This window comes from Diceros bicornis, chromosome 14 (genome assembly GCF_020826845.1).
Source record: "Diceros bicornis minor isolate mBicDic1 chromosome 14, mDicBic1.mat.cur, whole genome shotgun sequence".
NCBI lineage: Eukaryota > Metazoa > Chordata > Mammalia > Perissodactyla > Rhinocerotidae > Diceros > Diceros bicornis.
Window position 1 is genome coordinate 37,072,411 of NC_080753.1, and position 72,089 is coordinate 37,144,499.

At 36.3% G+C, this 72,089-nt stretch overlaps 3 protein-coding genes and 1 pseudogene across 3 annotated transcripts; 1 reads left to right on the top strand and 3 right to left on the bottom strand.

Moving 5' to 3' along the window:
- Positions 1 to 4,777: 4,777 nt before the first annotated feature.
- On the bottom strand, positions 4,778 to 5,728 carry LOC131413475 (olfactory receptor 10C1-like). Its single transcript, XM_058554002.1, has one exon. It carries the CDS (start codon positions 5,726 to 5,728, stop codon positions 4,778 to 4,780), a length of 951 nt encoding a protein of 316 aa, XP_058409985.1.
- Positions 5,729 to 27,811: 22,083 nt separating this feature from the next.
- On the bottom strand, positions 27,812 to 31,530 carry LOC131413321 (olfactory receptor 10C1-like). Its single transcript, XM_058553886.1, is given in 3 exon segments — positions 27,812 to 28,765; positions 31,482 to 31,506; positions 31,508 to 31,530. Coding segments are annotated over 3 exon segments (1,002 nt in total).
- A 17,033-nt stretch (positions 31,531 to 48,563) lies between these two features.
- LOC131413476 (putative olfactory receptor 2B8) lies at positions 48,564 to 49,508 on the top strand. Its single transcript, XM_058554003.1, has one exon. It carries the CDS (start codon positions 48,564 to 48,566, stop codon positions 49,506 to 49,508), a length of 945 nt encoding a protein of 314 aa, XP_058409986.1.
- A 7,392-nt stretch (positions 49,509 to 56,900) lies between these two features.
- Positions 56,901 to 61,432, bottom strand: LOC131413323 (olfactory receptor 10C1-like; annotated as a pseudogene).
- Positions 61,433 to 72,089: the final 10,657 nt, after the last annotated feature.

Below are 72,089 nucleotides of genomic sequence, written 5' to 3' on the forward strand. Positions count from 1 at the left end.
ACTGAATTGTGCCCTGTCAAACTTCCTATGTTGAAGTCCTAACACACAATGTAACTCTATTAGGAGATAGGATCTTAAAAAAGTAATTAAGGTTTGATAAGGTCATAGGAGTGGAGCTCTAATCCAATATAACTGGTGTCCATATAAGAAGAAGAGACTCCAGGTGTGTGAACACACACAGAAAAGGCCTTGTGAGGACATAGAGAGAAGGCAGCCATCTGCAGGCCAAGGAGAGAGACCTCAGGAGAAACCAATTGTCAGCACCTTGATCTTGGACTTCTGGTTTCCAGAACTCAGAGAAAATCAATTTCTGTTTTCTAAGTCACCCAGTCTGTGGTAGTTTATTATGGCAGCCCTTGAAATCTAACACTCATGCCCATTGAGCACCTTTTGTGTCATCCCATCACTTGCTCCTATGTGGCATAGAACATAGGAAAACATTGCTTCACATTGCTTTGCATTTTTCCTTGTCTCACTCCCCTTTTATCCTTCACTTTCAGCACCTGGTCTTATGTGGCCTAAATAAAGAATCAATACTTAAGTCCTTGTTTCTGTCTCTGCTTTCTAGAGGGCACAGGCTAAGATACGTATTTTCTCGCAAGTGTTTTTTTACGTATTGGACCTCCGTTTCAAATATTCTACACTTGTAAGTTTCTGTTTGTCTTTGATCCATCACAGGAAGCATTTTAAGTTGTTGAATGTGTCAGTAAATGAGGCTTCATGTGGAGTGGGTGGAATTACTAGGAATTTAACTTCCCAGATCATAATCCTAAATCTCAGGTTACTTGGCCTCAGGCAAATAAGTGATCATCTTAGATATTAAATGATGTCTTTACCTGTAAATTAGTGATACTAAGATATGCTGCCTTACATATATCCCAGATTTTAAAGGTCTAATATGCTTCATAAAATCAATATTAATGTAATCTAATTTAAAATATCTTATTGCAATTATTATTGTTAAACCTTAACAAATAAGTAAGAGAAAATATATTTAATTGAAAGACAGTATTGAAGTGAATTTCCAGAAGTACTTTCTGAGAGTTGAAATACTGTATATTAGAATGAGATTCTAATTCTCAAGTAGTCATGCTTAGTGCTAGAAATAGCAATCTGTAAATTGATTGCCAATTCAACACTGACAAATTATTCTCAGCACACAAAGGAACACAGACGATATGTAAATGAGTGTGCTGGTTGTGTTCCAATAAAACTTTATTTGCACAAACAGGAAACAGGTCAGATATGATCCACCACTTGTAGTTTACAAACTAATCCCTGGTTTGCAGTTCTGTAAGGAGAGAGGATAACCAATAGAAGCTAATAATATGTCATAATTTTATAACTTGGTATAGAAAATAACTATAAGAGTTATAAACTCAATAAATTCCTTTTCAAACCCTCTCTCTGTCTATATCACCTTATTTTGAAGTCCTGGATAACCTGTCCTTTATCCTCTGCTAGTTCATTCATTATTGATTCAAATAACCAGCATATTCTAAAAACCTACCTGTTTGAGAATTTTGAGTTAAGGTAGAACACACTTGTGATTGGACTTTTACGTAAACAAAAGATATGGATTACCTAAAAAGAGGTTTACACATGTTTGCAACCACAAAAAAGAAATGATAATTATGTCACATCATAAAGGTGAAAATTATTGCTACAATGGCAATCGTATTATAATATGTAAATGTATCAAATCAACATTTTTTATACCCTAAGTTTATGCAACGTTATAGGTCAAATATATTTCAATATAAAAAGAGACAGGAGTCACTTTAGTTATTGCGTAGGTTTTCTTTAGGATTATTATTAAATATAAATCAAAATTGCTGTTTATATTACATATGCTTGTTAAAACCAAAGGAAAAGCTTTCAAAAAGAAAAATAAGATCAGCCAAAAAAATCTCACAAGTTAGAAAGAAGCATAAACAGGGCTAGAACTTCTTAGCAGGGACATTCTCTGGAGCCAATTGGTCCTTTTCATTCTTATTTATCTCAGGGACAAAGAACGTAGGGAATCAGAATTAATGGAATAAGCCTTCTTAGAAATCATGGAGTAGAGCCTCACATCCTGGGTTCTGAAATCAGACTGCCTGGACTGAATACTGGTCCATGTTTTACTTGTGGGGATAAGCTATTCCAGCCTTCTGTTCCTTGGTTTCCACATCTGTAGAATGAAGACAATAATAGGACAGCAGTGGTTTTGAAGGTCAACTTAGACAATACATTTCATGAGCTAGAGGTGTCCTTTTTATATATTCAGAATTCAGTAAATGGTAGTTATCATTATTGTCATTGGTGGTGTAGTTAAAGCTAGTCCCAAGGGAACTGCCCTCCAAAGGCTCTTTGGAACCAAAGAGCACAGTCTTAAGATCAAAGTTAGTATGGGATTTCTAACTATTATCAATAGTCAGGATAATTTAATAGAGTGACTATTGAGATTAAGTTAATTAATGTTAAGATACATATTTAAAATATTAAACATTAAGATGTCCTAAAAGATGCATTTTTGGTGCTTTTTATGTATTAAACTGCATTCAAAAGAGTATATGTTTTTTCTTTTCTTTTTTTTTTCTGTGAGGAAGATCAGCCCTGAGCTAATATCCAATGCCATCCTCCTCTTTTTGCCGAGGAAGATTGGCCCTGGGCTAACATCTGTGCCCATCTTCCTCCGCTTTATGTGGGACGCGCCACAGCATGGCTTGACAAGCAGTGCGTCGGTGTGCACCCGGGATCGGAACATGTGAACCCTCGGGCTGCCAAAGCAGAGCGCACACACTTAACCGCTATGCCACCGGGCTGGCCCCAAAATAGTACATGTTTTGATAACATAATCTATGGTGAGAAGTGACTTGTGTGAATGTGTGGCTAGCAGAAAGAAAAAGGCTAAAATAAAATAAATCAAATATTTACATTGATTATTGCTGAAGTGAAGGAATATAAGGGAATTAAATTTTAAGTTTTACACTTTCATGAGTTTTATAAATTTGCGATGAAAGCATGCATTATATTTACCTTAAGAAAAAGGTCCACCATCAAATATTTTGATATTTGTATTACACATGAATTACATGAACCTTAAAAAGGGATAAGAAAAAATCACCAGTAATATGAATGCCTAGAGAATCTACTGTTGATAATTCATTTTGATCCTTTCAACCTTATGAAACTAAACAAACATGGTCATACTATAGAAATTATTTTTAAATTGCTTTAATACTTAGTAAATCGTTCTTCTACATTAATAAGCATACTTATAAATTATCATCTTTAATGCCTGCATATAATTCCCATCTACTCTTATAGCTTAATTGTTAAACCAGGTTATTTTCCATGTTCAGATTATTTCCATTGTTAATTACTATATATATATATATGGAAACAAAAACCACAATGCATTATGTTTAAATGAATGAATGGCTGGGCCTGCCCCATGGCTTAGCGGTTAAGTGCGTGCGCTCTGCTGCTGGCAGCCTGGGTTCGGATCCCGGGCGCGCACGGACGCACCGCTTCTCTGGTCACGCTGAGGCTGCGTCCCACATACAGCAACTAGAAGGATGTGCAACTATGACATTCAACTGTCTACTGGGGCTTTGGGGAAAAAATGTGAAATTCAAGTATACAATACATTGTAATTAACTATATTCACATGCTGTACATTTATATCTCCAAAACTTATTCATCTTATAAATGAAAGTCTATACCCTTTGACCAACAAGAGAGGGCTAAATCTCTTTATTTGAAGGGTAACTTTAAGTCATAGCACCAGTCACAGTTCTTCACTCTTTGTCATATTACAACTATTAAATGACTAGTTATTAATCCCTCACAGATCAAGTGCTAACACACCGCCTTCCTGAGAACTAGATGTTCAAATCCAAGTCAATGCCTCTATAAGTGCTACTGGATTGTGTTGTAGCCATGTTCATTTCTCTTAAGAGCAAGTTTTTGGATGATTTCAAAGTATATTGAGTTAGGATTCATTAGCACATATGTCAATTTTGTAAATTACATAAACATTTTAAAAATTATTTATATTAATTATTTTTCATTCAGATTTCTTCTTCCATCCTTGAATTAGAAGATGGTTTCTCTTCCTTCCTAAAAATATTTTTACCATGGGCACTAGTATTAAAAATTTCCCATAATTTTGTTTTAATATTCTGCAACAGACACCTCTGAAACATGAGTTTGCTTTTTTTGCATGTTCACCTATTTTTATAGTGCACGTACTCGCAAAAAGAGTTCAATCATATAGCATGTACAGATAATTTAAGGTTGAAGAATTTTAAAACATTTTTTTGTGAAAGGAAATAGTGTGTTTCATAGAGTTAGTAGGAATTAAGACTCATGTAGGACAGACATATGGGAATACTCCCCTCAGTGACCAGGACAGAAGTGAGATGGGCACCTCGGGGGCTAGACAATTCCTAACAGTATAGAGTCAGAATTTGCCAGGCTTCTGAGGTATAACCTAGCAATTTATACTCTAAGCCTAGACTAAAATATTTTGGAAAATGTGTATAGTGTTGGAATCACCTATAAAATTCTTTTGTAGCCAAAGCCATTCCAGAATTTGGCAATCAGAACTTTAGCTCTGAGTACAGAGATGTCCCCATAATTTACAATCATTGTTATTAAAGAAGGTCCTTACAAGACAGCCTGAAGAGTGCAGCGCAGTTTTTTGTTTCTTTCTTTCGTTACTCTTGGGCTGCTCGTGCGAGTTTTCCAAAGAGCATATTTGCACAGTCCTCTCGTATCTACCCATGAGTCAAAACTTTTTTCTCCCCAAGATTCGTTGGAGACCTGCCTTGACTTCCTTGTTCCGTAAACTATAGATGATGGGGTTGAGCATGGATGTCACCACTGTATAGAAGATGGCTAGAAGTTTATCTATTCCTGGTGAATGGCTACCCTTGGGCCTCAAGTAGGTGACAGATCCTGAGCCATAGAAGAGTGTTACTACAAGTAGGTGAGAAGAACAGGTGGAAAGGGCTTTCCGGCAGCCTTCAGGTGAGGGCATGATCAGCACAGCTGCCAGAATTCTGCCATAGGAAGCAACGATCAGTAAAAATGGACTGGAAATGCAAAGGGTGGCCACGACAAAGACAGCAACCTCATTATGGAATGTATCCCCACAGGCAAGTGCCAGGATAGGGGGGAGGTCACAGAAGAAGTGGTCTATTTCACAAGGGCCACAGAAGTCCAAGGAGAAAATATAGTTGGTCTGCCCCAAGCTTACCATGCATCCCACTCCCCAAGAAACCATTGCCAACTGGGCACACACTCCACGACTCATTCGTGTTGCATAGTGAAGTGGGGAGCATATGGCCATATAGCGGTCATAAGCCATGGCTGCCAAAAGACAGCACTCACTGATACCAAGAAATGAAAAGAAAAACATCTGTGTAGCACAACCCTCTCGAGAGATTCCTCGGGCCTCACTCACAAGGCTCAGCAGGATTTTGGGTATGACAGAGCAAGTGTAGCCAATCTCCAAGAGAGACAAGTTGGCCAGGAAGAAGTACATGGGGGTGTGGAGAACTGGGTTGGTCCAGATGGCAAGAGTTATGAGAGCATTGCCTGTGAGTGATGCTAAGAACATGAGTAGGATGAGGGTAAATAAAAGGAAACACTCTTCAGTGACATCACAGAATTTGGTAAATGCAAAGAGTTCGACACACATGCTGTTGTCCTGCCACAAGGAGCAATTGAGGTTCATTTCCTAAAAAAGAGAAAGGCAAGTCATCAAAGATTCTTTCTGATATAAATAGAAATCTTTATATTACTTGCAACAAGCTCTAGGAAGTCAGAGAGATAACTTCCTTGACTGCAATTCTAAAATTCAAAAATTTCGGAAATTACACACATCCTCATACCTTTTCAAACCAAATCCTGTGTATGGTCACTATCCCCATTGATTTGTCCATAATCTACCTAGTTATGAAGCCTAAAATGGAAAAAAATTAATTACCACTCAATTCGCTTTTCATCCTTTCCCTTAATCAGTTGGCACATACTACCAAATAAAGATCTTCTCATATTTATCCATTCGTTTCCATTTCTGTAGCCACTGACTTGCTTTCCTTACTCATTCATTCAACAAGTATTTATTGATCACAGAGAATTTTGCAGTTATTATGGTAGGTCTTGGGATTCAACAGCGAAAAAAAATTCTTCCCAAATGGAACTTACGTAGTTAAGGAAAGCAGAAATTAAAAAAAAAAAAAATTCAATAAATAATTAATTGCTGCAATGCAGAGTATTAAAACCAAGTATGTCCTGGTGACTGACCAATTTAGATTGGGTGTTCAAAGAAGGCTTTTGAAATGAGAAGCATGGGCTGTGAATGTCTAGAAGGGGAAGCCGTGTGAAGACTGTATCACAGCGGCTCATACCATATCTATATTGTATTGCTGAGATAATTTCATCATTGCAACAGATCCCTTTGCCTTTAACATTTGTCATGTGCCATGCTTTCTCCATCAGAGTGCTCTTTGCTCAATGAAAATTACTGTTGCTTCAAACTAAAATTCAAATATCTTAATGTAATTCATGAAAATCTACGGATAGTGTCACAGACTATTGATAGAAACTTTTATCTCACCCCTTACCCAAATGGACCTCAGGTTATAGTCACATCAAATTACTTGCAGCTTTCAGTACATGACTTGCTTGCATATATTTCCTTTTCTTTGTGCTCGTTTTCCCATGGGGGTTTGACTTTTGCCTCCTTGATTGTCCACTTACTGAACTGTCTATGTTCAAGTTCCAGCAGCTCTTCTTCTCTTCTCTCCAAACTTCTTCCCAACTCCCGTTTCCCTCACCCCCATGTTCCCTCTACTATGTGTTCCCACCAGTCTATAACTGCTACGAGCCCCCTTACACCACCCCAAGGACAACTGATTGCTAATTTCCTCCTAAGCATAGCCTCAGACACAGACGCAGAGTACAGAATTTTATTTATTTACTTTTGCTTACATTATATCCACCACACTTAACAATGAATAAGTTCTTGTATATTCAAAAGAAGTTCGAATGCTAAGCTTTACTCTGGCTGCCTACATATTCTGTCTAATCTAATAATTATCAATTCCAGGCAAAATATTCCTTGTTTTTTTGAGGATATCCTCCAGTTTGGATTGTTCTTTTGAAATGTCATCAACCAAAATTCTAAACAATATTTGCCATGAAAAGGGCAGAAGAATGAGGAGGTTTCACTTCCATTGGTCTGGACTCTACCCACTCATTAACATAACCTGAGATCACGTTTATACCACATATGTTTATAACACATCATTGTTTATTCCACATTAGCATTTGATGCCAGTATATATTAAATAAAAGAATGTTTTTTGAGGTTCCAAATTGGTATGAATAGATAAACATATTAGATGCATTCCCTAAAACATGTGTGCAAAATATACATTTTTTCATATACACATATGTCTGTACATCCACAGAGAGAAACACACACATTCAAATCCACACTGAGTAGCACAGTAATTAAGAGTGTTCTGGAGATATTCTACCTGGGTTCAAATCCTAGTGCAGACATCTAATGCTGCGTAAAAGATAACATTCTCTTAAACTATCTATTCTTCAACTTTCCCATTTATAAAAGGAGGTGATAGTGGTACCTTCCTAATGGGGTTACTAGGAGGGTTAAGTGAGTTGATTCTCATGAAAGCGATTAGTAGTCTATAAGTATTAGCTATAGCAGTGCCTATATACGTGTGCTGTCACAATAGATTTACCTTGATATATACTCCCTTTGTGGAATTTCACATCGCAATCCCTAATCATGCCTCCTGCTCATTGTCTTCATCTCCATTCCATGTGTTTCTATTCTTCTGCCATGATGGAGAGAAGAACAGCAAAAAATACATATATACATACAGACATAAATATATGTATACAAAAATAAAGACAGACAGACATGAAAATACCATCTGAATGTTATGTTTTGGAAAATGTTAGTTGTGTATTTTGGATCATTTTAATCTACTAATTTGGGTATCCACTGAACTACGCAAAAGTTCCCAGAAGTTAAGGATGGAAACAAGTGCACAGATTCAAAACTCTTTTAAATATAAAATAGCAACTCTGAACAATTATAGAAACATCCTATGCATATAACTATTGGAAAATTTGCTCACATACCAAGCAGTCTATTAGAATGCATTTACACATATAATAAAGCATTTATAGACATTTACCTTCCCTTGTAAGTAATTTTAATATCTATATTTCCTGTGTAGCAACACAATTCAGTTAAGGATGAGGCAAAGAAAACAGAACAAGACTTTCTTATCTTTTTTTTTTTTTAACCCAAAGATTTTTTTAAATGTCCTGACTCCTTCATAACAGTCTATGCAGTTGCACAGAAAACTCTGGATATGGAGAAGCTGTCATCCCATTTGTCAGTTAAATACAAATATTTATTTGTGTGTATGTATGTAAGATATGTATCTTACCCATTATATTCTTTCGTATTTGGAAGGAACTACAGTTTCCTCAGTGACACTGATGGAGGGTCCAAGGAGAAAACCCCAACCACAAAAGGAGAATGTCTGACTCTTTCTAGAGTAGAGACATGGCAATGATTTCCTTTCATAAATACCCGTGTCTCATTTAGACTGTAGACAGCAAATGCTGATGCCCGTGTTGGGGATGGGAGTCAAGGAATGTTGAGAATGGGAGAAACCTCCTGATGGATGGCAGACAGTGAGGGTTGACTGCACAAGGGCTAATGCAAACTGTTAATCATTTGATATTTTTGGACTCACAGGATGAATAAAAAAGTCATCCCGGGATAATTACATTTTAAAAACTCACAAAGTTCAGAGACAATTTTAAAAAATAGGATATTAGAAGTAGGGAAGTTCTGTGAATGCTTTTAAATCTATAAAATGGCAAAGAATGGTACTGTTTAGAAATAAATACTAAATCATGTAAAAATAAATGTATAGGACTCACTGGAGGTGAAAATACAAACAAATGTAGTCAAATTCTCTTCTCTCTCCCTATTACTTGAAAAAATACTGAAGTAGGAAAAATCCAATTTTTTTTACATTTTCTATTGTTTTTTGAGATTTACTTTCTGTGGACCTCAGGCTGGGGACCCTGAGACACACATAGTCGAGGTCAGATGTACATATATATATCAAGAATATTTTATTTTAGTTATTGCCTATGGAAAGAGAATGAGATATTCAAGGAAGGTCTCAAGTGTCTGCAGAAAGGAGCATCACAGGCAATAGAACAATTTGGCATGGTTATTGCTTCCATCTCTCACCTGATATATTTTCTTCACTTAAAGTTTCTGATCCATTATTTCTGTGTAATTGAAGGATGAAGAAGCCCTTTCTATCTTTCTTGCTGAATTATTTTGAGTTAAAAATGCAAATATTGTAGAAGAAAACCACGAATAAAAAGTAAGGACAGCTATTAAAACTCAATTTATCAGCATCAAAACCTCTTGCCCTTTAAAGCCTCATGTTAATGAACTCATAGGACACTGCATGGAATAGTCTCTGTTATTATCGGTTTATAAAAATAACCTGTATTAAGAGTCAGTAGTCAAGCAAATAGGCACTGAGATGTAATGTGAAGATATAGGAGTTTCGTGCTCAATGATAAATTATATTTATAAATTCCTACTCAGTGTAATAAAATATTAAGTGGCCATTGAACATTGGCAAGATTCTGAAGGTTTAAATCATGAGATGGATTTTCAGTGATAGTTGGATGTATGAAAGAAACAGAGGAAGGAAATAAGATAATTTTCATAGCTCCATGGCTTGGCTTTATGTGCCACCTTACTCAGCCCCAAGATCTAAGACAAGCACTCTGTTTAGTCAGCTTTGAAAATAATCCAGCACAAGTGATTCATTTTGGGTCTTCTCCACATAATTAGAAATATTCCTTGACTGACACAGTCCCTTATTAATCTCTGTTTTCCCAAGGAAATGTTTCTTTATCTCCTATCAGCCAAAAGAAAACACAGGATACATTATTAGATCTTGTATCTGCAGCACTTAGTACAGTACCTGGCATACAAGCCATACCCAATAAATAAGAATCTTCATTATTATGAAATTGGCATTTCTAAAATGCTTTAATAGTAGATACAGTTTATGAAAATTGGTCATTAACATTTATAAAAGTGATTACCCATTGCTATCCATAATTTCCCCATATTCACTTCATCAAGGACCAGATAAGATGGTGTCTTAACATAACCCAGCAGAAACTATTGTATCATGTGATTGGATTAAGATGTACAGCATAATTTAGGCATTTCCTTTCCCCAACAATAAGAGATATACCTATTTCTGTGAAATAACTAATTTAGAACAACTTACAGCATTCTTTTGACAGGGATACTGGCAAATTGATTAAGTTGTTATACTCTTCAGAGAAGGAGAAAATAACTCATTAAAATAATGACCAGAACTGAAAAATGCTTTGAGTATTGATTATCTATTTTCACACTTTAATCCACAGTCCTCCACAACCCTCTTTTCTTAAGACATCAGTTATGTCACATACCTTTAATCATTAACATCTGAGGGGAAAGAGTAGATAGTTATTGTTTCTGATGAGTGACCCCCGATTTTCTCTGCACCCTCTTGTTATAACCTCTCAAAATTCAGAGGATGTAAATCTGCCCAATCTTCACCTCTAAGACCAAGCGCTGAGAAGCTTTTGTTGTAGTCAACATTCTCTCTGATCTCAAGAAAATTATCTCATGAGAGAACGTCATGTCCCTCCTGGCAATGCCCTCTACTCCACACACACGCACACACACACACACACACACACAGAGAAGCACACAAGACTGTTCTGTTCCCATGATGGTATATTTGAGCCCTCCTCCTTCCTGAAAAACAATGGAATATGAATATGTTATATTGCAGTTATTTTTCTTAAGAATCCTTATCCTGCCACCCTCTCCCAGGAGACACATTTTCTTCTCACTGGAGGGTGTCAGGAAGCAATTTGGTTCTATCTCTCAGGAATTGTCGTGGATGGGGCTGTCTCCATTTGTTGGTAAATGCTAACATTTAGGGCTAAGGAAGGAAATGTAAAAGACAGATAAATCAACAGTTAAGTATAATGAATAACCTATATTATAGGTAACTGCGATCACAGACTGTGTGATGGTTTAGATTTTAATTTTTTGTTTGAATTAAACAAAATAGGGATGAAAAATAATTATGAAAACTACATAAGTAACTTTCATGTCATGTTATATTGAGGCAGTTAATATTTATTCTGATTATTGTAAAGTACTCAAATTAATAAATCACAATAATCTTCCAGTTACACATGACTTTGACAGAGTACCTACTTCTTCCTATCAAAAGTAGTCACAATAAAATGGAGAGTCAAAAGTATATATTAGGAGAGTGAAAAAACTAAAAGGAACTGAATTCTTATTATTTAAACAATATAAAAAATGGATGACACAGAATAAATATTATGGACATGACATAAAGGCAAAAGAGAAAGAATAGGGAAGAAGAAAGTGTCATTAAGGTAGAAAATTCCCCTTATTGTAGCTCTCTTAAATGAAATATACACAGTATCTTCTTTGGAATTCCATATAAAGAATTTATTGTCCCAGCCTTATATATTCTATTTGATACTTTTTGCTTTTAGTACTGCTGAATTAGAATCTGATTGCTTGAATATGATTAAAATGTAGTTCTTACAGTTATCATTTCAGAATCAGATATAGAGCCAAGGGGATTTTTATTAGTTTCATGAATATTGGACAAGACAGTTATCATCTCCAACCTTCTCCACCTGCTTAGTAATAGAATACTGAGTTTATTTACTCTGGCAAATGCATTCAGTTGAAGAACATATTAACAAGACTCTCTTGCAGCTAGGTCTATTCTACAACTAACTTTATCTGATAAACGTAAACAAGTAGGTTGAGTTATCTGGAAGGTTTCTTTAAAGGAAAGGAGGATGCTCTTTTGACCATCATCCAGCCAGCCAGCTGCCCTGGAACCCAATATGATGACTGGCAGAAGCCCTAGGCTATAGCATGCACAATAAGGGCAGGTGCCAAAGCTAAAGGATGTTGGAGCAGAAGGATAGAAGGAGCCTGCATTCCAGAGAAATTGGGATTATTTGCTTGAGAGATATAAACCTTTTATTTCTTCATATTTTCCTTTTAATAGTAAATTAATTTGTTATCTTTCTTTTAAGAAGTTCTGCTATTAGTTCATGAATCCCTTTGGTGAGTAAGACATCTTTCAAATATTGAGTCCTCTCGTCCCTGTCATTGGCATATCTGCTTACACACTCACGTCTTGTATTAGACACAATCCTTGTGAGCCTTCACAGATTCCTCCACTATTTATTTACTTATTTTTCTCTTTTGGTCAATGCCCACCATGTGCCAAATCAGTCCTTCACTTTTGGACATTGATGAAAGGTCACATGGTAGGGCATAGGTGTGTAGCTTCCTGGCAAAGATGTTGTGTATCAAAACCCAGATATGTGTAGGAATTAGCTCCCCATAGGGTAAACCTCAACCCATAGGAAGCTGAAGAAAAAGGCTGATATATTCCTTATCTTTTCTTTCCTGTGTGAACTCTTTTGAGGGATAGTTTCTATTCTAAAATCTTCCACGAAAATCTCATAAACCAAATAACCATGCTGCTTTAGTCTAGTAGGACCTCTATAACAAAATACCACAGACTGGGTGGCTTAAACAAAAGAAATTTATTTTTCATAGCTCTGGAGACTAGAAGTCCAAGATCAAGGTACTGACAGAGCTGGTTTCTCCTGAGGCCTCTTTTCCTGGCTTAGAGGTGGTTGCCTTCTCTCTGTGTCCTCACACGGCGTTTTCTTTGTGTGCTCACATACCTGGTGTCTCTTCTTCCTATAAGGACACCGTCATATTGGATTAGGGCTCCACTTTATGACCTGATTTAACCTTAATTACCTCTTTAAAGATTTTATCTCCTGATACAGTCACACCGGGTAAGGTTAGAGCTTCAACATACAAATTTTGGGAGGACACAATTCAACCCATACCACTTTGCCCTCTGCAATCTCAAAATCCATGTCCTGCTCACATGCAAAATACATTCACCATCACAACATCTCCAAAAGTCTTAACCCTTTCCAGTATCTACTCTAAGTCCAAAGTCTCATACAAATATCATCTAAATCAGGTATGGGTGAGACTTAAGCTATGGTTTGTCCTGAGGCAAAATTCTCCTCCAGTTGCGAAACTGTGAAACCACACAAGTTATATACTTCCAAAATGCAATGGTAGAACAGGCATAGGAGAGACATCCTATTCCAAAAGGGAGAAAGTAGAAGGAAGAAAGGGATAAGAGATCCCTAGCAAGTCCAAACCCTAGCAAGACAAATTATGTTAGATTTTAAGGCTTCAGAATAATCCTCTTTAGCTTGATTCTCTGCATTCCAGGCCCAATGGTATGTCAGTCCAGCCTTCTAAGCCCATTGTGTCTGCACTGTTGCCCCCTCATCCACGGGCAGTGGTCCTGCCCCCTCAGCCCTGGGTTTTATCCTTGCCCCTAAGGCCCTGGCAGTGTTAACCTGACCTGATGAAACTAAGGAGGTGGGCCCATCTTTTGAAACTGAGGAGGAGACATCCTTTGCCTCTCGACCTTAGGCCTATGCACCCTGGGCCTGTGGTAGGAGTGGCAGCCCTGCTGATCTCTGAATTGTCTTTGGGGTCATTCTTCACTTTTCATGACAGATAACACGTATACACAACCAAATCACTTTTATCCCATCTTGTAGAATCCCAGAAGTCCGACAGCCTTACTTCATTTTGTTCCATCTCTGTCCCCTTTAATCCAACCTGTCAGTGTTTCTGCTGATATAATCCTATCTCTATGCCTAGCTTCTTCTGAGATGACTGAGAATTTTCTAAATCTTGAAGTTCTGATTCCCTTATCTCCAATTTCTCTCTCTCCTCTTGCATTTTACTATAAGCAGCAAGAAGAAACCAAGTTTCACCTTCAACACTTTTCTTAGAAATCTTCTCTGATAAATATCCAAGTTCGTCACTCACAGTTTCTACCTTTCAAAATATTAGGACACTATTCAACCAACTTATTTGCCATTTTATAGCAAGAATCACCTTTTCTCTAGTTTCCAATAGCATGTTCTCCATTTTCACCTGAGATCTCATCACAATCATCTTTAACACCTATGTTCCTACCAACAATCTCTTCAAGGCAATCTAGGCTTTTCCTGATATGCGCCACAAAGCTCTTCCAGCCTCTACTCTTTACCCAATTCCACTACTTCCACCTTTTTAGGTATTCGTTGCAGTAGTACCGCACTTCTCCATATCAAAATCTGCATTAGCTTTCGAGGGCTTCCATAATAATATTCCACAGACTGGGTGGCTTAAACAATAAGAATTGATTTTCTCACAGTTCTAGAAGCTAGAAGTGCAAGATCAAGGTCCCACCAGGATTGATTTCTCCTGAAACCTCTCGTAGCTTTGATTCTAGCTGTGTTCTCACATGGCCTTTGCAGGACATGAATCTGGGGGTTCCAGATGGAAGAGAATTATAAACTGAATTATGTCATCTCGAAATCCCTATGTTGAAATCCTAACTCCCAATGAAAATATATCAGGAGACAGGACCTTTGAAAAGCTAATTAAGGTTCTTTGAAAGGGTAATCAAGCTTAGATAAGGTCATAAGAGAGGAGCTCAAATCCAATATAACTGACATCCATATAAGAAAAAGAAGAGACACCAGGTGTGCGCACACAGAGAAAAGGCCATGTGAGGACATAGAAGGCAGTCATCTGCATGACAAGGAGAGAGGCCTCAGGAGAAACCAACTCTGTCAGCACCTTGATCTTGGTCTTTTGGTTTCCAGAACTCTGAGAAAATAAATTCCTATTTTCTAAGTCACCCAGTCAGCGGTAGTTTGTTAGGGCAGCCCTTGAAATCTAATACACATGCCCATTGAGCACTTCTTATGTCTTCCCATCACTTGCTCCTATGTGGCACAGAACATAGGAAAACATTGCTTCACGTTGCTTTGCATTTTTCCTTGTCTCAGTCCCCTTTTATCCTTTACTTTCAGCATCTGGTCTTGCTCTGCCCAAATAAAGACTCAGTACTGAAGTCCTTGTTTCTGTTTCTGCTTTCTAGAGGACACAGGCTAAGGCATACATTTCCTCACATCTTTCTTCTTTAGATAGTGAACCTCCATTTCAAATATTCTACTCTTTCTAGTTTTTGTTTTTCTTCGATCCATCATAGGAAGCATTTTAAGTTGTTGATTGTGTCAACAAATGAGGCTTCATGTAGAGTGGGTGGAATGACCAGAAATTAAACTCCCTGGATCATAATCCTAAATCTCAGAAGTTGCTTTGCCTTAGGCAAATAAATGATCATCTCAGATATTAAATGATGTCTTCATCTATAAATTAGTGATACTAAGATATGCTGCCTTACATATATCCCAGATTTTAGAGAGCAAATATGATTAATAAATCTACATTAATTTAATCTAATTTAAAATATTTTGTTGCAATTATTGTTGTTGAACATTTATGAATAAGTAAAAGAAAATATATTTAAATGAAAGGCAGTATTGAAGTGAATTTCCAGAGGTACTTACTAAGAGTTGAAATACTATATATTAGAATGAGATTCTAATTCTCAAGTAGTCAAGCTTAATGCTAGAAATAGCAATTTGTAGATTGGTTGCCATTATGTCCTTTTAATTTAACACTGATAAATTATTCTTAGCACATAAAGGAATCTTAACTCCAGCCAATAATTTTACAAAGGCATTTTCAAAGTGAAATGAAATTAGATTATAAGTGAAATTAGGTTATAGATAATGAATGTCTCAGAATAATCTATAACAACATATAAATTAGTAATTGAGTTATTAATCTTGATTCAAAAGAAGGGTCAATATTTTCAATATTCAGAGTAAGTATTTCTCAAGTAGCATTTCGGGGGAGAGAGAAACATTGACTAGTCTCAATAGTCGCCAATTATTTTAATGCTATCCAAATCAAACTTAGAAATTAATTGCTTTTTATTAAGGGTTTGTCTTCTCTGGAAAATGTAATAGTTAAAAATGTTTAATAGAAAATAGGGCTAATCAACATAATGTGATTAGAATTGGGTTGAATATTTCATAAGAAGTATATCTCTTGGAAAGAAAAAGAGTACAAAGTTCAGAGTGAGATTCCAGCTACAAATTATTTTGGGTCCTCAAATATTTGCAATAGGGAGACTTTAATGTGTGAATTGCTAACACAAGTGATGGGGTAATGTTTCTTATCATGTACCTCATCAGAAACATTTTGGAACAGGCAACCTCAATACAAATGAACATTTTCATTTTCAAATTACATGAATGTATTATTCTATACTCATATTTACATCCTCTATAAAATACATATTGCTCCCCAGTGAATCATTTCACACAAAACAGGATGTACACCACATACTTTAGAGAGAACTGTAAAAAAACAATTGCCTATTCTTTAAGAAGTGGTAGCAATGCTATGTGTAGATCATAATTCCTTTGTGACATGAAGGCTTTATTTGTAACCATTTCTTATAAGAGTTCATGATTGGCAATATTCTGTCCTTTTATACTAGATATGAGAATTCACTTCTTCCCCGTCATTTCCTCCTTCTTAAAGTCTATAGACCTGTTCTTAGATCTTCAGTAATTGTGTATTAACTTCATATATATACATACAAATATATGCACGTCTGTACACATATGTACAAAACAGAGGTTCACTAATGAAAAAAATCTCTGAGGAATACTATCAAAATAGTATTGACACTTTTAATAGCATATTTGATAGAAAGTAGATAAATGACCTTAATGACTTTGCAGACTTCATTACATTATGAGTAGAACTGAAGGAAGTTCTCACTGCCTGGAATTTTAATTGCCTTCCCTTCTGCTATTCCCTAACTGATAACAGAGATATCTATTATGGTAACATAAAGGTATCTGACATGGATCCCTTTATAGCAAAATGCATGTGTACATGCACATGTGTGTGTTTCGAAGGTGTTGCACAATTGATTGTCTTCTAGTAGAAACAGACACACAAGCCTCTGTGGCTCTTCTCTCTCCAGAGACCTGTCTCCCTTTCTAGTATAGTGATGGGAAGTTTCATGGGAAGGAGAACTGCAGAGATGTATGCTGAGTAAACAAGTTAAACACATCCATCTGAAGTGTGAGCCAAGAGATTACAGAAGAGAGTGAATTTACAAGTTACCCACATGTGGTTTCTTCACTGCCTGTCCTGGAACTGTGATTGTGTTTGGATTTTCCAGCAAATCCACCAACAGCCTCTATAGCTGGATTGTCATTCTTGCTACAAGGTAGGCCTTTCTTTCTCAGGTTATGGAAAAAATAAAGGTAAATTTATTTTAAAAGTTGAGGAAATCCATGGGGACGGCCCAGTGGCATAGTGGTTAAGTTCGTGTGCTCCGCTTTGGCAGCCCAGGGTTCATGGGTTTGGATCCTGGGCCCAAGCCATGCTGTGGTGGCATCCCACATGCAAGATGGAGGAGGATTGGCACAGATGTTAGCTCAGGGACAATCTTCTTTACCAAAAAAAAAAAAAAAAAATTGAGGAAATTCAGAGCTGGTTCCCTTTAGCAGAAAACAGAGGCTTTTTTTCATGTTTAACCCAATATTTACTATATTCTTTGTCATGGAAAATTGACTACCTCTTTTTCTTTGCAGTCATAAATCCCCTTATCTTCATCTTGATTAACAGGAATGTGAATGAAGGAGAGAGCAGTGGTAGTATGGAGTCTCCTTGGAAAATTTCAGTTATTTTTGGAACGTAAATCCACAACGAAAAAATTGTGACAATGTAGAGTTAAATCAAGCAAAGTAAGGCCACTCATCCCTTGTCTTTCTTCCAATAGAATGAAATCCTGGATCAGCACAGTTCTTTCTATCTTTACTGTATAGTACAGAAAATTTACCCAGCTAAGCCAGTGTCAATTCTGGCGCATCAGAGAATTCAACGTTTTTATTTTACCACCAAAATACTTGGACAGATAGATAAATGCTATACAATGTGACCTCCAGTATCAGTCTCCCTCTCTCTCTCTTTTTTTTTTTTGTGAGGAAAATCAGCCCTGAGCTAACATCCATGCTAATCTTCTTCTTTATTTTTTTTTTTTGCTGAGGAAGACCGGCTCTGAGCTAACATCCATCGCCAATCCCCCTCCTTTTTCTCCCCAAAGCCCCAGTAGATAGTTGTATGTCATAGTTGCACATCCTTCTAGTTGCTGTATGTGGGGCGCGGCCTCAGCATGGCGGGGGAAGCAGTGTGTCGGTGCGCCCCCGGGATCCAAACCTGGGCCACCAGTAGCGGAGCGTGCACACTTAACCGCTAAGCCGTGGGGCCAGCCCTCAGTCTCCTTCTTTTGCTATAATTCTGGAAGAAGGATTATCCTTTACTCAAAACACAGAATAGTTTCATCTTGGCACAATCTCAAAATGCAATGGTTACTACCACGGGTGTGAAAGAAAATAAATCACTTACTCTCGTTAAACCAGACTGTATAATAACTGCCTGAGACCAGACCTAAGGGCCTAGAGTTCTTAGAAGTAAATTTTGTTTTCTAGTTAGGATATTTTCTAGTTAGGATTTTATTTTCTAGTTAGAAATGTTCATTAGTAGTTTTTTTCTGCTTGTTTGTTTGTTTTTAAGGAAGTTGTTCAGATTTGAATCCCACAGATAATCAACCTCCTGCAGTCACTTTGGCGACCCCAGAATTGAGCACTGAGAAGTTCAAATTTTCATAACTACATTTCTTGATCTCTGCAAGTTAATAGTTTAAACCACACTGAAAAATTCTGCACAATTACTTTATGCAAGATCAGTGAACTGTATTAGTTGGCTGAATCCATGTGTTTTTGTAATAAAATCATATTAAAGCATGTGGACTCTAGGTGCCACCTGGGAAAAGAGCTTGCTTATTGGGGACTGTGAATTAGATTTTTCTAGAGAGCAATATTTATAAAGATAATAGACAAATAACTCAAATAGGAATATCACAGAAGTTTTAGTTAACTCTATCATCAGTTTAGTAGTTATTTACTTCATAGAAAAATAATGAATATTAATGATAGTCATACATAATTATTCCCGTTTGAAAATTCTGACTGTTCTTATTTTTTCCCTGTGTCTCCAATTCTATATACCTTCTCTCTCATACTCTTGCTCACTGATGTATTTTTCAATTTATCTATTTTCTACCATATATCTACATATGTAGCACTCATCTTATTTTGAATTTCTTTGCTTTTTCACAGTGTGCACATTGATGGCCTAGGTATTTTATTTTGAAATAGTTTGGTATATATCTCAACTCTATTTTGGTATTGATTCTAATGTCTATTCTGTGTTTATAAATTTCTTTTAATACATTTGGTGTTTTCGTGACTTTGTGCATTTGTGTCTCTTCTACATAACAAGCCAACCTACTAGGTTTTAATTTTTCACTATTTTATCTTTGTATGTTGTTTCTCTATATATAATTCTCATGTCCAAATGCTCAAGTTTTACTCAGTTTCTCATTTTTCCATTGGTTATGGTATCTGGTTTTCTTCCCACAGGAATAAAAGAGGAATGACCAAGAAAGGCGACTTACAATTAAGAAGCAATGAAAGGGGCATATTTTAGCAACCTAGCAGGTTTTATCCTACTAGGCTTTTCTGACCAGCCTCAGCTGGAGATGGTTCTCCTTCTTGTAATCTCTATCATATACATTTTGACACTGATGGGGAACACAACGACCATACTGGTCTCATACTTGGACCCCAAACTCCACATATCCAGGTATTTCTTCTTTTCTAATCTCTCCTTCCTGGACCTCTGTTTTACTAGTATTGTCGCACAAATGCTTTATTTTATTTTATTTTTATTTTTTTGTGAGGAAGATCAGCCCTGAGCTAACATCCATGCCAATCCTCCTCTTTTTTTTTCTCTTTTTCTCCCCAAAGCCCCAGTAGATAGTTATATGTCATAGTTGTACATCCTTCTAGTTGATGTATGTGTGACGCCGCCTCAGCATGGCCAGAGGAGCAGTGCGTCGTGCGCTCCTGGGATCCGAACCCAGGCTGCCAATAGCAGACCGTGCACACTTAACTGCTAAGCCACGGGGCCGGCACCCACAAATGCTTTAGAATCTCAAGGGCCTTGAGAAGACCATTAGCTACACTGGTTGTGTGATCTAGCTGTACATTACTTTGCGGCTGGACTCCACAGAGTGTGTCCTCTTGACTGTTATGGTCTATGACAGCTTCAATGCTATCTATGGACCCGTCCACTGTGGTGTTATCATGAACCCAAAGCTTCTCTAGCAGCTGGCAGCTGTGGCCTGGATCAGTGGTTTTGTGAGGTCCACAATTCAGACTGTCCTCATTTTCTGGTTGCCTCTGCAGCCATCACAGGATGGATGATTTTATTTGCAAGGAGCCTGCTCTGCTTGAAATTGCCTTTGGGGACACAACCTTCCTGAAAAATGAGCTCTCCATAGCTACTGTCCTCTATGTGGCTACACCTCTGGGGCTTATTCTGGTCTCCAATGGTTACATTATTAGGAGTGTGCAGAGGCTAAAACCTGCTGAAGGCAGGAGGAAAGCATTTGGGACCTGTGGGTCCCACCTAATTGTTGTAGTTTTGTTCTTCAGGGCTAATTTCTGTCTACATTCAACCCAAGAGCAAATACACACGGAATCACAGAAAATTCCTCACCATCTTCTATACTGTAGTGACACCTTCACTTAATCCTTTGATCTATACCTTGAGAAATAAAGAGGTTAAGTGGGCTGTAAATCGGTTGCTGGTAAGAAACTCAATTTAGGGAGAAATGTAAAATATACTCATGCAATCCCTTAGAGTTTGAAGACTTTGCATCATCTAATTATGGTTTCTCTTTTCATTTATAAGGAGCACAGCTAAATCTCCTAAGTAAAAGGAGGTGTAAATTTCAATGACATTTGGGCTGGCCTGTGGCTTAGCAGTTAAGTGCGCATGCTCCGCTACTGGCAGCCTGGGTTCGGATCCCAGGCGCGCACAGACGCACTGCTTCTCCCGCCATGCTGAGGCCGTGTCCCACATACAGCAACTAGAAGGATGTACAACTATGACATACAACTATCTACTGGGGCTTTGGGGAAAAAAAAAACAAAAAAGGAGGAGGATTGGCAATAGATGTTAGCTCAGAGCCGGTCTTCCTCAGCAAAAAGAGGAGGATTACCATGGATGTTAGCTCAGGGCTGATCTTCCTCACAAAAAAAAAAAAAAATTTCAATGACATTCTGAAGTTACCTGCTCTAAATCCTTTTTATCCTCCTTTCTGGAAATGTTATGTCTCCTTTTTAGGCTATTTTGGGGCCGAAGATTCGTTGTAAAGATTCTATGAATACATAAATAAATATTTAAAAGTACACATGCATGTGTATATATCATTCCTCTGTTTATTCATCAAAGTCTCACAAAATGAGTTGGGCAACTTCCTATTTCTTGCTAAACTCTGGAAGAGATTCATTAAGCTTGAAAATAGTGAGTCTGAATTTTCCAGAACTCTCATAAAACAGATCTTCCTTGTGCTGTTGAGGATAGATGTTTGGACATTTATGATTCTGAGCTTATTTTTTAGAGAATTATTGGTGTATTTAGGCTTTTTCCTTCTTGCAAGGATTTTGATAGACTATATTTTTCTCTAGAAAATTATCCATTGCATTTAAATTTTTAAGTTATTGGCTTAATATTATCCATGAAATAAAATTTGTGGCATTTAAAATGTCTGTTATAATCTGTGTCAATTTTTATCTTGGTATTTACTCATGTAAATATTGTACTTACAAAGGTTTCCTATTTTATTAGTCTTACGAAAGAATCAGCTTATTTTTTATCGACCAACTCTTTAATTTGTTATATGAGTCTTCTACTTCATTCTTCTTTTGTCTTTATTATTTCTTTTCTTCTATTTCCTTTGGGTTTAGTTTGTTGTTTTTTCCTTAACTTAACTCAAATGCTTACTCTATGCTTTCCAACCATTCTTATTTTCCAAGAAATGCATTTAAAGCTATAAATTCCCCTTTTCATACTGTTGCATGCCACACATTTTTGTATGTGCTTTTGTTGAAGTTTAGTTATAAATGCTTTGTAAATTTAATTTTTAGTTATTCTGTATCTGGGAATTATTTAGGAGTGTGGCTTTTAGAATTCAAATATATGGGATGTTCAGCTATCATTTTGTTAGTGATACCTAATTTTTGGTATCATCTTGTATTGACTTCTTATTTTACTATTAGTAAACATAATTTGTGAGAAAAATTCTTTAAAATTGTTGGTTTGTCATTATCTCCTAGAAGTTCTGTTAGATTTGGCTCTATGTAGCTTAAGATTTGTTTCTTTCATGTGACAGCATAGACTGGAAATCTCTCAAAATAAATTCATGGAGAAAGTAAATTTTTAAAAGCACTAAGTAAAATTAACCTATCATAGATCAGAGATGTGTCTCATAATTTCTAAGATAGCCACTAAAAGACTAATAAAATAGTGTATTGCAAACAAGCTAACAGGTGAAGAAAGTGTAATAATAAAACAACACTTGAATAATTATAAAGACATAAATTTAGCAGAATAAAAGTTAAACAATAAATTGGACAAATCAAAAATGCGTAGAAGAATGGTAGATAGAAACTCCAGTAATTATATAAATAATGTATTTATATATAAATTTTATTGCATAAACGTAAATTGTCTAAATTATCCATATAAACACATATATTTTGAGTATATTAAAAAAGTAAGATAAAAATAATATATAAGTTTGCAGAGTAATTGTTAAGAAAAGGTATATCATGTGAACACTAGACAAAAGAAATTGAGGGGCTGGCCCCATGGTGGAGAGGTTAAGTGTGCACGCTCTGCTGGTGGTGGCCTGGGTTCAGATCCCGGGTGTGCACTGACGCATCGCTTGTCAGGCCATGCTGTGGTGGTGTCCCATGTAAAGTGGAGGAAGATAGGCACAGATGTTAGCCCAGGGCCAGTCTTCCTCAGCAAAAAGAGGAGGATTAGCACAGATGTTAACCCGGGGCCAATCTTCCTCAGCAAAAAGAGGAGGATTGGCATGGATGTTAGCTCTGGGCTGATCTTCCTCTCAAAAAAAAAAAAAAGAAAGAAATTGAAATAGTCATACTAATACCAGACAAAGTAGACTTTAAGGGAAGAACTGTTACTAGGAATAAGGAGGGACTTTTCATAATGTTAAAATATTTAATCAACAAGGTAGCTATAATAATCCTGAATTTATATGCATCCTATAAGATAGCTTCAAATATGAAGCAAAATCTGACACATAAAAAAGAAAATAGACAAATCCACAGCTAAAATTGGATGAATAACCGACAGAAAAGATGTATAAACATAAATGAATAAAGATAAAGAAAGTATTTATAACACAACAGAAACTACCTAATAAATATAGAGAGAATACTGAAGCTAAAATACATATACAAAATTTTTTCAAGCACACCCAGAAGATTTACCAAACATTGACTATATACAGAGTAAGAAAGCAAGTCTGAATACACTTCAAAAGTTTAAAAGCATAAGTGCATTTTATCTGACAAAAATGAAATCAATATCAAAATCAATAACATACTATGGACAATGTATTAGCATTCTTAATTTGTAAAAATTTCAGACATATAAAACGGAGATAGAATAAGGTAAGATAAACCCATATACACAACAAGTAAACATTAACAATTGTCAATATCATGCCAATCTTGTTTCATCTATTTCCTCCCACAATTTTTTTGCAGTAATTAAAAAAAAAATCCCAGACATCATATCATAGCAAATATAAAGTCGAATGAAAATTAACAATATTTTCTTATAATCTATCAGTCTATGTTAAGATTTTCCTGTCTAGAAAATGGCTTTTCATCTTTGGTTTATTCAAATTAGAAATCCGAAAAATTTCCACACCTTGCATTTTGTTGATATGTTTAAGTGTCTTTTTATCTATAACAGAGGGTAACAAACGTTCTGTAAAGGGTCAGATAGTTGATATTTTTGGCCTTGTGATGCATACGATCTCTGCAGGAATCACTAAACTCTGCAGTTATAGCAGGAAACCAGCCCCTAGACAATATGTGAATGAGTGTTCTGGTTGTGTTCCAATAAAACTTTATTTACACAAACAGGAAGCAGGTCAGATATGGCCTACCACTTACTTTGCAAACTAACTCCTGGTTTGCAGGTCTGTAAGGAGAGAGATTGACCTATAGAAGATACTAATATGTTATAATTTTATAGATTTGTGTAGAAAATAACTCTAAGAGCCATAAACTTAATACGTTCCTTTTGCAAACTCTCTCTCTGCCTATATTTCCCCATTTTTAAGCCCTGGATAACCTGTCCTTTATCCTCTGCTAGTTCATCCACTATTGATTCAAATAAACGATATATTCTGAGAATCTATTCGAGAATTTTGCTTTAAGATAAAATACACCTGTGACTGGATTTTTATATAAACAGAAGATATGGATTACCTAAAAAGAGATTTACACATGTTTACAACCACAAAAAAGAAATGATAATTATGTGACACGATAGAGGAGCTAATTATTGCTACAATGGCAATCATATTATAATACATGAATGCATCAAATCTACATATTGTGCGCCTTAACTTTACACAATGTTATATGTCAAATATATTTCAACAAAAAAACAGATAGTAGTCACTTTAGGTATTGCATAGGATTCGTTTAGGATTATTCTTAAATATAAATCAAAAGTTGCTGTTTACATCACATATGTTGATTAAACCAAAGGAAAGGATTTCAAAAAGAAAAAAAAAATCTTACAACTTAGAAAGAAGCCTAAACATCAGGGCTAGAAGTTTCTAGCAGAGACATTCTCTGGAGCCAATTGGTCCTTTTCATTCTTATTTATCTCAGGGACAAAGAATGTAGGGAATCAGAATTAATGGAATAAGCCTTCTTAGAAATCATGGAGAAGTGCCTCACATCATGGGATCTGAAACCAGATTGCTTGGACTGAATACTGGTCCATGTTTTACTTGTGGGGACAAGCTGCTCCAGCCTTCTGTTCCTTGTTTTCCACATATGTAGAATGAGGACAATAATAGTATAGTGATTTTGAAAGTCAAATTAGACAATACATTTAATGAACTTGAGATGTCCTTTTTCTGTATTCACAATTCAGTAAATGGTAGTTATCATTATTGTTGTTGGTGGTATAGCTATAGCTAGTGCTGATGAAAATGCACTCCAAAGTCTCTTTGGAACCAAAGAGTGCAGTCTCAAGATCAAAGTTAGTATGGGACTGCTAACTATTATCAATAGTCAGGAATATTTCGTAGAGAAAAAATTGAAGATACATTAATTAATGAGAAGGCACACATTTAACACATTCAATAGCAAGATGTTCTAAAAGATGCATTTTTGGTGATTTTTACATATTCAACTGCTTTCAAAACAGTATATATATATTTTTGTGTGTGTGAGGAAGATCAGCCCTGAGCTAACATCTGAAGCCAATCCTCCTCCTTTTTGCTGAGAAAGACGGGTCCTGGGCTAACATCCGTGCCCATCTTCCTCTATTTTATATGGGATACCACCACAGCATGGCTTGACAAGTGGTGCGTCAGTGCACGCTTGGAATCCAAACCTGTGAACCCCCAGCCACCGAAGCAGAGCCTGTGCACTTAACCGCTGTGCCACCAGGCCGGCCCCAAAACAGTATATGTTTTGATAACATAATCTATCATGAGAACTCACTTCTGCAAGATAGTGCTCAGCACAAAGAAAAGGGTTAAAATAAAATAAATCAAATATTTACATTGATTATTGTTGAACTGAAGGAATATAAAGGAATTGAATTTTAATTTTTACATTTTCATGTGTTTTATAAATTTGCTGTGAAAGCACGTGTTACATTTATTGTAAGAAAATGTGTACCATTAAATATTTTAATTCATATTACACATGAACTACATGAACCTTAGGAACAGGGATAAGAAGAAATTACCAGGAATATGAATGCCTAGAGGAACTACTAATAATATTTCATTTTTATCCTTTCAAACTTATGAAACTAAACAAAAATTGTCACACTACACAAATTGTTTTTAAATTGCTTTAATACTTAATAAATCACTTTTCTAGATTAAAACATCCTTATAAATTATCACTTTTAATGCCTGTATGTAATTCCCACACATTCGTGTAATATAATTGTTAACCAGTAAGCTTATTTTTGCATGTTCAGATTATTTCCATTGTTAACTACTATACACTCATGGAAATAAAAACCTCAATGTATTATGCTTAAAACAATTAATTGGACAGTTCTTGGTAAAATGTGGATATCTGGCAAAACACACCTTGGTCAATAATGAACATCATTGCTATCTCCAGAGAGGAGAATTATCACATTCCTTTTTTTTCTTTTCAGCTTTATTGAGGTAAAATTGACAAATAAAATTGTATATTTAATGTGTATAATGTGATGACAATATACATAACCATTGTGAAATGATTATCACAATTAAGTTAATTAATACATTCATCACCTTACATTGTTATCATTTGTGTATGTGGTGAGAACACTAAAGATCTACCCTGCCAGCAAATTTCAAGCATACAATACGATGTAATTAACTATAGTCACATGCTGCACATTAGATCTCCAGAATTTATTCATCTTATAACTGAAAGTTTGCATGCTTTGACCAACAAGAGAAGGCTAAATATCTTTATTTGGGGGATAACCTCAAGTTAAGTCACAGTAGCAGTCACAGTTCTCCACTCTTTGTCATATTACAACTATTATATTAGTAGTTATTAATCCCTCATAGATCAAGTGCTAACACATTACCTCCCTGAGAACTAGATGTTTAAATCCAAGGCAATGCCTCTGTAGGTGCTACTGGATTGTGTTGTAACCATGTTTATGTCTCTTAATAGCAAGTATTTGGAGGAAATCAAAATGTATTGAGTCAGATTCATCTGTACATATGTCATATTGTAAATTATATAAACATCTTTAAAATTTTTTATATTGATTATTTTTAGCTAGGTTTTCTTCTCTTATCCTTGAATTTAAATATGATTTCCACTTATTCTAAAAAAATTTTTCACCATGAGACTTGATAAAAATTTCCCATATTTTTCTTTTAATATTGTGAAACAAATACTTCTGAAAAAATGAGTTTGCTTTTTTCACGTTTACATATTTTTGTAGTGCACATACGATAAGACTGAAATATTTTAAAACTTTTTTTATGAAAAGAGATAATACACTTCATAGAGTTAGTAGAGAATTAAGAGTCATGTGGGACAAACATACGCAGGAACGCACCTCACAGAAGTCAGATGAGCCCCTCAGCTTTAGAAAATTCCTAAGAATATAGAGTCAGAATTAGCCAGGATTGAGATATAATCTGGCAATTTATACTCTAAGCATAGACTAAAATATTTTCGAAAACCTATCTAGAGTTGGATTCACCTATACAAATCTTGGGTAGCCAACTTCCTTCTAGAACTTGGCAATCAGAATTTTAGCTTCAAGTACAGAGATGTCCCCAAAGTTATAATCACTGCTATTAAAGAAACTCCTTACAAAATAGATTGAATAGTGCAGTTTTTTCTTACCTTCTTTACTCTTGGGTTGTGTGTGCATCTTTTTCAAAGAGCAGATTTGCATAGTCCTCTAGTATCTACCCAGTTAAAAGTTTTTTCTCTGCAGGATTCGTTGGAGAGCTGCCTTGACTTCCTTGTTCCGTAAACTATAGATGATGGGGTTGAGCATGGATGTCACCACTGTATAGAAGAGGGCTAGAAGTTTATCTATTTCCGGTGAATGGCTAGTCTTGGGCCTCAAGTAGGTGACAGATGCTGAGCCATAGAAGAGTGTTACTACAAGTAGGTGGGAAGAACAGGTGGAAAGGGCTTTCCGGTGGCCTTCAGGTGAGGGCATGATCAACACGGCTGCCAGAATTCTGCCATAGGAAGCAATGATGAGTAAAAACGGACTGGAAATGCAGAGGATGGCTGCAACAAAGACTGCAGCCTCATTACGGGATGTATCCCCATAGGCGAGTGCCAGGATAGGGGGGAGGTCACAGAAGAAGTCGTCTATTTGACAAGGGCCACAAAAATCCAAAGAGAAAATATAGTTGGTCTGGCCCAAGCCTACCATGCATCCCACTCTCCAAGAAACTATTGCCAACTGGGCACACACTCCACGACTCATTCGTGATGCATAGTGAAGTGGGGAACATATGGCCATATAGCAGTCAAAAGCCATGGCTGCCAAAAGACAGCACTCACTGATACCAAATAACGTAAAGAAAAACATCTGTGTAGCACAACCCTCTCGAGAGATTCCTCGGGCCTCACTCACAAGGCTCTGCAGCATTTTGGGTATGACAGAGCAAGTGTAGCCAATCTCCAAGAGAGACAAGTTGGCCAGGAAGAAGTACATGGGGTTGTGGAGAACCGGGTTGGTCCAGATGGCAAGAGTTATGAGAGCGTTGCCTGTGAGTGATGCTAAGAACATGAGTAGGATGAGGGTAAATAAAAGGAAACACTGTTCAGTGACTTCAAAGAATTTGATAAATGCAAAGTGTTTAACAGACATGCTGTTGTCCAGCCACAAGGAGCAACTGAGGTTCATGACCTGAAGAAGAGAAAATCAAAGTCATCAAGGATTCTTTCAGATACAAATACAAATCTTTATATTACTTTAACAAGCTCTAGTAAGTTGGAGGGATAACTTTCTTACCTGCAATTCTAAAATTCAAAAAGTTCAGAAATTACACTTATCCTCATACCTTTTCAAACCAATTCCTATTCTATGGCCAGTATCCCAGTTGATTTGTCCAAAATATACCTAGTCACCAAGTATGAAATGGAAAATAATTAATTTCAGCTGAATTCTCTCTTCATCCCTTCCTTTAATCAGCTGTCAAATACTACTAAATAAAGATCCTCTCATATGTATCTATCCATTTCTTTCCATTTCTGTTGCCAGTGACTTGATTTCTTCACTCATTCATTCAACGAGAATTTTTTTTTTTAAAGATTGTATTTATTTAGGGCCGGTCCCGTGGCTTAGCAGTTGGGTGTGCGCGCTCTGCTGCTGGCGGCCAGGGTTCGGATCCTGGGCGTGCACCGACGCACGCTTCTCCGGCCATGCTGAGGCCGCGTCCCACGTACAGCAACGAGAAGGATGTGCAGCTATGACATACAATTATCTACTGGGGCTTTGGGGGAAATAAATAAATAAATAATTTTAAAAAAATAGATTGTATTTATTTAAATAAATAATTAAAAAAAAAGATTGTATTTATTTAAATAAATAATTAAAAAAAAAAGATTGTATTTATTGATTTATTTTCCCCCCAAAGCCCCAGTAGATAATTGTATGTCATAGCTGCACATCCTTCTCCTTGCTGTACGTGGGACGCGGCCTCAGCATGGCCGGAGAAGCGGTGCGTCGGTGGGGCGGCGCACCCAACCACTAAGCCACGGGGCCAGCCCTCAACAAGAATTTATTGAGCACAGAGTATTTTGTAGTTACTGTGGTAGGTCCTGGGATTCAACAATGAAAAAAAATATTATTCCCAAATGGTACTTATTTAGTGAAGGAAAGCTGAAATTAAATAACCATTCAATAAATAGCTAATTGTTGCAATGCTGAGAATTAAAACTGAGGTATGTCCTGGGGGGACCAATTTAGATTGGGTTTTCAAAGGGTGCTTTTGAAAATGAGAAGTGTGAGCTGAGATGTGAATGACAAGAAATAGCAGCCATGTGAAGATTGTATCATAGCCATTCACACTATATCTATATTGTACTGCTGAGATAATTTCATCACGGCAATAAATTCCTTTACCATTAATGTTTCTCATCTGCTGTATTTTCTCCATCAGAGTGCTATTTGCTAAGTGAAAATTACCATTGCTTCAAATTAAAATTCAAGTGTCTTAATATAATTCATGAAAATCTATGGATCATGTCACTGCCTATTGATAGAAACTTTTATTTCACCCCTTACCCAAATAGACCTCATGTTCTAGTCATATCAAACTACTTGCATCTTTTAGCACATGACTTGCTTGCATATATTGCCTTTTCTTTCTGCTCATTTTCCCAAGGGGTTTTGACTTTTGCCTCCTTGATTGTCCACCTACTGAACCGCCTGTCCATGTTCAAGTTTCAGCAGAGCTTTGTCTCCTCTCTGCAAACTTCTTCCCGACTCCCACTTGCCTCACTCCCATACTACTCAGTTACATGCCCCCTCCACTGTGTGTTCCCATTAATCTATAACTGCTATGAGAGCCCTTACACAGCTCCAAGGACAATTAATTACTAATTTCTTCCTGAGCGTAGCCTCAACATGCACAGTTGCAGAAATTTATTTATTTACTTTTGCTTACCATTGTATCCACCACCCTCACCAATGAATAGGTTCTCATGTATTGAAAAAAAGTTTGAATGCCAGACTTTACTCTGGTTGCTGACATACTATGCCCATCAGTGCATGTTTTCTTTTCTTTTTCTTTTTTTATTTTTTGTTTATTGCAGTAACATTGGTTTATAACATTGTATAAATTTCAGGTGTACATCATTATACTTCTATTTCCTGAAGTTAATTTTGATGAATCTGATCTCACTCAAATATCTCAAGTGTGAGTTATTTATTTTTATTTCAATCTAATAATAACCAATTCCTGACAAAATATTATTTATTCTTTTTGTAGATGTTCTGCAGTTTAGATTGTTCTTTTGAAATGTCACCCACCAAACTTCTAAATGATGTTGACCATGAAAAGGGCAGAAGAATAAGGAGGTTTCACGTCCATTGGTCTGGACTCTATCTGTTCAGTAGCGTAACCTGAGATCACGTTTATACCACATTTGTTTATAACACATCATTGTTTACTCCACCATAACATTTGATGCCAATATATATAAAATACAAGTACCCTTTTTGAGGTTCCAAATTAGCATGAGTAGACAAACATACTAGGTGCATTCACAAAAACATGTGTACAAAAATGTACATTCTTTTATACGTACATAGATCTGTACATCCACAGACAGAAACACACACATTCAAATCCATACTGAGTAGCATAGTAATTAAGAGTATTTGGGAGACATTCTACTTGGGTTCAAATCCTAGTGAGTCATCTACCGGCTGGGTCAAAGTTAATGTTTACTTAAACCATTTGTTCCTCAATTTTCTCGTTTATAAAAGGAGGTGATAGTCGTACTTCATCATGGGGATGCTATGAGCATTAAGTTTATTCCCATACAAGTGATTAGGTACTCAATATGTATTAGCTATAGCAGTGCCTTAGACATGTGTGCTGTCACAATTGATTTACTTTCATATATACTCCCTTTGTGGAATTTTATATCATAATCCCTAATCATTCCTCTTGTTCATTATCTCCATCTCCATTTCCTATTTTTCTATTCATCTGCCGTGATGGAGAGAGGAAAAGCAAAAAATACACACATATATATATATATACTTACAAACATAGATATAGACAGACATAGAAATGCCACCTGAATGTTATGTCTTGGGATATATTAATTGTGTATTTTGGATCATTTTAATGTACTAATTTGGGTATCCACTGAGCACTGCAAAAGTTCCCAGAAGTTAAGGATAGAAATAAGTGCACTGGTCAAAACTCTGTTAAATATAAAGTAGCAATTCTGCACGATTACAGGGACCCTCAAAGTATATAACTGTTGGAAAATTTGCTCACATATCAAGTAGTCCATTAGAATGCATTTAGAATTATATTAAAACTTTTATAAACATTTTCCTTGCATTGTAAGTAATATTAATGTCTATATTTCCCATGTAGCAATACAATTCAGTTAAGACTGAGGGAAAGAAAACAGGGACAATGATTTACTTATTTTTTGTAACTCAAAAGATTTTTTAAAAATATCCTGTCTCCTAATTAATGGTCTATACAGTTGCATAGAAATCTCTGGATGTGGAGAAGTCGTCATCCCATTTGTCAGTTAAATATGCAAATATGTATCTTACCCATTATATCTTGCTGTATTTGGAAAGAACCACAGTTTCCTCAGTGACACTGATAGAGGTACCAAGGGGGAAATCCCAAGCAGAAAAGGAAAATGTCTATCTCTTTCTTAAGGTGTGAGACCTCAATGCCTTCCTTTCATGAATACACTTGTGCCCTTTACACTATAGATAGCAAATGCAGATGCCTGTGTTGGGAATGAGAGTCAGGGAATGTTAGGAATGGGAGAAACCTCCTGGTGGATGGTGCACAGTGAGAGCTGACTGCACAGGGGCTAATGCATGCTGTTAATCATATGATATTTTTAAACTCAAAGGATGAATTAAAAAAGTCATCCTGTGACAAGCACATTTTAAAACCTCATAAAGTTCAGAAACAATTAAAAAATAGGATATCAGAAGTAGAGAAGGTCTGTGAGTGCTTCTAAATATTTAGATTGGCAAAGAATGGTACTGTATTTAGATATAAATACTAAATCATATAAAAATAAATGTATAGTCCCATTTGTTTATTTTTCTACATCAAACTAAAAAGCTTCTGCACAGTAAAGGAAACCATCAACAAAATGAAAAGACTACCTAACAATTGGGAGAAGATATTTGCAAACCATATATCTGATAAGGGGTTAATCTCCAAAATATATAAAGAACTCATACATGTCAACAACTAAAAAACTAACAACCCAAATAAACAATGGGCAAAAGACCTGAACAGACATTTCTCCAAACAAGATATACAGATGACCAACAGACACACGAAAAGATGTTCAACATTATTAACCATCAGGGAAATGCAAATCAAAACTACAATGAGATATCACCTCATGCCCATCAGAATGGCTATAATTAACAACACAGGAAGCAACAAGTGTTGGACAGGATGTGGGGAGAAAGGAACTCTCATACACTGCCGGTGGAAGTTCAAACTGGTACAGCTACTACGGAAAACAGTATGGAGATTCCTTAAAAAATTAAGGATACAATTACCATATTATCCAACTATTCTACTGCTGGGTATTTATCCAAAGAACATGAAAACATTAATGTGTAAAGATACATGCACCCCTGTGTTCATTGCAGCATTATTCACAATAGCCAAGACTTGGAAGCAACCTAAGTGCCCATCAAGGGACGAATAGATAAAGAAGATGTGGTATATATACACAATGGAATACTACTTAGCTATAAGAAATGATGAAATCCAGCCATTTGTGACAACATGGACAGACATTGAGGGTATTATGCTAAGCGAAATAAGTCAGAGGGAGAAGGTCAAATACTATAAGATCTCACTCATAAGTAGAAGATAAGAACAACAACAAACAAACACATAGAGACAGAGATTGGATTGGTGGTTACCAGGGGGGATGGGGGGAGGGAGGAGGGTGAAAGGGATGATTAGGCACATGTGTGTGGTGATGCATTGTAATTAGCATTTAGGTGGTGAACATGATGTAATCCATACAGAAATCAAAATATAATGATGCACACCTGAAATTTATACAATGTTATAAACCAATGTTACCGCAATTAAAAAAATATATATAGGACTCACCGGAGGTGACAATGCAAACAAAAGGGCTCAAATTCTCTTCTTTCTCCCTATCACTTGGAATTGTACTGAACCAGGAAAAATCTGATTTTTTTTTACACTTTCTATTGTTTTCAGCATTTACTTTCTATGGACCTTAGTCTGGGGACCCTGAAATATATGTAATAAAGGTCAGCTTTATATATATACCAGGGATATCTTATTTTAATCATTGGCTATGGAAATAGAATGAAATGCTCAAAGCAGGTGCCAGGCGTCTGCAGAAAAGAGCATCACAGGCAGGAGAACAATTTGACATGAACATTGCATCTGTCTCTCACCTGGTACATTTTCTTGACTTAAAGTTTCTGATCCATAACCATTTTCATGTGATGGAAGGATGAAAAACCTCTTTCAATCTCTCTTGCTGAGTTGTTTTGAGTTAAAAATGCAAATATTGTCGGAGAAACCATGAATAAAATGTAAGGGAAAGACGTTAAAATACAATTTATCAGCATCAAAACCTCTTGCCCTTTAAAGCCTCATGTTAATAAACTCATAGGACACTGCATGAAATATTCTCTATTATTATCAGTGTATAAAAATAACCTATATTAAGAGTGAGTAATCAAGCAAATAGGCACTGTGATGTAATCTGAAGATATAGGTGTTCCACGCTCAATGATAAATTATATTTATAGATTCCTACTCAATATAATAAAAGATTAAAGATTAAGTGGCCATTGAACATTGGCAAAATTGTGAAGGTTTAAATCGGTGATAATTGGATGTATGAAAGAAGCAGAGGAAGGAGATAAGATAATTTTCATAGCTCCGTGGTTTGGCTTCCTGTGCCATCTTACTCAGCCCCAAGATCCAGGAGAAGCACACTCTGTATATACCCGTTTGGAAATAATCCAGAACAAGTGATTCATTTTGGGTCAGCTCCACATAATTAGAAATGTTCCTTGACTGACACACTTATTAATCTCTGTTTACATAATGAAATGTTTATTTCCTATCAGCCAAAGCAAAATATGTTGTACATTATTAGATATTGTATCTGAAGCACTTTGTATAAGTGCCTGGCATACAAGGCACACTCAATAAATAAAATCTTCATTATTATGAAGTGGGAATTTCTAAAATGCCTTAGTAGTAGGTCAAATTTATGTAAACTGGTCATTAAAGTTTAGAGATATCATGACACATTGCTTTCCACAATTTCTCCATATTCATTTCATGGAGGACCTAATAACAGTAAGACGATGCCTTAACATAACTCAGCAGAAATATCTTATCATTTGATTAGATTAACATGTACAGGATAATCTAGGAATTTACATTCCCCCAAAATAAGAGTCGTACACCTATTTCTGTGAAATAATTAGTTTAGAACAACTTACAGAAATTTTATGATAGGGATACTGGCAAATTGATAAATTGGTATACTCTTCAAAGAAGGAGAAAATAACCAATTAAAATAATGGCCAGAACTGAAAAATGGTTTTGTATTGACTATCCATTTTCACCCTTTAATCTAAAGTCTTCCACAGGCCTCTTTCCTTAAGACATCAATTGTGTCACATACATTTAGTCATTAACATCTGAGGGGAAAAAGTGGGTGTTATCACTTCTGATGAGTCACTCCCTGATTTCACTACACTCTCCCCTTATAACTTACCAAAATTCAGATGATGTAAATCTGTCCAGTCCTCACCTCTAAGACCAAGAACTGAGAAACTTTTGTTGTAGTCAGCACAGTGTCCGATCTCAGGAAGATCACGTATCTCCTGAGAGAGCATCACGTCACTTCTGGAAATGCCCTGTACTACACACACACACACAGACACACACACACACACGCGTGCACACACACAAACAGAAGCATGCAAGGCTGTACTGATTACTTGATGATATATTTGAGCCTTCCTTCTTCCTGAAAAACAGTGGAATTTGAATAAGTTATATTTTAATTCTTCTTGCTCTGAATCCTTCTTCTGCCTCCCTCCCCCAGGAGACATATTTTCTTCTCACTGGAGAGTGTAGGAAGAAGTTTGATTCTATCTCTCAGGAATTGTCATAGACAAGTCTGTCTTCATTTGTTGGTAAATACTACATTAGGGCAAAAGAAGTAAATGTAAAAGACAAATAAACCAACAATTAAGTGTAACAAATAACCTATATTATAGATAACTGCTATCAAAGACTGTGTGACGATTCAGATTTTAATTTTTTGTTAGACTTAAACAAAATAGTTTGTCCTCTTTGGAATTCCATGTAAAGAACTTATTGTGTCAACCTTATATATTCTGGTTGATAGTTTTTTTTTTTAGTAGTGCTAAACCGGAAACTGATTACTTTGATATGATTAAAATAGAGTTCTCACAGTTACCCTTTTGGAATCAAATATAAGGGCAAGGGCATTTTTATTAGATTTATGAATATTGAACCAGACAGTTGTCTTCTCCAACATTCTCCACCTCTTTAGTAACAGAATACTAAAATTAATTACTGTGGCAAATGCACTCAGTTGAACAACATGTTTCTCAGATTCTCTTGCAGCTATGTGTATTCTACAACTAATTCTATCCAATAAATGTAAACTAAAGTAGGTTGCATTATCTGGAAGGTTTCCTTAAAGGAAAGGAGAATGCTCTTTAGACCATCCTCCATCCATCCAGCTGCCCTGGAATCCAATGCGTTGTCTGGCAGAAGCCCTAGGCTACAGCATGCACAATAAGGACAAGTGACGAAGCTAAGGGATGCTGGAATAGAAGGACTGAAGGATCCTGTATTCCAGAGAAATTGGACAGCTTTGTGTGACAGATACAAGCTTTCTGTTTCTTTATGTTTTCCTTTGAAATGTAAATTAATTTGTTATATTTCTTTTAGGAAATTCTGATATTAGCTCATGAATCCCATTGGTGAGTAACGACATCTTTCTAAAATTGAGTCCTCTCATCCAGGTCCTTGGCACATCTGTTTACACATTCACATCTTGTATTAGACACAATCCTTGTGACTTCATTTTGTTCTTTCTCTGTCCCCTTTAATCCAATTTGTCAGTGTTTCTGCTGGTATAACAATATCTCTATTTCTTGCTTCTTCTGAGACTACTGAGAATTTTCCAAATCTTCAAGTTCTGCTTTCTCCAATTTCTCCAATTTATCTTCTCCTCTTGCATTTTACTATAAGCAGCAAGAAGAAACTAAGCTTCACCTTCAACACTTTTCTTAGAAATCTTCTCTGATAAATATCCAAGTTCACAACTCAAAATTTCTAACTTTCAAAATACTGAAAAACAATTCAGCCAAGTTCTTTATAACAAGGATCATCTTTCCTCTAGTTTCCATCCAATAGAATGTTCCTCATTTCCACTTGAGATCTCATGACAATCATCTTTAACATCTATATTCCTACCAACAGTAGGAATCTAGGCTTTTCCTAATATGCACAAGAAAACTCTTTCGGCCTCTACCGATTACATAATTTCAGCACTTCAACATTTTTAGATATTTGTTACAGCAGCACCCCACTTCTCAGTACCAAAATCTGCATTAGTTTGCTAGGGCTACCATAACAAAATTCCACAGGCTGGGAGGCTTAAACAATAGGAATTGATTTTCTCATAGTTCTAGAGGATAGAATTCCAAGATCAAGGCACCACCAGGATTGGTTTCTCCTGAGACCCTTCTCAGCTTGTAGAGGGCTGCCTTCTAGCTGTGTCCTCACATGGCCTTTACAAGCCATGAATTTGGGGGTCCGGAGGGCAGAGAGTTATAAACCGAATCATGTCTTTTCAAAATTCATATATTGAAGTTCTAACCCCCAATGTAACTACATCAGAAGATAGGATCTTTGAAAATTAAGGTTCTTTGAAAAGGCGATTAAGGTTAGATGAGGTCATAGGAGTGGAGCTCTAATCCAATATGACTGGTGTCCTTAAAAGAAGAGGAAGAGACTCCAGGTGTGCGAGGACACAGAGAAAAGGCCATGTGAGGACAGAGCAGGAAGGCAGCCATCTGCAGGCCAAGGAGAGAGGCCTCAGGAGACACCAACTCTGTCAGCACCTTGATCTTGGACTTCTAATCTCCAAAACTGTGAGGTAATCAACTCCTGTTTTCTAAGTCTCTAAGTCTGTGGTAGTTCGTTATGGCAGCCCTAGAAATCTAATACACATGCCCTGTGAGCACCTTTTATGTCTTCCCATGACTTGCTCCTATGTGGCACAGAACACAGGAAAAAATTCTTTGCATTGCTTTGCATTTTTCCTTATCTCACTCCCCTTTTATCCTTCACTTTCAGCACCTGGCCTTATACCTCCCAAGTAATCAATACTTAAGTCCTTGTTTGTGCCTCTGCTCTAGAGGGCACAGCTAAAATATTTTCTCACATCTGTTTTTTTACATAGTGAACCTCCAGTTCAAATAGTCTACCCTTTAAGGTTTTTCTTTGTCTTTGATCAATCGTAGGAATTGTTTTAAATTGTTGAATGTGTCAATAAATGAGGCTTCATGTAGAGTGGGTGGAATGACAGGAATTTAACTTCCTGGATCATAATCCTAAATCTCAGAAGTTGCTTGGCCCTAGGCAAATGATCATCTCAGATATTAAATGATGTCTTCATGTGTAAATTAGTGATGCTGGGATATGCTGCCTTAATATATCCCAGATTTTAAAGATCAAATATGATTAAAAAGAAAATAAATATTAATTTAAGCTAATGTAAAATATTTTGAGTGCTGGCTCCATGGCCTCTTGGTTGTTTGGTGCACTCTGCTTCAGCAGCCCGGGTTCCGTTCCCAGGCAAGGACCTACATAACTCATTGGCAGCCATGCTGTGCTGATGACCACACACAAAAAATAGAAGACTGGCACAGTTAGCTCAGGGAGAATCTTCCTGAGCAAAAAAAATATATATATTTATATTTGTGTGATTATTATCATTGTTGAGCATTAATGATTAAAGTAAGGGAAAATGTATTTAAGTGAAAGACAGTATTGAAGTGAATTTCCAAAAGTACTTACTGAGAGTTGAAATACTATATAGTAGAATGAGATTCAATTCACAGGTAGTCAAACTTAGTGGTAGAAATAGCAATCTGCAGATGGGTTGCCATTGCGACCTTTTAATTCAACACTGCTAAATTATCCTCAGCACATAAAGGAAGCTTAACTCTAGTGAATAATTTTCCAAAGGCATTTTTGGAGTTAAGTGTGATTAAGTTATAAATAACGAATGTCTCAGAATAATCTATAACATGATATAAATCAGTAATTGAGTTACTGATCTTCATTCAAAGGAAGGGTCAATATTTTCAATATTCAGATTTAGTGCTTCTCAAGTCACATTTCTTGGGAAAGAGAAACATTGCCTAGTCCCAATAACCTCCAATTGTTTTAATGCTGTCTGAATCCAATTTAGAAATTCATTGCTTTGGATTAAGGTTTTGTCTTCTGTGAAATCTTGTAAAAAATTTTTTTCTCTACCTTTTTTTTTTATTGATGTTTTAATAGTTTTTAACATTGTGAAATTTTTGGTTGTACATTTTTGTTTGTCCATCACTGTGTATATGTCCCTCATCACCCCTTGTGCCCACCTCCCACCCCCATTGCCCCTAGTGACCACAATACAGTTTTCTCGGTCCATGTGTTGGTTTATATTCCACATATGAGTGAGATCATACAGTGCTTGTCTTTCTCCTTCTGGCTTACTTCACTTAACATAATTACCCTCCAGGCGCCTCCATGTTGTTGCAAATGGAATGATTTTGTCTTTTTTTTATGGCTGAGTAGTATTCCATTGTATATATATATCACATTTTCTTGATTCAATCATCAGTTGAGGGATACTTAGGTTGCTTCCACTTCTTGACTATGGTGAATAATGCTGCAATGAACATAGGGGTGCATAAGCCTCTTTGGATTGTTGATTTCAGGTTCGTTGGATAGATTCCCAGTAGTGGGATGGCTGGATCATAGGGCATCTCTATTTTTAATTCTTTGAGGAATCTCCGTACTGTTTTCCATAGAGGCTGCACCAGTTTGCATTCCCACTGGATGTCTATGAGGGCTCCTGTTTCTCCACATCCTCTCCAACATTTGTTGGTTTTTGTCTTGGTGATTATAGCCATTCTAACGGGCATGAGGTAATATCTTAATGTTGTTTTGATTTGCATTTCCCTGATGATTAATGATGTTGAACATCTTTTCATGTGCCTCTTGGCCATCTGTATATCTTCTTTGGAGAAGTGTCTGTTCATTTCCTCTGCCCATTTTTTGATCAGGTTGTTTGTTTTTTTGTTGTTCAGTTGTGTGAGTTCTTTATACATTATGGAGATTAACTCCTTGTCAGATATGTTTTGCAAATATCCTCTCCCAGCTGGTGCGTTGTCTGTTCATCTTGGTTCTGGTGTCGTTTGTCTTGTAGAAGCTCTTTAATCTGATAAAGTCCCACTTGTTTATTTTTTCTTTAGTTTCCCTAGTCTGGGTAGGCGTGTCATCCGAAAAGATTCCTTTATGACCAATGTCAAATAGTGTGTTGCCTGTATTTTCTTCTATGAGTTTTATAGTTTCAGGTCTCACCTTCAGGTGGTTTGATCCATTTTGAGTTAGTTTTTGTGAATGGCGATAGCAGATGGTCCACTTTGATTCTTTTGCATGTGGCTGTTCAGTTTTCCCAACACCATTTATTGAAGATACTTTCCTTTCTTCATTGTATGTTTTTAGCTCGTTTGTCGAAGATTAGCTGTCCGTATATGTGTGGTTTTATTTCTGGGCTTTCAATTCTGTTCCATTGATCTGTGTGTCTGCTTTTGTAACAGTACTATGCTGTTTTGATTACTATTTCTTTGTAGTATGTTTTGAAGTCAGGGATTGTGATGCCTCCAGCTTTGTTCTTTTTACTTAGGATTACTTTAGCTATTCGGGGTCTTTTCTTGCCCCAAATGAATTTTAGTATTCTTTTTTCTATTTCCGTGAAGAATGTCATTGGGATTCTTCTTGGGATTGCATTGAATCTTTAAACCGCTTTAGGTAATATACACATTTTAACTGTTTACTCTTCCAATCCACGTGCATGGGATGTCTTTCCATCTCTTTATGTCATCATTGATTTCTTTCAATAATGTCTTGTAGTTCTCATTGTATAGGTCATTCACCTCCTTGGTAAGATTTATTCCTAAGTATTTTATTCTTTTTGATGCAATTGTAAATGGTATCTTTTTGAGCTCTCTTTTTGTTAGTTCATTATTAGCATACAGAAATGCAACTGATTTTTGTAGATTGATTTTATAGCCTGCAACTTTGCTGTAGTTGTTGATTATTTCTAATAGTTTTCCAACAGATTCTTTAGGGTTTTCTATATATAAAATCATGTCACCTGCAAACAGTGAGAGTTTCACTTCTTCCTTACCTATTTGGATTCCTTTTATTCCTTTTTCTTGCCTAATTGCTCTGGCCAAAACCTCCAGTACTATGTTGAACAGGAGTGGTGAGAGCGGGCAGCCCTGCCTCGTTCCTATTCTCAGAGGAATGGCTTTCAGTCTTTCCCCATTGAGTATGATGTTGGCTGTGGGTTTGTCATAAATAGCCTTTATTATGTTGAGGTACTTTTCTTCTATTCCCATTTTGTTGAGAGTTTTAATCTTAAATAAATGTTGTATCTTGTCAAATGCCTTCTCTGCATCTATTGAGATGATGATATGGTTTTTATTTCTCGTTTTGTTGATGTGATTATCGCGTTGATTGATTTGTGGATGTTGAACCATCCCTGTGTCCCTGGTATAAATCCCACTTGATCACGGTGTATAATCTTTTTAATATTTTGCTGTATTCTGTTTGCCAATATTTTGTTGAGGATTTTTGCATCTATGTTCTTCAGCAATATTGACCTGTAATTTTCTTTCTTTGTATTTTCTTTGTCTGGTTTTGGCTTCAGGGTGATGTTGGCCTCGTAGAATGATTTAGGGAGTGTTCCATCTTCCTCTATTTTTTGGAATAGTTTGAGAAGGATGGGAATTAAATCTTCTTTGAATGTTTGGTAAAATTCACTGGAGAAGCCATTTGGTCCTGGACTTTTATTTTTTGGGAGGTTTGTGATTACTATTTCAATCTCTTTACTTGTGATTGGTCTATTCAGATTCTCCATTTCTTCTTGGTTCAGTTTTGGGAGGTTGTATGAGTCTAAGAATTTATCCATTTCTTCTAGATTGTCCAATTTGTTGGCATATAATTTCTCATAGTATTCTCTTATAATCCTCTGTATTTCCGTGGTATCTGTTGTAATTTCTCCTCTTTCATTTCTAATTTTATTTACTTGAGACTTTTCTCTTTTTTTCTTAGTAAGCCTCGCTAAGGGTTTGTTGATTTTGTTTATCTTCTCAAAGAACCAACTCTTTGTTTCATTAATCCTCTCTACTGTTTTTTTGGTCTCAATTTCATTTATTTCTGCTCCGATTTTTATTATTTCTGTCCTTCTGCTGACTTTGGGCTTTGTTTATTCTTCCTTTTCTAGTTCTGTTAGGTGTAATTTCAGGTTGCTTATTTGGGCATTTTCTTGTTTGTTAAAATGGACTTGTATCGCTATGAGTTTCCCTCTCAGGACCGCTTTTGCTGCATCCCATATGGTTTGGTATGGCATATCTTCATTTTCGTTTGTTTCCAGATAGTTTTTGATTTCTCCTTTAATTTCGTCAATGATCCATTGGTTGTTCAGTAGTATGTTGTTAATCTCCACATTTTTGTCACTTTCCCAGTTTTTTTTCATGGTTCATTTCCAGTTTCATAACATTATGGTCTGAAAAGATGCTTGTCATGATTTCAGTCTTCTTAAGTTTATTGAGGCTTGCTTTGTTTCCCAACATATGGTCTATCTTTGAGAATGTTCCATGCGTGCTTGAGAAGAATGTGTAGTCAGCTGTTTTTGGATGGAGAGCTCTGTATATGTCTACTAGGTCCATCTCGTCCAGTTTTTCATTTAAGTCCACTATTTCTTTATTGACTTTTTGTCTGGATGATCTGTCCATTGATGTAAGTGGGGTATTAAGATCCCCTAATATTATTGTGTTGTTGTTAATGTCTCCTTTTAGGTTTGTTAATTGTTGCTTTATGTACTTTTGTGCTCCTATGTTGGGTGCATATATGTTTATAAGTGATATGTCTTCTTGGTGGAGTGTCCCTTTTATCATTATATATTTCCCTTCTTTGTCTTTCTTAACATTTTTTATCTTGAACTCTACTTTGTCTGATATGAGTATGGCAACACCTGCTTTCTTTTGTTTGCCACTAGCTTGGAGTATTGTCTTCCATCCTTTCACTCTGAGCCTGTGCTTGTATTTAGAGCTGAGATGTGTTTCCTGGAGGCAGCATATTGTTGGGTCTTGCTTTTTAATCCATCCTGCCACTCTGTATCTTTTGATTGGAGAGTTCAATGCATTTACATTTAGGGTAATTATTGATATATGAGGGCTTAATGTTTCTGTTTTGTCACTTATTTTTTGGTTCATTTGCCTTTCCTTTGTTTCTTGTCCCATTTGTTTCGGACTGCCAATTCAGTTTAGTTGTTTTGTCCTATGACTCTTCTAGTTTTCTCTTTGTTTATCATATGTGATTTTGTTTAGTGGCTACCTTGAGGTTTGTGTAAAAAATCTTGAGTATGAGATAGTCCGTTATCTCATGGCTTCCTATTTCCTTATGCTAAGTCAATTCAATCACTTTCCTCTTCCCCTTCTAAGTTGTTCTTGTTATACCTTATTCTATCTTGTGTTGTAGGTGTGTTTACAGTGATGAAGTTAAATTTATTTTTGGTGAATTCCTTCCTTTGATCTTTGATTTTGGTATTTAAGTGGTTGCTAACCTATTCCAGTGAAGATCTCCTTTTCTTCTGAGTTTGTCTCCCTATTTTTCTCCTTGTTCCAAGCTTTGTATTCCCTTTCTCTTCATTTTTTCAGGCCTGAGGGCCTTCTTGAGTATTTCTTGTAGTGGGGATCTCATGGCCATGAACTCCCTTAGCTTTTGTTTATCTGGGAGAGTTACTATTTCTCCATCATATTTGAAGGATATTTTTGCTGGATAGGGTATTCTTGGCTGAAACTTTTTGTCTTTCAGTATTTTGAATATATCATTCCAGTCTTTCCTAGCCTGTAAAGTTTCTGTTGAGAAATCTGCTGAGAGCCTGAGGGGAGTTCCTTTGTATGTTATTTTTTGTTTTTGTCTAGCTGCCCTTAATATTGTTTCTTTGTCATTGACTCTGGCTAGCCTTACCACTAGGTGTCATGGAGTGGGCCTTTGCCTGTTGACTTTAGGTGATCTGTTGGCTTCGCTTACTGGTATTTCCTGCTCCTTCTCCAGGTTTGGGAAGTTCTCAGCTATTATTTCCTTGAATAGGCTCTCGGTTCCTCTTTCCCTCTCTTCTCCCTAAGGAATACCTATAATTCTTATGTTACATTTCCTAATAGAGTCAGATATTTCTCGGATACTTTCTTCATTTCTTTTTAGTCTTAGTTTTCTACTCTTCCATCTGGAGATTATCTGTATTCCTATCCTCTAAAATGCTAATTCTTTCCTCCATATTGTCAGCTCTGTTCTTTAAAGATTCCAGATTCTCCTTTATCTCCTCCATTGTGTTCTTCATCTCCATCAGCACTGATTGGTTTTTCTTTATGATTTCAATCTCTTTTGTGAAGAAACTCTTAATCTTATTGAATTGTTTTTCTGTGTTGTCTCATATTTCATTGAGTGTTTTTATGATAGCTATTTTGAAATCTCTTTCATTTAGGTTATGGATTTCTGTGTCTTCAGGGTTGGTTTCTGGGTTCTTGTCATTTTCCTTCTGGTCTGGTGATTTCATGTATCTTTGAGTTGTGCTTCCTGGATTGGCTTTGTTTTTCCTCATCCTGGAAATCTCTGGTTGCAATTTCCACCTGCCACCACTATGTAGGGATAAAGGGCTGTGTAATCTGAGCCCCTTGTGCTCTGTCGAGGCTTTTCACTGCGATCCACCAGTCGTTTGGTCTGGTCTGGTCGGCTGAGCTACAGGGTCTGTTTTGCTGGGCGGGGAGGGGCTCTCTCTTTTACCCACTGGGTCCCTGTCTTGGGGGGCTTCTCATTCACCCCTCGTTATCTGCTCTCCTGGGGTGCTCCAATGTTGATGGTACCCTGTAGCAGTTCTGAGTCCTCTGTGTGGGAGTTTCCCACTGGCTGAGAGAGCCTGAAGAGCTACAGTTTCCCCACAGAGGGCTGCCCCTCCCCCCCCTCTGGGAGCCCCCCAGACAGGCATGACGGATCTGATGGGGAGGGAGAGGAGTTCTCCTTACCTCTCCTCACTTCCTCCAGTAGCCCAGCATGTTCCACTCTCAGATGTGTGGCAGTGAGCATCTTTCCGATCTTGCTTTTCACTGTCTAGGATTCCCTTGTTGGTCTGTGACTGTTCCTTTTGTTGTGTGTTATTGTGGGAAGAGTTCACAGGAAAGTTCACTGGGCCATGACGCTGATGTCACTCTTCTAAAATTTTTTAATAGAAGATAAGTCAAACAACTTAACACAATAAGAATCGGATTAAATATTTCAGAAGAAGCATATTTTGTGGAAGGAAATGGAGTGTGAAGTCCAGGGTCAGCTCAATTATTTGCAATAAGGAGACTTCAATGCATGAGTTGGTTACACAAGTGATGGGTTGGCTGGGAAGCCGAACAGTGCAATGTGAGTTAACCAGATATTAGAAACAGCCAGAAGCCACTACTGCTGCTGGGCTAGAGAAACAAACGTAGCAAAGGACAGGGATCACCTGGTAGAGGCAGGGACAGTAGTAGGTCTGCCTCTGGAGCTATAGCCAAAACAGGAGACGCCGCCATAGCTAGAAAAGCCTCCTACAGCATAGTGGAAGGTAGAAGTACCCTGGCTTCTCTTTTCTCTTCATTCTAGGCTTTTTCTAGTGTGTCCCATTTGAGAGCCAGTTGATATGGGAGCCTATGCAGAGCAGCCTTCCGAATCCAGCCCTCCTGTAATACAGAACAGACTTGGAAAGGGACAATGGATGGATCTGAGGGCAAACAAACCTAGGACCAGCACAACTAGCAAATATTTTTAACCCTTTGGGCACTATAGCTAAAAGAACAGTTTACAGAAGGAGGAATATGAGAGAGTCTATACATCAGCTGTTTCTAATGTTTACTATCACGTCCGTCATCAGAAATGTTTTTGGATGGGCCACCCCAATACAAAGGAACATTTTTATTTTCAAATTATATACATGAATTATTCTATACACATATTTATATCCTCGGTAAAATATAAGCTATGCCCAGGGGATCATTTCACCCAAAATAGGAAACGCACCGTCATAAAAGAGTTCATGAATTTGCAATACTCTCTCTCCTTTTATACTAGAGAACAGAGTTCACTTCCTCCCCATCATTTCCTAGTTCCCCAAAGTCTACAGACCAGGTCTTAGGTCTTCAATAATTGTGCATTAACTTCATGCATGTATCTACAGGTATATGCGTATCTGCACGCATATGTACAAAACAGAGGTTCACTAACATAAAAATTTAGTGAATTAATTTAAAAAATAAACCTATGAAGAAAGTATCAAAATAATATTGACACTTTTAATAGCATATTTGATAGAAAGTAGATGAATAACCTTAATTGGCTTTGCAAAGTTCATTAGGAGTAGAAGTGAAGGATGTTCTTACTGCTTGGAATTTTAATTGCCCTCTCTTGTGTTATTCCATAACAGATAACAGAGATATCTATTATGGTAACATAGAGGTATGTGACATGGATCCCTTTACAGCAAAATGCATGTGTACATGCACATGTGTGTGTTTAGAAGGTGTTATACAATTGACCATCTTCCAGTAGAAACAGACACACAAGCCTCTGAGGCTCTTCTCTCTCCAGAGACCTGCCTCCCTCTCTAATATGGTGATGGGAAGTTGCCTGGGAAGGAGAACCGCAGAGATGTGTACTGAGTAAACAAGCTAAACACATCCATCTGAAGAGAGTGTGAGCCAAGAGATTACAGAAGGGAGTGAGTTTACAAGTTATCTACACGTGGTTTCTCCACTGCCTATCCTGGAGTTGTGATTGTGATTGGATTTTCCACCAAATCTACCAACAGCCTCTGAGGCTGGATTGCCTTTCTTCCTACAAGGCAGGCTTTTCTTTGTCATAGGATGGACCAAAAAAGGTAAATTTATTTTAAAAGTGGAGGAAATCCAGAGCTGCTCTCCTTTAGCAGTGGACAGAAGCAGTTTTTCAAATGTGTAACCCAACATTTACTATCTTCTTTGTCATGTCTTTTTCTTTGCAGACTCAAATCCCCTATCTTCTTCTTGATTAATAGGAATGTGAAGGAGGGAGAGAGCAGTGTCACTGTGGAGTCTCCTTGGAAAATGTCATTTTTGGAACATAAATCCACAAGAAAATAATTGTGACATTATAGAGTTACATCAAGCAAAGTAAGGCCACTCATCTGTAATATTTCCTCCAGTAGAATCGAATCTTTGATCAGCACAGTTCTTTCTATGTTCACTGCATAGTAGAGAAAATTTATGCAGCTAAAGACAATGTGAATTCTGGTGCATCAGAGCATTCAAGGTTTTTATTTTACCACCAAAACACTTTGTCAGTTAGATAAATGCTAAACAATGTGACCTCCAATATCAGTTTCCTTCGTTTGCTATAATTCTGGAAGAAGGATTATCCTTTACACAAAATGCATAATAGTTTCATCTTGGCAAAATCTCAAAATGGGATTGATTATTACCATCTATGCTGAAGAAAATAAGCCACTTACTCTCTTTAAACTGGAGCATATAATAATTGCCTGAGACTACAAGTAAGTTCTTTATTTTCTACTCAGAATATTTAAGGGAAAATCAGAAATTTTCATTGGAGTTTTTGTTTGTTTCTTTGCTTCTTTTTAAGAAAATGGTTCAGATTTGAATCCCACAGGTAATCAATCTCCTGCAGTCATTTTGGAGACCCCAGAAATGACCATTCAGAAGTTCAGATTTTCATAACTACATGTCTTAATCTCTGCATGTTAATAGTTTATACTACCCTGATAAATTCTACACAATTACTCTATGAAATGTCAATCGATTGTATATTAAATTATTGTATATTAAATAAAAGCATATTAAAGCATGTGGGCTGTAGGTGCTACCTGGGTAAAGAGCTTGATTATTGCAGACTGTGAGTTAGATTTTTCTAGAGAGCAATATTTATAAATAAAATAGACCAATTCTCAAATAGGAAGATCACAGAAGTTTTGTTAATCCCTATCACCAGTTTAGTAGTTATTTGCTTCCTAGAAAAACAACGAATGTTAATGACAGACACATATAATTTTTCCTGGTTCAAAATTCTAATTATTCTTAGTTTTTCTATATACCTTCTTTCTCTTACTCTTGCTCACTTGATGTATTTTTCAACTTATCTATTATGTCCGTTGTCTGTCATGTATCTATATATATACAGCAATCATATTTTTTTTAATATCTTTACTTTTTCACAGTATGCACATTGAGGGCCTATATATTTTATTTTCAAATCGTTTGGTATATACCTCACATCTGCTCTGGTATTGATTCTAATGTCTATTCTGTGTTCACATATTTCCTTTCAATACATTTGCTGTTTTCATGACTTTCTGCATTTGTGCCTCTTATACATAAGAAGCCAACCTACCATATATCTTACTTTGTACTATTTATCTTTGTTTCTCTCTATATAATTCTGCTGTCCAAATGCTCAAGTTTTACTCAGTTTCTTATTTTTCCATTGGTTACGATATCTGATTTTCTTCCCACAGGAAAAATATAGGAATGACCAAGAAAGCTGTCTTACAATTAAGAAGCAATGAAAGGGACAAATTTGAGCAATCCAGCAGGTTTTATCCTCCTGGGCTTTTCTGACCAGCCCCAGCTGGAGATGGTTCTCCTTGTGGTCATCTCTATCATATACATTCTGACACTGATGGGGAACACAACGATCATACTGGTCTCATACTTGGACCCCAAACTCCGCACGCCCATGTATTTCTTCCTCTCTAACCTCTCCTTCCTGGACCTCTGCTTTACTACTAGTATTGTCCCACAAATGCTTTGGAACCTCAAGGGCCTTGAGAAGACCATTAGCTACACTGGTTGTGTGATCCAGCTATACATTACTTTGGGGCTGGGCTCCACAGAGTGTGTTCTCCTGACAGTTATGGCCTACGACCGCTTCAGTGCTATCTGTCGACCACTCCACTATGGTGTAATCATGCACCCAAAGCTTCTCCAGCAGCTGGCAGCTGTGTCCTGGATCAGTGGTTTTGTGGGGTCCACAGTTCAGACCATCCTTGTTTTCCAGTTGCCTTCCTGCAGCCATCACAGAGTGGATGATTTTACGTGTGAGGAGCCCGCCTTGCTTAAAATTGCCTGTGGGGACACAACCTTCCTGGAAAATGAGCTGTCCATAGCTACTGTCCTCTATGTGGTTATACCTCTGGGGCTCATTTTGGTCTCCTATGGTCATATTATTAGGAGTGTGCTGAGGATAAAATCTGCTGCAGGCAGGAGAAAAGCATTTGGGACTTGTGGGTCCCACCTAATTGTTGTAGTTTTGTTCTTTGGGATGATAATTTCTGTCTACATTCAACCCAAAAGCAAGTACACACAGACTCACAGAAAATTCCTCACCCTCTTCTATACTGTAGTGACCCCTGCACTTAATCCTTTGATCTATACCTTAAGAAACAAAGAGGTTAAGTGGGCTCTAAAAAGGTTGTTGGGAAGAGACTCAAGGAGGGGAGAAAAGTAAAATATACTTATGCAATCCCTTAGAGATTGGGGACTTTAGGCGTCTTGTAATTATGGATTCTCTTTTCATTTATAAAAAAAATAGCAAAGTCTCCTAAACAAAAGGAGGCGTGCAATTTCCTTTCAATGACATTCTGAAGTTACCCGCTCTAAATCCTTTTTATCCTCCTTTCTGAAAGTGTTATGTCTCCTTTTTTGGCTAATATGTAAAGAGTCTTTTAATAAATAAATGAATATTTGTAGATTCATGCATGTGTATATCTATCATGCTTTCGTAAATACTTGAATTATTGCTCTATTGACTAAGGACGTTTTTGACAATTATGCCATCTATGTTATCATCACAGAAGTAAATCTTCTACCTAATGGAGGAAAAGCTCAGATCTTAGCCGCAGTAGTTTGAATTTGCCTGGGAATGCATCTTATTGCTCTCCAGGTCTCAGTTTCATTAGTACCACAGGCAGTCGGTGTTCTGTCTATAGTTTACATAAAAGCATAATGGGGAAACCCACAATTATCCAACAGTTTGCCTTATTTGGGGGATTGTTGATTGTTGTTCATTCAGTAGAGGCAGCTAGGATTAAGTATACCCAGGGATTTTTCTGACCTCTCAAACTCACAGGGGAAACCTCCTAGGGCTATGAGCCATGACACTGGATATTTCACTTTATGCATCACTTGTCAGCATAGAATAGCCCTCAATCTCTTTTGATCAACGCTTTAGCTCTATACCTGGAATCTGAGACAAATATGCAAACATAATTTTAAGTTGTCATTAAATTTAAATATTTAAATTTGACAAAAGTGAGCAGATTTCTTTACAAATAAAAATGTTTTGTCATTTATGAAGTATTCATTTTTATTGATATTATAATTTCATAGAATTTATAGAAGAAAAACAATTGTTTTTCTTCATATTGAATATAAAGTTCTTTATTTGTTCTAGTAACATACTTAACAATTTTGGTGATTTTTTAATTTAAAGACACTGGTCTTGTTTTTCATATATACACAGTAGTTTTTTACCTATCAAATATTATAAGATGCTTATTGGCTTTCATTTTAGAGCGTGCTTAGACATACCTGCAACATGTCATAGTTTTATAAATACAGTTTTCTAAAGAAATAAATGCTTTTAACAGAGATTAATGCAAAGGATCATTTTAATGAAGTTAAGTATCTCTACCTGAATATAGTAACAAGCTGATTGGGGTGATAAAAAAATTCAACCACGTTAAAGAAGAAAAACTGGACCTAATCAGAAGATATTGGTAAAGTAACTTAGGTATTGTCTGTGTAAACTTTCTATTTCTCTACTTATGAGATAAAATTTGATTGACAATAATAACTATAACTGTGGTCATATGCACTTAAATTTTTCACTGATGGATTAGGAAAACCAAGTGCCTAATAAGCAATATGATTACCCAAATGATTTGAAATCTTACAATTTCAAACAGACAATAAATGACAAAACTAATAAAAATGATATCTTATGCCCACCATAAGATGAAAAATTTTAATATTTTCCGTATATTCTTTACATTTTCAGTAAGCATTTTAGTTTTTTAGCTAAGTTATTAAAGTATAGCATACCTAAAGGAAAGCACATAAATCGTATGTGTAGAGCTCATTGAACTTTCACAAAGTGAAAAGACGCTTGTTACCAACACCCACATCAGGAAACAAGATTATCAACAAAGCAGACGCCTTCCCTTTGCATCTTTTCAGGCACTAAGCATGCCTAATAATTAGCTGGGCAAGACCTTTTATTGTTTCTATGCTATTTTAAACATTTTATTGAGAAATTATTTCCAATTTTCAGAAAAGTCACAAAAATAAGAGAGAGTTCCCATAAAACTGTCACTCAGCTTCCCTAATGTTCTCATTCTACATGCCCATCATAGTCATTATTCAAACCAGGAAATTAACATGGGTACAATACTGTGTGGTATGTAAACCGCAGACCTAATTAGATTCTCACTAGTGTTTCCACTACTGTGCTTTTTCCAAACCAGGATCCAATTCAAGATCCCAAATTGCATTTAGTTATGTCTCTTAATCTCTTCCAGTCTATAACAGTTCATTAGTCTTTGCCTGTCTTTTGTGATCTTGGCACTTCTGAAGAGTACTGGTCAGTTGTTTTATAGAATATCTCTTAATGTGAGATCACCTAATGTTTTCTCATTATTAGGTTGAGGTTAAGCATTTTGGGCATAAATACCACAGAAGTGATGTTGTGCCCTTTTCAGTTCATCATTACAGAAGGTATATGCCATCAGTATGTTAAGCTTGATTAACTATTAGAAGGTGTCTTTAGGGTGTCTCCACCATAACATTACAATTTTTCCCTTTGTATTTAATAAATAACTTCAGAGAGGTTATGAATATTTTCATAGTCTCAAAGAAAATATGGAAATATTCTGTTTCTCCTTAAACTGTCACCCACTGATTTTAGCATCCATCAGTGGATTTTGCCTGCAACAATTATTACCGAGGGGTTTGACCAATGGTGATTTTGTATTTCTCTCATTCCATCTACAATTATTATTGGAATTCTCCTGTAAGGAAGAGTTGACTCTTTCTTTTTGTCTTTCTGTCTCTTTCTTTCTTCAATTTTTTTTTACATAAATATGGACTCATCAATATTTATTTTATGTTATGGGTTACAATCCAAGACAATCATTATTTATTTTGTTGCTCAAACTTTTTCACCTTTAGCCATTTGGGGTCCCTTCATGTTGGCTCCTGTGTCCTTTCAACATCCCCCATCCTTTCTCAAACACTTCCTTACTTTCTGGCACCACAGGATTTTCCAGGCTCAGTTTGTATTTTTTTTGCTTCAAGCCTAGAATCTATCACTTCTTCAAGGAGCCTTGGTTCCCTTTATTAGGGAATTGTATTTAGAAACCAAGATTTGGGAACTAAGCGTGCTCTTTGTTACTGGGGCATCAGTATGTCCAGGCTCACTCAGCAGACTATAAAATATATTTTTATGTAAATAATTGTAAATTTATAAATATATGTATTATACAAGTAAATTATATATATTTGCAAATATATATAATTCTTATACTAACTCATGCATACACACACATTTATGTCTGTTTGTCTCTTTTTCCCCTCTCCATATTGATATAATATAAATATACATTATATAGAGACATGGTATAAATATAGGTAGATATGATATAAATACATATTTATGGATAGATAGATATGATATATATATATGTATATGAAACCATGAGATTATACCAATGCTGCCAATCACAATTCAACATCACAAAGTTAGTTGTAGCCTTCTCCCATTTCTTTTTTTGTTGTTGTTTTATTGAAGTCACATTGGTTTATAACATTGTGTAAATTTCAGGTTATGTTATTATATTTTAGCTTCTGTATAAAGTGCATTGTGTTCACTACCAAAAGTCTAGTTTCCATCTGTCACCATACATATGTGCCTTTTACCATTTTTGCCCACCTCCTGCCCCCTTCCACTCTGGTAACCACCAATCTGTACTTCTTATCTAAGTGTTTGTTTGTTTATCTTCCACATATGGATGAAATCATACGGTGTTTGTCTTTATCTGTCTTACTTATTTCACTTAGCATAATACCCTCAAGGTCCATCCACGTTGTCACAAATGGCACGATTTTGTCTTTTTTATGGTTGAATGGTATTCCATTGTGTATATATACCACATCTTCTTTATCCACTCATCAATTGCTGGGCACTTGGGTTGCTTCCAAGTCTTGGCTATTGTGAATAATACTAGGATGAACATTGGGGTGCATGTATCTCTTTGAATTAGTTTTTTCATGTTCTTTGGATAAATACCCAGAAGCAGAATAGCTGGATCCTATGGTATTTCTATTTTTAGCTTTTTGAGAAATATCCATACTGATTTCCACAGTGGTGAAATCAGTTTACATTCCAACCCACAGTGTATGAGAGTTCCATGTTCTCCACATCCCCTCCAATACTTGTTATTTCTAGTCTTTTGTAATTATACCCATTCTGATTGGTGTGAGGTGATAGCTCATTGTAGTTTTGATTTGCATTTCCTTAATAATTAGGGATGCCGAACATCTCTTCATGTTCCTGTTGGTCATCTGTATATCTTCTTTGGAAAATGATCTGTTTATCCTCTTCCAATTTTTTGATTTGGTTGTTCATTTTTTTGTTGTTGAGTTGTATGAGTTCTTTATATATTTTGGAAATCAACCCCTTGTCTGATATAGGATTTGTATATATATACTCCAAATTGATGGGTTGTCTTTTCATTTTGTTGATGGTTTCCTGTGCTGTGCAGAAGATTTTTAGTTTGATGTAACCATCAACAAACTGAGAAGAAAACCTACCAACTGGGAGAAAATATTTCTTTATATTAACATTTTATTTATATTTTATTAATAAAATTATTTATAATTAACATATGTATTTATACATAAGTGTAAATATGTACATATTTAATAAATTTATACAATGTCATATGTCAAATATATTTCAATAAAAAAAGATAGTGGTGATTTCAGGTATTGTGTAGGATTTCTTTAGGATTATGATTAAATATAAATCAAAACTTGCTATTCACATCACAGATGCTGATTAAAACAAAAGGAGAGACTTTCAAAAAGAAAAATAAAATCAGCCAAAAAAACTCACAAGTTAGAAAGAAACATAAACACTAGGGCTAGGACTTCACAGCAGAGACATTCTCTGGATCCATTTGGTCCTTTTCCTTCTTATTGATCTCAGGGACAAAGAACACAGGGACTCAGAATTGATGGGGTAAGCCTTCTTAGAAGTCATGGAGTAGAGCCTCATATCCTGGGTTCCAAAACCAGACTGCCTGGACTGAATTCTGGTCCACAGTTTACCTATGGGGATGAGCTGCTCCAGTCTTCTGTTCCTTGGTTTCCACATGTGTAGACTAGGACTATAATAGAATAGTGTTTTTGAAGGTCAAATTAGACAATACATTTAATGAGCTAGAGCTGTCTGTTTTATGTATTCAGAATTCAGTAAATGGTAGTTATCATTATTGGTGGTGGTGGTGTAGTTATAGCTAGTGCTGATGAAAACACACTCCAAAGGCTCTTTGAAACCAAAGAGCACAGAGTTTGAAGATCAAGGTTAGTAAGGGATTGCTAACTATTATCAATAGTCAAGAATATTTAATAGAGAAAATATTGAGGGTAAGTTAATTAATGGTAACGTAGATATTTAGAACGTTAAACATTTAAGATGTTCTAAAAGATGCATTTTTGGTGCTTTTCACATGTTCAGTTGCTGTCAAAACAGTATATGTTTTGATAACACTATCATGAGAAGTGACTTGTCTGTGTATGTGGTTATCAGAAAGAAAAAGGCTAAAATAAAATAAATCAAATATTTCCATTGAATACTGCTGGATTGAAGGAATATAAATGAATTAAATTTTAATTTTTACACTTCATGTGTTATAAATCTTCTGTAAAAAGGCTGCATTATGTTTATCATAAGAAAAAGCTCTACCATTAAATATTTTAATATTGTATTACACATGAACTACATGACCCTTAAGAAAAAGTATAAGAAAAAATCATGGGTAATATGAATACCTGGATGATCTACTGTAAATATTTCACGTTGATCCTTCCAATCTTATAAAACTAAGGTGGTTATACTATACAAATTGTTTTTAAATTGCTTTCATACTTAATAAATCATCTTTCTATATTAATTAACGTACTTAAAAATTATCATCTTTAATGCCTATGTATAATACCCACCTATTCCTGTAGCATAATTGTTGACCAATAAATTATTTTTGCATGTTCAGACTATTTCTGTTATTAATTACTAAACACACATGTAAACAAAAATCACAGTGTACTATGTTTAAGTGAATGAATTGGACAGCTTTTGGTAGAATAGGGATATATCTGGCAAAACACACATCTTGGTCAATAGTGAACATAAGTGCTATCACAAATAGAGTAGAAATATCACATTCTTTTTAGCTTTATTGAGGTAAAATTGACAAATAATATTGTATATACTTAAGGGGTATAACATGGTGATTTGATATACATATCCATTGGGAAATGATTAGCAAAATCACGTTAGAGAACACATTCTTCACTTCACATAGTTATTTTGTGTGTGTGTGTATGTGTGTGTGTGTGTGTGTAATGAGAACACTAAAGGTCTACTGTCTTAGAAAATTTCAAGTATACAATACAATATAGTGTAATTATAATCAATAATATAATTAACTATGGTCACCATGCTGTACATCAGACCTCCAGAACTTATTCAACCTATAATTGAAGGTTTGTAGCCTTTGACCAACAAGAGAAGATTAAATCTCTTTATTTGAGGAATAGACTTAAGTCATGGCAACAGTCACAGTTCTCCGTTCTTTGTCATGTTACAACTACTATAGCGGTACTTATTAATGCCTCATAGATCAAGTGCTAACAGAGTGCCTCCCTGAGAACCAGTTGTTCAAGTCGAAGGCAATGCCTCTAAAGTGCTACTGGATTGTGTTGTAACCATATTCATTTCTCTTAAGAGCAAGTTTTTAGACGATTTCCAAATATATTGAGTCAGGATTCATCTGCACATATGTTAATTTTCTAAATTAAAAAAAATCTTTAAAATTATTTATATTAACTTTTTAGTTCCATTTCCTTCTTCCATTATTGAATTTAAATATGATTTCTCTTTGTTCTTAAAAATATTTTCACCGTGGGGACTCTTCATAAAAATTCTCCATATTTTTCTTTTAATATTCTACAAAAAAATACCTCTAAAACATGAGTTTGCTTTTTTCTGCATGTTTACATATTTTTATAGTACATATACCCATAAAAAGAATTCAACATTATATCATAGACCAATTATTACTTTATTTTAAAATGTTAACATTTTACAATTTTAAAATGTTTTTTATGAAAGGAAAAAATGCACTTCATAGAGTTAGTAGGGAATTAGGAGTCTTGTGGAACAGACATACGTGGGAACACTCCCCCAAGTGACCAAGGCAAAAGTCAGATGAGCCCCTCAGGAGCTAGAAAATTCCTAAGAGTATAGAGTGTGAATTTGTCAGCCTTCTGAGATATAATCTGGCAATTTATACTCTAAACATAGACTAAAATATTTTGGAAAATCTTGCTAGTGTTGGAATCACTTATAAAACTCTTTTGTAACCAACTTCCTTCCAGAATTTGGCAATCAGAACTTTAACACTGAGTACAGAGATGTCCCCCAAATTATAATCACTCTTATTAAAGAAGGTCCTTACAAAACAGGTTGAACAGTGCAGTTTTTTCCTTCTTTCTTTTATTACACTAGAGTAGTGTGTGCATCTTTTCCAAAGAGCAGATTTGCAAGGTCTTCTAGTATCTACCCATGAGTCAAAAGTTTTTTCTCTCCAGGATCCGTTGGAGAGCTGCCTTGACTACCTTGTTCCATAAACTATAGATGATGGGGTTGAGCATGGATGTCACCACTGTATAGAAGAGGGCTAGAAGTTTATCTATTCCTGGTGAATGGCTACCCTTGGGCCTCAAGTAGGTGACAGATCCTGAGCCATAGAAGAGTGTTACTACAAGTAGGTGTGAAGAACAGATGGAAAGGGATTTCCGGCGGCCTTCAGGTGAAGGCATGATCAACATGGCTGCTAGAATTCTGCTATAGGAAGCAATGATGAGTAAAAATGGACTGGAAATGCAGAGGATGGCTGCGACAAAGAGTGCAGCCTCATTATGGGATGTATCCCCACAGGCGAGTGCCAGGATAGGAGGGAGGTCACAGAAGAAGTGGTCTATTTCACAAGGGCCACAAAACTCCAAGGAAAAAATATAGTTGGTCTGACCCAAGCTTACCATGCATCCCACTCCCCAAGAAACCATTGCCAATTGAGCACACACTCTACAACTCATTCGTGTTGCATAGTGAAGTGGGGAGCATATGGCCACATAGCGATCAAAAGCCATGGCTGCCAAAGGCAACACTCACTGATACCAGGAAATGAAAAGAAAAACATCTGTGTAGCACAACCCTCTCAAGAGATTCCTCGGGCCTCGCTCACAAGGTTCTGTGGAATTTTGGGTATGACAGAGCAAGTGTAGCCAATCTCCAAGAGAGAAAAGTTGGCCAGGAAGAAGTACATGGGGGTGTGGAGAACTGGGTTGGTCCAGACGGCAAAGGCTATGAGAGCATTGCCTGTGAGTGATGCTAAGAACATGAGTAGGATGAGGGTAAATAAAAGAAAACACTGTTCAGTAACCTCAGAGAATTTGGTAAATGCAAAGTGTTTAACAGACATGTTGTTGTCCTCCCACAGGGAGCAATTGAGGTTCATGACTTGAAGAAGATAAAATCAAAGTCATCAAAGATTCTTTCAGATGTAAATAGAAATCTTTATATTACTTGTAATTACCTCTAGTAAGTCAGAGGGATAACTTTCTTACCTGCAATTCTAAAATTCAAAAATTTTGGAAATTTCACTCATCCTCATACCTTTCCAAAGCAATTCCTATTCTATGGCCAGTATCCCAGTTGATTTGTCCAAAATATACCTAGTCACCAAGTATGAAATGAAAAATAATTAAGAGAAATTACACTCATCCTCATACTGTTTCAAAGTAATTCCTATTCCTTGTCATTCTGTAAAATTCCATCAAATACTACTAAATAAAGATCTCATATCTATCCATTTCTTTCTATTTCTGTTACCACTGAATTGCTTTCTTCACTTATTTATTTGACAAGTATTTATGGAGAACAGAGTATTTTGTAGTTACTCTGGTAGGTCTTGGGATTCAACAATGAAAGAAAATATTCTTCCCAAATAGAACTCACTCAGTGAAGGAAAGCTGAATTTAAGCAACCATTCAATAGATAGCTAATTGCTGCAATGCTGAGAACCGAAACCAAGGTTTGTCCTGGTGACTGACCAAGTTAGTTTAGGTGTTCAAAGGGGGATCTTGAAAATGAGAAGCATGAGCTGAGAAGAGATGACAAGAAATGGCAGCCATGTGAAGATTGTATCATAGCCATTCACACCATATCTATATTGTACAGCTGAGATAATTTCATGATGGCAATAAATTCTTTTACCTTTAATATTTCTCATCTGCCGTACTTTCTCCATCAGAGTGCTACTTGCTAAGTGAAAATTACCATTGCTTCAAATTAAAATTCAAGTTTCTTAATATAATTCATGAAAATCTATGGATCATGTCACTGCCTATTGACAGAAACTTTTATTTCACCCTTTACCCAGATGGACCTCATGGTATAGTCATGTCAAACTACTTGAATCTTTTAGCACGTGACTTGGTTGCATATATTTCCATGTCTTTGTGGTCATTTTCCCATGGAGGCTTGACATTTGCCTCCTTGATTGTCCACCTACTGAACTGCCTGTCTAATTTCAACTTCCAGTAGAGCTTCCTCTCCTCTCTGCAAACTTCTTCCCGCCTCCCACTTCCCTCACCCCCATACTAGTCAGTTACACACCACCCCCATTGTGTATTCCCATCAAGCTATAACTGATATGAGAGCCCTTATACCACTCTAAGGACAATTAATTACTAATTTCTTACTGAGCGTAGCCTCAGACATACACAGGTGCAGAAATTTCTTTACTTACTTTTGCTTGGTATTACATCCACCACCCTTAGCAATGAATAGGTTCTCATGTATTGAAAAAAAAGTTTGAATGCTAAGCTTTACTCCAGTTGATGATATATTCTGCCCATTGGTGCATGTTTTATTTTCTGAAGTTAATTGTGATGAATCTGATCTCACTCAAATATCTCAAATGTGAGTTATTTTTCTCTCAATCTAATAATCATCAATTCCTGACAAAATATTCTTTGTTCCTTTTGTGGATATCCTGCAGTTTGGATTGTTCTTTTGATATGTCATCAACCAAAATTCTAAATGATGTTTGCCATGGAAAGGGCAGAAGAATAAGGAGGTTTCACTTCCACTGGTCTGAATTCTGTCTGTTCATTAGCATAACCTGAGATCACATTTATACCACATTTGTTTATAACACAGCATTGTTTAGATCACATTAACATTTGATGCCAGTATATATAAAACAAAAGCATGCTTTTTGAGGTTCCAAATTAGGATGAGTAGGCAAACATATTAGGTGCATTCATAAAAATATATGTACAAAAATATTCATTCTTTTATATGTACGTAGGTCTGTACATCCACAGACAGAAACACACACGTTCAAATCCATACTGAGTAGCATAGTAATTAAGAGTATTTGGGAGACATTCTAGTTGGGTTCAACTCCTAGTGAGTCATCTACTGGCTGGGTCCAAGTTAACATTTACTTAAACTATCTGTTCCTCAACTTTCTCATTTATAAAAGGAGGTAATAGTTGTACCTTCCTAATGGGGACGCTATGAGCATTAAGTGAGTTTATTCCCATATAAGCGATTACTTAATCACAATAAGTTTTAGCTACAGCAGTGCCTGTATAACATGTGTGCTGTCAAGATAGATTTTCCTTCACGTATTTTTCCTTTGTGGAATTTTATATCACAATCCTTAATCATTGATTTTTTTCATTATCTCCATCTCCATTTCCTGTTTTTCTATTCATCTGCTGTGATGGAGAGAGGAAAAGCAAAAAATACACACATGTGTACATACATACAAACATATGTATAGACAGACATAGAAATGCCACCTGAATGTTATGTCTTGGGAAATATTAGTTGTGTATTTTGGATCATTTTAATCTACTAATTTGGGTATCCACTGAGCTATGCAAAAGTTCCCAGAAGTTAAGGATGGAAAAAAGTGCACTGATCAAAACTCTGTTAAATATAAAGTAGCAACTCTGCATGATTACAAAGACCTTCAACGCATATAACTACAGGAAAATTTGCTCACATATCAAGTAGTCCATTAGAATGCATTTATAATTATACTAAAAGTTTTATAAACATTTTCCTTGCATTGTAAGTAATATTAACATCTATATTTTCCCTGTAGCAACACAATTCAGTTAAGGTTGAGGCAAAGAAACAGGGACAATGACTGACATTTTTCTTTGGTAACTCAAAAGACTTTTTTAAATATCCTGACTCCTTAATAATAGATTATAGTCGCACTGAAATCTCTGGATGTGGAGAAGTTGTCACCCCATATGTCAGTTAAATAACAAATATGTATCTTACCCATTATATCTTCCTGTATTTGGGAAGAACCACAGTTTCTTCAGTGACACTGATAGAGGGACAAAGGGGGAAATCTCAACCAGAAAAGGAGAGTGTCCGTCTCTTTATTAAGGAGTGACATCACAACGACTTCCTTTCATGATTACACTTGTGCCAATTAGACTGTAGACAGCAAAAGCTGATGCCTGTGTTGGGGATGGGAGTCAGGGAATGTTGAGAACGGGAGAAACCTGGTGGATGGCGTACAGCGAGGGCTCGCTGCACAAGGACTATTGCATGCTGTTAATCATTTGATATTCTTAAACTCAAAGGATGAATTAAAAAAGTCATCCTGTGAAGTGTATATTTTAAAACCTCACAAAGTTCAGAAACAATTTAAAAAGTAGGGTATCAGAAATAGTGATGTAAGAGTTCTTTATGTATTTTGGAGATTAACCCCTTATCAGATGTATGGTTTCCAAATATCTTCTCCCAATTTTTAGGTTGTCTTTTTGTTTTGTTGATGGTTTCCTTTGCTGTGCAGAAGCTTTTTAGTTTGATGTAGTCCCATTTGTTTGTTTTTTCTACTGTTTCTCTTGCCCAGTCAGACATGATACTTGAAAATATTTTGCTAAGACGATGTCGAAGAGCATACTTCCTGTTTTCTTCTAGAAGTTTCATGGTTTCAGATCTGATAGTCAAGTCTTTAATCCATGTTGAGTTAATTTTTGTGTATGGTTACAGGTAATGGTCTGCTTTTATTTTTTGCACGTGGCTGTCCAGTTTTCCCAACACCATTTGTTGAAGAGACTTTCCTTTCTCCATTGATGGTTCTTGGCTCCTTTGTCGAAAATTAGCTGTCCATAGATGTGTGGCTTTATTTCTGGGATCTCGATTCTATTCCATTGATCTTTGTGTCCGTTTTTGTGCTAGTACCATGCTGTTTTGGTTACTATAGCTTTAGTGTATTTTGAAATCAGGGAGTGTGATACCTCGAGCTTTTCTCTTTTTTCTCACGGTTCCTTTGGTTGTTCAGGGTCTTTTGCTGTTCCATATAAATTTTTTGATTCTTTATTCTGTTTCTGTGAAAAATGTTGTTGGAATTTTGATAGAGGTTGCATTCTCAACAACAAAAAAACTAACAACCCAATTGAAAAATGGGTGAAAGACCTAAACAGACATTTCTCCAAAGAAGATATACAGATGGCCAACAGACACATGAAAAGATATTCAGCATCATTAACTATCATGGAAATGCAAATCAAAACTACAATGAGATATCACCTCACACCCATCAGAATGGCTATAATTAACAACACAGGAAACAACAAGTGTTGGAGAGGATTTGGAGAGAAAGGAACACTCATACACTGCTGATGGGAGGGCAAACTGGTACAGCCACTATGGAAAACAGTATGGAGATTCCTCAAAAAATTAAGGATAGAACTACCATACTATCCAGCTATTCCACTGCTGGGTATTTAACCAAAGAATATGAAAACACCAATGTGTAAAAGTATATACACCCCTGTGTTCATTGCAGCATTATTCACAATAGCCAAGACTTGGAAGCAACCTAAGTGCCCATCAAGGGATGAATGGATAAAGAAGATGTGGTATATATACACAGTGGAATACTACTCAGCCATAAGAAATGATGAAATCCAGCCATTTGTGACAACATGGACAGACATTGAGGGTATTATGCTAAGCGAAATAAGTCAGAGGGAAAAGGTCAAATACTATATGATCTCACTCATAAGTAGAAGATAAAAACAACAACAAACAAACACATAGAGACAGAGATTGGATTGGTGGTTACCAGAGGGGAAAGGGGGAAGGAGGAGGGCGAAAGGGATGATTAGGCACATGTGTGTGGTGATGGATTGTAATTAGTATTTGGGTGGAGAACATGATGTAATATATGCAGAAATAGAAGTATAATGATGTACACTTGAAATTTATACAATGTTATAAACCAATGTTACCGCAATAAAAATAAAAAGAAGTAGTGAAAGTCTGTGACTGCTTCTAAATATTTACACTGACAAAGAATGGTACTCTGTTTAGATATAAATACTAAATCATACAAAAATAAATGTATAGGACTCACCAGAAGTGAGAATACAAGCAAAAGGGCTCAAATTCTCTTCTCTAACCCTATCACTTGGAATTATACTGAACCAAGAAAAATCTGATTTTTTTTTTTACACTTTCTATTGTTTTCAGGATTTACTTTCTATGGATCTTAGTCTGGGGACCCTGAGATATATGTAATAGAGGTCAGCTTTATATATATACCAGGGATATTTTATTTTCATCACTGCCTATGGAAATAGAATGAGATGCTCAAAGCAGGTGCCAGCTGTTGGCAGAAAGGAGCATACAGGCAGTAGAACAATTTGGCATGGACATTGCTTCTGTCTCTCACCTGATACATTTTCTTGGCTTAAAGTTTCTGATCTATAACCATTTCCCTATGACGGAAGGATGAAAAAGCCCTTTCAATCTTTCTTGCTGAGTTGTTCTAAGTTAAAAATGTAAATATCACAAGAGCAAATCATGAATAAAAAGAAAGGAACAGACATTAAAATGCAATTTATCAGCATCAAAACCTTTTGCCTTTTAAAGCCTCATGTTAATGAACTCATAGGACACTGCATGGCATATTCTCTATTATTATCAGTTTATAAAAATAACCTATGTTAAGAGTCAGTAATCAAGCAAATAGACATTATGATGTAATCTGAAGATACAGGAGTTTCATACCCAGAGATAAATTATATGTATAGATTCCTACACAATGTAATAAAAGATTAAGTGGCCATTGAACATTGGCAAGATTCTGAAGGTTTAAATTGTTGATATTGGATGCATGAAAGAAGCAGAGGAGGGAGATAAGATAATTTTCATAGCTCCATGGCTTGGCTTGCTGTGCCACCTTTCTCAGCCCCAAGATCCAAGAGAAGCACGCTATATACACTGCTTTGGAAATAATCCAGCACATGTGATTCGTTTTGGGTCAGCTGCACATAATTAGAAATGTTCCTTGATTGACTCAGTCACTTATTAATCTCTGTTTACATAATGAAATGTTTATTTCCTATCAGCCAAAGGAAAAAACATTATACATTACTAGATATTATAGCTGAAGCACTTAGTACAATGCCTGGCATACAAGCCAGGTTCGATAAATATGAATTTTCATTATTATGAAATGGGCATTTCTAAAATGCTTTAATAGTAGGTCCAATTTATGTAAACTGGTGATTAATGGTCAGAGAGATGATTACCCATTGCTTTCCACAATGTCCCCATATTCACTTCATGGAGGATCTAACAATAATAGGATGATGCCTTATCATTTGATTGGATTAACATGTCTGGGATGATCTAGGTATTTCCATTCCCCCAAAATAGGAGATATACTCATTTCTGTGAAATAATAAATTTAGAACAACTTACATCAATTTTATAACAGGGATATTGGCAAATTGATAAATTGGTAGACTCTTCAGAGAAGGAGAATATAACAGATTAAAATAATTTCCAGAACTGGAAATTGCTTTGTGTGTTGACTACCTGTTTTCACCCTTTAATCTAAAGTCTTCCACAACCCTCTTTTCTTAAGACATCAGTTATGTCACATAACTTTAGTCATTAACATCTGAGGGGAAAAAGTAGGTGTTATCGCTTCTGATGAGTCACTCCCTGATTTCACCACACTCTCCCTAACCTACTAAAATTGAGGTGATGTAAATCTGTCCAGTCCTCACCTCTAAGACCAAGCACTGAGAAGCTTTTGTTGTAGTCAGCACAGTGTTGGATCTCAGGAAGATCACGTGTCTCATGGGAGAGCATCATGTCACTTCTGGAAATGCCCTGTACTTAACACACACACACACACACACACACACACACACACACACAAACAGAAGCATGCAAGGCTATACTGATAACTTGATGATATATTTGAGCCCTCCTTTTCCTGAAAAACAGTGGAAAATGAATATGTTATATTTTAATTCTTCTTGGTCTGAATCCTTACTTTGCCTCCCTCCCCTAGGACACATATTTTCTTATTACTGGAGAGTCTAGGAAGAAGTTTGATTCTCTCTCTCAGGAATTTTCATGAACAGGTCTGTCTCCATTTGTTGGTAAATACCACATTAGGGCAAAAGAAGTCAATGTAAAAGATGGATAAATCAACAGTTAAGTATAAAGAAGAACTTATGTTATAGATAACTGCTATCATAGACCGTGTGATGATTCAGATTTTAATTTTTTGTTTGAATTAAACAAAATAGTGATGAAAAGTAATCATGAAAAGTAAAAAATAATTACAAATAAGTAACTTTCAGGTCATATTATATTGAGGCAGCTAATATTTATTTTGATTATTAGAAAAGACTCAAATTAATAAGTCATAATAATCTTCTAATTACACATGAGTTTGACGAAGTACTTACTTGTTGCTATCGAAAGTAGTCAGAATAAAATGGAGAGTCAAATGTCTATATTAGGATAGTGAAAAAACTAATAAGGTATTGAATTCTTATTATTTAAGTGGTACAAGCAAGGGAGTACGATACTGCATACCTATCACTGACATGATATAAAGGCAAAGGAGAAAGAATAGGGAAGAGGAAAGTATCCTTTGGATAGACAATTCCCCTTATTGCAGTTCCCTTAAATGAAATGTGCACAATGTCCTGTTTGGAATTCCACATAAAGAACTTCTTGTCCCAACCTTATATTCTGGTTGATAGTTTTTGCTTTTAGCACCACTAAACTGGAAACTGATTGCTTTCATATGATTAAAATATAGTTCTTACAGTTATCCTTTCGGAATCAAATACAAGGGCAAGGGCATTTTTATTAGGTTTATGAATATTGAACAAGACAGTTGTCTTCTCCAACATTCTCCAACTCCTTAGTAACAGAATACTAAAATTAATTACTGTGGCAAATGCACTCAGTTGAACAACGTGTTTCTCAGATTCTCTTGCAGCTAGGTGTATTCTACAACTAATTCTATACAATAAATATAAACTAAAGGAGGTTGCATTATCCGGAAGGTTTCCTTAAAGGAAAGGAGAATGCTCTTTTGACCATCCTCCATCCATCCAGCTGCCCCGGAATCCAATGTGATGTCTGGCAGAAGCCCTAGGCTACAGCATGCACAATAAGGACAAGTGCCAAAGCTAAGGGATGCTGAAATAGAAGGACAGAAGGAGGCTGTGTTCCAGAGAAATTGGACCGCTTTGTGTGAGAGATACAAACTTTACGTTTCTTTATGTTTTCCCTTGAAATATGAATTAATATATTATATTTCTTTTAGGAAATTCTGCTATTAGCTCATGAATCCCATTGGTGAGTAATGACATCTTTCTAATATTGAGTCTTCTCATCCAGGTCCTTGGCACATCTGTTTACACATTCATGTCTTGTATTAGACACAATCCTTGTAACTTCATTTTGTTCTTTCTCTGTCCCCTTTAATCCAATTTGTCAGTGTTTCTGCTGGTATAATCCTATCTCTATTCCTGGCTTCTTCTGAGACTACTGAGAATTTTCCAAATCTTCAAGTTCTGCTTCCTTTATCTCCAATTTATCTTCTCCTCTTGCATTTTACTAAAAGCAGCAAGAAGAAACTAAGCTTCACCTTCAACACTTTTCTTAGATATCTTCTCTGATAAATATCCAAGTTCACAACTCGCAATTTCTACCTTTCAAAATACTGGAAAACAATTCAGCCAAGTTCTTTATAACAAGGATCACCTTTCCTCTAGTTTCCATCCAATAGCATGTTCCTCGTTTCCGCTTGAGATATCATGACAATCATCTTTAACATCTATATTCCTACTAACAGTCCCTTCGAGCAATCTAGGCTTTTCCTAACATGCACAAGAAAACTCTTTTAGCCTCTACCCATTGCCTAATTTCACCACTTCCACATTTTTTTTTTGTGTGTGAGGAAGATCAGCCCTGAGCTAACATGCATGGTAATCCTCCTCTTTTTGCTGAGGAAGACCGGCTCTTACCTAACATCTATTGCTAATCTTCCTCCTTTTTTTCCCCAAAGCCCAGTAGATAGTTGTATGTTATCGTTGCACATCCTTCTAGTTGCTGTATGTGGGACCCGGCCTCAGCATGGCCAGAGAAGCGGTTCGTCGGTGGGCGCCCCAGATCCCAACCGGGCCGCCAGCAGTGGAGCGCACGCACATAACCGCTAAGCCATGGGCCAGCCCACCACTTCCACATTTTAAGGTGTTTGTTACAGCAGCACCCCACTTCTCAGTACCAAAATCTGCATTAGCTTGCTAGGGCTGCCATGACAAAATTCCACAGGCTGGGAGGCTTAAACAATAGGAATTGATTTTCTCATAGTTCTGGAGGATAGAAGTCCAAGATCAAGGCGCCACCACAGTTGGTTTCTCCTGAGGCCTTTCTCAGCTTATAGAGGGCTGCCTTCTAGCTGTGTCCTCACATGGCCCTTACAAGACATGAATTTGGAGGTCCGGAGGGCAGAGAGTTATAAACCGAATCATGTCTTTTCAAAATTCATACGTTGATGTCCTAACCCCCAATGTAACTACATCAGAAGATAGGATCTTTGAAAATTAAGGTTCTTTGAAAAGGTAATTAAGGTTAGATGAGGTCATAGGAGTGGAGCTCTAATCCAATATGACTGGTGTCCTTAAAAGAAGAGGAAGAGACTCCAGGTGTGCGAGGACACAGAGAAAAGGCCATGTGAGGACAGAGCAGGAAGGCAGCCATCTGCAGGCCAAGGAGAGAGGCCTCAGGAGACACCAACTCTGTCAGCACCTTGATCTTGGACTTCTAATCTCCAAAACTGTGAGGTAATCAACTCCTGTTTTCTAAGTCTCTAAGTCTGTGGTAGTTCGTTATGGCAGCCCTAGAAATCTAATACACATGCCCTGTGAGCACCTTTTATGTCTTCCCATGACTTGCTCCTATGTGGCACAGAACACAGGAAAACATTGCTTCGCGTTGCTTTGCATTTTTCCTTATCTCACTTCCCCTTTTATCCTTCACTTTCAGCACCTGGCCTTGTACCTCCCAAGTAATCAATACTTAAGTCCTTGTTTGTGCCTCTGCTTTCTAGAGGGCACAAGCTAAGATATTTTCTCACATCTGTTTTTTTACGCAGTGAACCTCCAGTTCAAATAGTCTACCCTTTAAGGTTTTTCTTTGTCTTTGATCAATCGTAGGAATTGTTTTAAATTGTTGAATGTGTCAATAAATGAGGCTTCATGTAGAGTGGGTGGAATGACAGGAATTTAACTTCCTGGATCATAATCCTAAATCTCAGAAGTTGCTTGGCCCTAGGCAAATGATCATCTCAGATATTAAATGATGTCTTCATGTGTAAATTAGTGATGCTGGGATATGCTGCCTTAATATATCCCAGATTTTAAAGATCAAATATGATTAAAAAGAAAATCAATATTAATTTAAGCTAATGTAAAATATATTGGGTGCTGGCCCTGTGGCCTCTTGGTTAAGTTTGGTGCACTCTGCTTCAGCAGCCCGGGTTCAGTTCCCAGGCAAGGACCTACACAATTCATTGGCGGCCATGCTGTGCTGATGACCGCATAAAAAAAATAGAAGACTGGCACACAGTTAGCTCAGGGAGAATCTTACTGAGCAAAAAAATATATATATATATTTATATTTGTGTGATTATTATCATTGTTGAGCATTAATGATTAAGTAAGGGAAAATATATTTAAGTTAAAGACAGTATTGAAGTGAATTTCCAGAAATACTTACTGAGAGTTGAAATATTATATATTAGAACGAGATTCTAATTCGCAGGTAGTCAAGCTTAGTGGTAGAAATAGCAATCTGCAGATGGGTTGCCATTGTGACCTTTTAATTCAACACTGCTAAATTATCCTCAGCACATAAAGGAAGCCTAACTCTAGTGAATAATTTTCCAAAGGCATTTTTGGAGTTAAGTGAGATTAGGTTATAGATAACGAATGTCTCAGAATAATCTATAACATGATATAAATCAGTAATTGAGTTATTGATCTTCATTCTAAAGAAGGGTCAATATTTTCAATATTCAGTTAGTGTTTCTCAAGTCACATTTCTTGGCAAAGAGAAATATTGACTAGTCCCAATACCCTCCAATTGTTTTAATGCTATCTGAATCCAATTTAGAAATTCATTGCTTTGGATTAAGGTTTGGTCTTCTCTGGAAATTTGTAAAATATTTTTAATAGAAGATAAGTCCAACAACTCAATACAATAACAATCAGATTAAATATTTCAGAAGACGTATATTTCGTGGAAGGAAATGGAGTGTGAAGTCCAGGGTCAGCTCAATTATTTGCAATAAGGAGACTTCAATGCATGAGTTGGTTACACAAGTGATGGGTTGGCTGGGAAGCCGAACAGTGCAATGTGAGTTAACCAGATATTAGAAACAGCCAGAAGCCAACTGGGCTTCTGCTGCTGGGCTAGAGAAACAAACGTAGTAAAGGACAGGGATAACCTGGTGGAGGCAGGGACAGCAGTAGGCCTGCATCTGGAGCTACAGCCAAAACAGGAGACGCCACCACAGCTAGAAAAGCCTCCCACAGCATAATGGAAGGTAGAAGTACCCTGGCTTCTCTTTTCTCTTCATTCTAGGCTTTTTCTAGTGTGTCCCATTTGAGAGCCAGTTGATATGGGAGCCTATGCAGAGCAGCCTTCCGAATCCAGCCCTCCTGTAATACAGAACAGACTTGGAAAGGGACAATGGATGGATCTGAGGGCAAACAAACCTAGGACCAGCACAACTAGCAAATATTTTTAATCCTTTGGGCACTATAGCTAAAAGAACAGTTTACAGAAGGAGGAATATGAGAGAGTCTATACATCAGCTGTTTCTAATGTTTACTATCACGTCCGTCATCAGAAATGTTTTTGGATGGGCCACCCAAATACAAAGGAACATTTTTATTTTCAAATTATATACATGAATTATTCTATACATATATTTATATCCTCGGTAAAATATAAGCTGTGCCCAGGGGATCATTTCACCCAAAATAGGAAACGCACCATCATAAAAGAGTTCATGAATTTGCAATACTCTCTCTCCTTTTATACTAGAGAACAGAGTTCACTTCCTCCCCATCATTTCCTAGTTCCCCAAAGTCTACAGACCAGGTCTTAGGTCTTCAATAATTGTGCATTAACTTCATGCATGTATCTACAGGTATATGCGTATCTGCACGCATATGTACAAAACAGAGGTTCACTAACATAAAAATCTAGTGAATTACTTTAAAAAACAAACCTATGAAGAAACTATCAAAATAATATTGACACTTTTAATAGCATATTTGATGGAAAGTAGATGAATAACCTTAATTGGCTTTGCAAAGTTCATTAGGAGTAGAAGTGAAGGATGTTCTTACTGCTTGGAATTTTAATTGCCCTCTCTTGTGTTATTCCATAACAGATAACAGAGATATCTATTATGGTAACATAGAGGTATGTGACATGGATCCCTTTACAGCAAAATGCATGTGTACATGCACATGTGTGTGTTTAGAAGGTGTTATACAATTGACCATCTTCCAGTAGAAACAGACACACAAGCCTCTGAGGCTCTTCTTTCTCCAGAGACCTGCCTCCCTCTCTAATATGGTGATGGGAAGTTGCCTGGGAAGGAGAACCGCAGAGATGTGTACTGAGTAAACAAGCTAAACACATCCATCTGAAGAGAGTGTGAGCCAAGAGATTACAGAAGGGAGTGAGTTTACAAGTTATCTACACGTGGTTTCTCCACTGCCTATCCTGGAGTTGTGATTGTGATTGGATTTTCCACCAAATCTACCAACAGCCTCTGAGGCTGGATTGCCCTTCTTCCTACAAGGCAGGCTTTTCTTTGTCATAGGATGGACCAAAAAAGGTAAATTTATTTTAAAAGTGGAGGAAATCCAGAGCTGCTCTCCTTTAGCAGTGGACAGAAGCAGTTTTTCAAATGTGTAACCCAACATTTACTATCTTCTTTGTCATGTCTTTTTCTTTGCAGACTCAAATCCCCTATCTTCTTGATTAATAGGAATGTGAAGGAGGGAGAGAGCAGTGTCACTGTGGAGTCTCCTTGGAAGATATCATTTTTGGAACATAAATCCACAAGAAAAGAATTGTGACATTATAGAGTTACATCAAGCAAAGTAAGACCACTCATCTGTAATATTTCCTCCAGTAGAATCGAATCTTTGATCAGCACAGTTCTTTCTATGTTCACTGTATAGTAGAGAAAATTTATGCAGCTAAAGACAATGTGAATTCTGGTGCATCAGAGCATTCAAGGTTTTTATTTTACCACCAAAACACTTTGCCAGTTAGATAAATGCTAAACAATGTGACCTCCAATATCAGTTTCCTTCGTTTGCTATAATTCTGGAAGAAGGATTATCCTTTACACAAAATGCATAACAGTTTCATCTTGGAAAATCTCAAAATGCGATTGATTATTACCGTCTATGCTGAAGAAAATAAGCTACTTACTATCTTTAAACTGGAGTATATAATAATTGCCTGAGACCAGTTCTAATGGCCTAGAGTTCTTAGAAGTAAGCTCTTTATTTTCTACTCAGAATATTTAAGGGAAAATCAGAAATTTTCTTTGGAATTTTTGTTTGTTTCTTTGCTTCTTTTTAAGAAAATGGTTCAGATTTGAATCCCACGGATAAGCAATCTCCTGCAGTCATTTTGGAGACCCCAGAAATGACCATTCAGAAGTTCAAATTTTCGTAACTACATGTCTTAATCTCTGCATGTTAATAGTTTAAACTACCCTGATAAATTCTACACAATTACTCTATGAAATGTCAATTGATTGTATTATTATATTAAATCATTGTATATTAAATAAAAGCATATTAAAGCATGTGGGCTGTAGGTGCCACCTGGGTAAAGAGCTTGCTTATTGGAGACGGTGAGTTAGATTTTTCTAGAGGGCAATATTTATAAATAAAATAGACCAATTCTCAAATAGGAAGATCACAGAAGTTTTGTTAATCCCTATCACCAGTTTAGTAGTTATTTGCTTCCTAGAAAAACAATGAATGTTAATGACAGACATATATAATTTTTCCTGGTTCAAAATTCTACTTACTCTTATTTTTTTCTATATAACCTTCTTTCTCCTACTCTTGCTCACTTGATGTATTTTTCAACTTATCTATTGTGTCCGTTGTCTATCATGTATCTATATATACAGCAATCATCTCTTTTTTTAATATCTTTACTTTTTCACAGTATGCACATTGAGGGCCTATGTATTTTATTTTCAGATCGTTTGGTATATACCTCACATCTGTTCTGGTACTGATTCTAATGTCTATTCTGTGTTCATATACTTCCTTT

What these genes read in the sequence shown, in the direction of transcription:
- LOC131413475 (XM_058554002.1), bottom strand. Translation starts at nt 5,728, where the DNA reads ATGAACCTCAATTGCTCCTTGTGGCAGGACAACAGCATGTGTGTCGAA.
- LOC131413476 (XM_058554003.1), top strand. Translation starts at nt 48,564, where the DNA reads ATGAAAGGGACAAATTTGAGCAATCCAGCAGGTTTTATCCTCCTGGGC.